The sequence below is a fragment of the Durio zibethinus genome, chromosome 25, assembly GCF_047325235.1.
Source record: "Durio zibethinus cultivar Kanyao isolate XHJ-2024 chromosome 25, ASM4732523v1, whole genome shotgun sequence".
Taxonomy (NCBI): domain Eukaryota; kingdom Viridiplantae; phylum Streptophyta; class Magnoliopsida; order Malvales; family Malvaceae; genus Durio; species Durio zibethinus.
In genome coordinates, this window is record NC_143186.1 from 3,856,499 (window position 1) to 3,928,587 (window position 72,089).

Here is a 72,089-nt window from a genome sequence, read left to right on the forward strand (position 1 = left end):
AGCAGTTGCCCAATTTAAAGACTTGGTCAGAGGTCTAAGGCAGCATCAACCATAGGTACGGGCTTGAGCTCATTAAACAGAGCCCCTTTTTCGCATGCATGCCAACTAATGGAGGCCATAGGTGCTTATGGGTCATCGAAGCAACCAGTCACTGGACAAAATGACCAAAGGCATGCACAACCTAGATTTTGCTCTAGGGACATTGCCATGGATGTACACAATGATAGGCCCATCACTTACGCTGACACCCTCTACGGGAAGGGGAGAAGAGGGCTTAGACAACCACCCCCTAAAGAGCATGAGGGATTTTAAAGATATATTAGCAGTAGACATTAAAGTAACTGAAACAAGGGCACTTTTTTCAAACAAGCATATCGCACATCAAGGGTCCATAGGTGCTGATGTTGGTTGAGGCATGTGCCCATACCAAAGCCCGGTATGTGGCAATGGTGTTCCAGACAACTATCTACACCAAAGGTTATCTTCTACTGATGCTGATCGAAGCATGTGCCTACACTAGGTCTAGATTGTGCCAACGGTGATCAAGGCATATGCTCGTACCAAGGGCTAACATGTGCCGATGGTGATCGAGGCAAGTGCCTATACCAACGGCCAACTTATGCCGATGGTGGTTGAGATAAGTGCATGTACTAAAGGCCATTGTGCCGACAATGATCAAGGCATGTGCTTTCACCATGCACCAACATGGGTCATTGATGGTTGAGGCCTTAGCCAAAGTTCGATACGGGGCCATTATGCATATGCTAGGCTTGGGCATGTGCTAGTGTCATATTTTTTTCTTGAGGCACCATTACCAGAGCATTGTAGGAGAACCTAACCGATGGCATTGAGGGTTTTGATGATTGGAAATGGGGGGCCCGAGGTTGTGTGCACATGATGCGCAATGAGTGCTGGTCATTGGCCCTTCTATTAGCCTTTTATCCCTCAAGAAACCTGAACAACTCACACCCCCTTAAAGAGCATAAAAACTTTTATAGGTTCACAGCCAATAGCCATTCAAGTGATTGAAATGAGACACTTTTTTTAAATGGCCACAAAATTTTCTAGACATTGAATTTTAAGCTGAATTTTTTTATGGATGCTAAAAATATAAAAGGACATGTGTACCAAATTTAGGGCCAAAACTTTTAAAAAATATTAAAAAATCTCAAACCATAAAAAATTTAAAAAATCATGAATAAAGCAAATGAGTCATCTTGCCATGAAACTTTAAATGAAGGCTTAAGGGACCATTATATGAATTTACATGCCATAAAAATGGCATTGGCGTGGCAAAAATATGAAAATGTGCCTGAACCTACTAACTGCCTGGCCGTGGTGCACATGGTGTATGGCTTTGGCCCTTATATTAGCCTCTTATCCCCTAAGAAACCTCAACAACTCACACCCCTTTAAAGAGCATAAGAACTTTTATAGGTTCACAGCCAATAGCCATTCAAGTGATTGAAATGAGACACTTTTTTTAAATGGCCATAAAATTTTCTACACATTGAATTTTAAGCTGAATTTTTTTATGGATGCTAAAAATATAAAAGGACATGTGTACCAAATTTGGGGCCAAAACTTTTAAAAAATATTAAAAAATCTTAAACCATAAAAAATTTAAAAATCATGAATAAAGAAAACGAGTCATCTTACCATGAAACTTTAAATGAAGGCTTAAGGGACCATTATATGAATTTACATGCCATAAAAATGGCATTTGCATGACAAAAATATGAAAATGTGCCTGAACCCACTAACTGGCTGGCCGTGGTGCACATGGTGTATGGCATTGGCCCTTATATTAGCCTCTTATCCCCCAAGAAACCTCAACAACTCACACCCCCTTAAAGAGCATAAGAACTTTTATAGGTTCACAGCCAATAGCCATTCAAGTGATTGAAATGGACACTTTTTTTAAATGGCCACAAAATTTTTTACACATCGAATTTTAAGCTGAATTTTTTTATGGATGCTAAAAATATAAAAGGATATGTGTACCAAATTTGGGGCCACAACTTTTAAAAATTATTAAAAAACTCAAACCATAAAAAATTTGAAAAATCATGAATAAAGAAAATGAGTCATCTTGCCATGAAACTTTAAATGAAGGCTTAAGGGACCATTATATGAATTTACATGCCATAAAAATGGCATTGGCGTGGCAAAAATATGAAAATGTGCCTGAACCCACCAACTGCCTAGCCGTGGTGCACATGGTGTATGGCCTTGGCCCTTATATTAGCCTCTTATCCCCCAAGAAACCTCAACAACTCACACCCCTTTAAAGAGCATAAGAAATACTATAGGTTCACAGCCAATAGCCATTTAAGTGATTGAAATAGGACATTTTTTTTAAATGGTCACAAAATTTTCTACACATCGAATTTTAAGCTGAATTTTTTTATGGATGCTAAAAATATAAAAGGACATGTGTACCAAATTTAGGGCCAAAACTTTTAAAAACTATTAAAAAATCTCAAACCATAAAAAATTTGAAAAATCATGAATAAAGAAAATGAGTCATCTTGCCATGAAACTTTAAATGAAGGATTAAGGAACCATTATATGAATTTACATTCCATAAAAATGGCATTGGCATGGCAAAAATATGAAAATGTGCCTGAACCCACCAACTGCCTAGCCGTGGTGCACATGGTGTATGGCCTTGGCCCTTATATTAGCCTCTTATCCCCCAAGAAACCTCAACAACTCACACCCCTTTAAAGAGCATAAGAACTACTATAGGTTCACAGCCAATAGCCATTTAAGTGATTGAAATAGGACATTTTTTTTAAATGGCCACAAAATTTTCTACACATCGAATTTTAAGCTGAATTTTTTTATGGATGCTAAAAATATAAAAGGACATGTGTACCAAATTTAGGGCCAAAACTTTTAAAAACTATTAAAAAATCTCAAACCATAAAAAATTTGAAAAATCATGAATAAAGAAAATGAGTCATCTTGCCATGAAACTTTAAATGAAGGATTAAGGAACCATTATATGAATTTACATGCCATAAAAATGGCATTGGCGTGGCAAAAATATGAAAATGTGCCTAAACCCACCAACTGCCTGGTCGTGGTGCACATAGAGTATGGCCTGGGTTCAAGATACCCATGCATGGTGCGTAGCCTAGCATATGCCAATGGTGTTTGAAGGAACTGCCTGCATAAAAGGCCAGCATGTGCTGATGATGGTGAAAGCATGTGTTAAGATTAAAGGCCAACATGTCCTGATGGTGCTCGAGGCATGTGCATGTGTCATGTATCGTAAGTTGGTCTAAACCTAAAGGTTCTATTTGGATAGGGTCCAACAGCCAGGGGGATAAGGCCTTAAGGCCTACTAAAGGCCCAACTAATTGAAAACTATTTTAGAACAATGGTATGAGTAGCGATTAGGACTCAAAAAGCTCAAGCACGGTGTTCATGTTTAGTAGAATTGAGATAAGCCTAGGTGCAGGTGCAGGTGCTGGTGAGTGCTTATATGAATTTACAAGCCATAAAAATGGCATTGGCATAGCAAAAATATGAACTGCCTGATCATAGTGCACATGGTGCATTGCCTAAGTCCAAATAACCATACATGGTGCATACCCTAACAGGTACTGATGGTGTTCAAGGGAACTGCCTACACAAAGGGCTGGCATATGTCAATGGTGGTTGAAGCATATGCCAACTGATGGTGGTTGAGGCATGTACATGTGTCACAGACTATAAGTTGGTATAAGCTTAAGGGTTCTGGCAAGCAAAGGTGCAACAGCAAGGGGGACAAAGCCTTGAGGCCTACTGGATGCCCAAGTCATAGGGAACTAGCCCAGAATAGTGATATAGGCAGTGATCAAGACTCAAGTGGCTCAAGCATGGTGTTCATGTTCAGCAAAATTGAGATAGGCTCAAGTGTGGGCAATGGTGAGCGCTTATATGAATTTACATGTGATAAAAATGGCATTGGCATGGTAAAAATATGATGATGTGCTTGAACCCTTCTACTGTCCAGTTGCGGTGCTTATAGGCCACGACTTAGACCCAAGATACTTGTGTGTGGTGTGTGCCTCAGCATAGTTGATGGCATTCGAAGGAACTACCCACACAATGGGCCAACATGTATCGATGGTGGTCGAAGCATGTGTTGAGACCAAGGGCCAACATGTCTCAATAGTGGTCAAGGCATGTGCATGTGTCATGGTCCACAAGTTGGTCCATACCCAATGGTTCCAATAGGACTGGGTCTGATAACCAGGAACACTAGGCCTAGAGGCTTACTGGAGGCCTAGGTTATGGTGAACTAACCCAAAACTGTGGTATAGGTTGTAATCGAGACTCAAGAGGCTTAAGCACGGTGTTCATGTTTAACAAAATTGAGCTAGGCCTAGGTGCAGGTGATGGTGAGCCCTTATATGAATTTATAAGCCATAAAAATGGCATTGGCACGATAAAAATATAAAGATGTACCTAAACCCACTTACTACCCAGTCGTGGTACACATGGTTCATGGCCCAGGCCTAAGATACTTGTGCCTGGTGTGCACTTCAGCATGTGTTGATGATGTTCAAGGGAACTACCCACATAAAAGGCTAGTATGTACTGATAGTGGTCGAAGTAAGTACCGAGACCAAGGATCAACATGTCCCAATAGTGGTCAAAGCATGTGCATGCATCATAATCTGTAAATTGGTCCACGTCTAAGGGTTCTAGCAAGACAGGGTACAAAGCTAGGGGAATTAGGCCTTAAGGCCTATAGGAGGCCTAGGTCATGGGGAACTAGCTCAGAATAGTGGTATGGGCTATGATTGAAACATAAGAGGCTCAGACATGGTGTCATGTTCGGTAGAATTGAGCCAGACCCAAGTGTGGGTGCTAGTGAGCACTTAATTTACAAGCCATAAAAATGGCATTATAATGGTATAAATATGAAAATGTGCCTGAACCCACCCACTACCCGAATGTGATGTGCATGGTGCATAGCCCAGACCTAGGATACCTGCATATGGTATGTGGCCGAGCTTGTGCCAATGGTGTTTGAGGGAACTACCCACACAAAAGGCTAGCATGTGCAAATAATGATTGAGCATGTATCGAGCCTAATGGCTAACATGTCCCGATGATGGTCGAGGCATGTGTATGTGTCAAGGGCTCTGACTTTAAACTCAGAATCCGTATGGCCTTAGGCTTGGAATCTCTTCTTTTATGCCTAAGTCAACCTAAAACACAAGCGTGCGGGCACTAGAACAATAAGAAGGGCTGATTACGTAAGTTAAAGAGAAATAAGATAACAAGGTAGAATACTAGAAATATGCTCTGTATTCATTGAAATAGAAGTGTTTAACGGTGTACAAATGAGAGTGGAACAGCCTTCTATTTATAGTTGAGGCTCTAGCTACACTTAAGGGTAATATCTCTAGAATAAAGGCTAAAATCAAGGGATTACAAATATTACAATCAATCAAGATTCTAACTCATGATTTCTAGGGTCAACCAAATCTACCAGGAGGCTCCTGCTGATCCTGCAAGCTTTCAGAATGTTCACTTGTGTATCTCCCACCTTGGGCCCCTATGAATGTGGTGCAGGCAGCCTGAAAGCTAGGCCTTGGCCTAATGGGCTGGCCTACAAGCTGGGTGGGCATTCTGGCCTTATCTCCTAGGCATTGCACGTAAATACCCGCCAGTGCGCCTGGTGTGCGGACCTCAACCTCTGGCTCACGTGCTGGTGCACCTAATGTGCCTGGTGTGCTCGTCCAAGACGTGACATTCTCCCTCACCTGATTATGCAATGCCCTCGTTACGTCTTTTGTATGGTACTGCCTAATCTGGTCCCCAAATTGCCATAAGTCCTTTACTGGTTCCTAGCTCACCTCACTATCTGAAAGTCCCTTTCAGTGCACCAAGTACTCTTGTCTTGGTTGGTAGTTCTTTCGTTTCACCTTTTAGTCAACTATGATGCTGTGGACCTCCTTCTCATATGAGGCCTTTGCTCCCAATGGTGTACGCTTTAACTTTGCCCATCCTCAGCCTTCCTGCTTAAGGTGTCTGCCACCAGGTTCACCCGTCCTGGCTTGTACTCCATCTGAAAATCAAATTTCGTAAGAAAATCTTGCCATCTCACCTGCTTGGGGGACAGCTTCTTCTACGTCTGAAAGTAGCTGGTCGCCACATTGTCCATCCTAACCATGAACCTCGACCCCAATAGGTAATGATGCCAAGTGCGCAAGCAGTGCACCACTGCAGTCATCTCTTTCTCTTGGACCGTATAGTTGCACTCAGTCTCGTTTAGCTTCCTACTCTCGAACGTAACTGGATGTCCTTCCAACTCTGGTGGGGACATTTGGTAAAGGGCTCTAGCTAGTGGCTTGGCCTCAGACACTAGCTCGATTTTATGGTCTACTTCTCTCTTAGGTGGTAGTTGGTTAGGCAGCTTTATGGGCATCACATCACTAAAGGTCTTCAGCACCTTTAGCAGCTCCAAGGGTGACTCAGTCTCCTTCTCCCTTGGCTCTTCATACTTCAGGGCTACCAAGAAGGTGTCTTCTTCTCTACTAACCACCTTGGCAAATTGGATGGCTGACACCACCCGCGACCCAACTCCAGACCCTCTCCTCAATGGTACTAGGCATTGGCACCATGCATCCAAGATGCAAATACAATTGGTAAAAGGCACAATGAGGGCATTAATCTAAACAAGGAAATCCAACTCGTCAAGGGGTATTACCTCTATGGTCTCTTTGCCTTTCCAGTCTCCAAGCTGCAACTCCACTCCCCGTGCTACTCTAATCGCTAAAACTTCATTGGAGTTCACCGTTTTAAGGGTACTAGTCCCTTTCTGCACATTTAGTTTGAGCTTCTAGGCCCCATCACCTAAAATAAAAAGATGTGAGGCACCTATGTCCACCAGTGTGCTCACCTTTTGACCCGCAACCATTAGATCCACAAACATCAAGCCTTTTGGCTTGCGGCTCCCCTTACTTTGGACAGCATTGAGCACTAATGACCTAATATTTGCTGCCCCTGAGTTTGGCTCCTCATCAAACTCCTTGTCTACAGCAGCCAGCTTGCCCTTTTGTGGGTAATTACGCGCTATGTGGCTCATTCCACATAGGTAGCATGCTAGTGGCTCTCAGTCCCCCTTTGCTTTCTACTTACTTGCTGGTGGCTTCCTCTCACCATCCTTGGTTGAACGATCTCAGTCCCCATCTTTGGACTCCTGATCATGGTCCTTCCTCTTGGACTACTTCTTCTAATCCCTATCATCCCTGCCCTTACCCTTGGGCTTGGAAGACTCAAACTTGTTCAGAGGCTTAAACTCTATCAAGGACTCAGCAGTAGTCATGGCCTTAGCTAAGTCATGAACTCCCCTCCGTTGTAGCTCATGCTTCACCCACGGCTTCAGTCCATCCATGAAAGCAAATAAGGCATCATTCCTGCCTAGATCTGAGATCTGAGATCTGTAGCATCAGTTTAGAGAATTTTTAGACATACTCCCTTATGTCCCCTTACTGGCTTAGCCTGCGTAACTTTGTCCGTGCTTTATCATCGGCATACTCCAGGTAAAATTGCTCTCTGACCTCTTTTTGAAACTTTGCCCAGGTTCTAATCTTGGCGCTCCCATGCCTAACATCATCACACCTGCGCCTCCACTATAATAAGGCTACATCAGTGAGATACATAACAGCGATGCTTACCTTTATTGTCTCGTCCTACATGCCCATGGCCTAGAAATACTACTCCATACCCCATAGATAGTTGTCTACTTCCTTGGCTGCCCTAGTTCCCTTGAACTCCTTAGGCTTAGGGACATCCATCCTGGACTTGGACACTCCAGCAAACATGCCATTCCCAATGGCAGTCTTACAAGCAACGAGCTCACTAGCAAGCTCCTCCATCCGTTGGCGTATAGCTTCCATGCCATCGTGCAAGGTCAGCACTTCAACCTCCAAGGCCTCATTCCTTTGGGTGATCACATCCATGCCTTTGTTGAGAGCAGCTTGTAGCTTACCTTGGATCTCCTCCCCATTAAGTCTAGCGATGCAATGTGAGTCTCTACTTCCTCAAGCTTCTCCCTCATGTCACCCATGGCCACCTCTACCTTGGCCAGCCTACCATCCATGATAGATCATATATCTCTTGAACTAGCTTTCCTGCCTCTTCCACGTCCCTGCTCCTGGGCCTCTGGTTGTTGGCTAGCAACGTCACTTTGGGATGCCATCTCCTCAATCACGATCTATCTTGCACAACACAAACATGTAGAACCAAACTTACTCTGATACCAACTGTCACGGGCTTTGACTTTAGACTCAGAATCCGTACGACCTTAAGCTTGGAATCTCCTTCTTTATGCCTAAGTTAGCCTAAAACACAAGCATGCGGGCACTAAAACAATGAGAAGGGCTGATTACGCAAGTTAAAGAGAAATAGGATAACAAGGTAGAATGCTGAAAATATGCTCTGTATTCACTGAAACAGAAGTGTTTGATGGTGTACAAATGAGGGTGGAGCAGCCCTCTATTTATAGTTGAGGCTTCAACTACACTTAATGGCAATATCCTTAGAATAAAGGCTAAAATCAAGGGATTACAAAGATTACAATCAATCAAGATTCTAACTTCTGATTTCTAGGGTCAACCAAATCTGCCAGGAGGCTCCTGCTGATCCTGCAAGCTTCTAGAATGTTCACTTACGTATCTCTCACCTTGGGCCCTTTTGGATGTGGTGCGGGTAGCCTGAAAGCCAGGCCTTGGCCTCATGGGCTGGCCTGCAAGTTGGGCGGGCATTCTGGCCTTGTCTCTTAGGCCTTGCGAGCAAATACCCGCCAACGCACCTGGTGTGCGGGCCTCAACCTCTAGCTCACATGTTGGTGCTCTTGATGTGCCTGGCGCGCCCGCCTAGGGCGTGACATATGTGTCATGATCACAAGCTAGTCCTTTTTTGGGGGTTCTAGCAAAATAAGGTTTGACAGCTTAGGGACCAGGCCTTGAGGCCTACTAGAGGCCTAGGTCATAGGGAACTAGCTCAAAACAATGGTAGGGGCAGTGATCAAGACTCCAAAGTCTCAGGCACAATGTTCAAGTTCGGTAGAATTGAGCTAGGCCTAAGTGTTGGTGCTGGTGAATGATGCACAGAGACACAGCCAGACCTAGGTGTGAGTACATATGATCGAGGTAGAAGCGTATGGTCAGACCCAGGTGCGGGCATACCTAAACACAGTCGTGGTTTAGATCAAATTTGTGGGCTTCTCAAAAGCTTGGTACTATAGGACAATGTTTGATAAGCTAGCTAAGCACTTGAGTTTTATAGGTTGACTTAGGTAGGCAGAGTCAATTCTCTATCCAAGACTGCATGAAGTAGCTTAAGACCGAAGCCAGTGACACATACACCGAACGTCGTTTGGTGCCAATGGTGATCAAGGGGTAGACAAGTGCCTTGGGTGGGAGGGTCACGTTGCAAATGCCAAACTAACTGCCAGCATCTACCAAAGGGGTGTCCAAGGCAACAACCTGCACCAAGTGCCTGCATCTGCCAAAGAGGTGTCCAAAGCAACAACCTACGCCAAAGGTCTGCTTGCACAGATGGTGGTCGAGACAAGTGCTGGCATTTGGTGATAACGTCTGGGGTAACATCTTACCCACACCAAGGGGCCAACATCTGTTGATGGTGTTTAAGGTAATAATTAGCCAGCGTCTAACAATGGTGTTCAAGGTAACAAACTGTCCGTACTAGGCACCAACGTGTGAGGGCAAAGGGGTTCGAGGCTAGTGTTCGTACCGAAGGCAAGCCTATCCCTATAATGAATACCAAGGGCATTCGATTATCATTTACTTGGACACTCAAAGGGGGATGTCATCACTTGGGTGAATCAGTTGTAATGAAGAACACCATTCATCCCTAACTTTAGAGGGATGCGATGTAAAAAAATAAAGTGAGAGGGCTTCAGTGGGTGTGGAGGGGTAAGGTCGAATCAAAGTGACAAAGGGCTGAATCTCAGTGGATCATGGCAGCAAGGCCACTCTATAACATATATTAACTTGTGGCATATTTAAGTTGTCTGCAAAGGATTATACCCATCACTCGATGGGAATTAAGCTTTAAGGAGGCTCATGCGGCTTGTCCCTCATTATGGCTGTACCTACAACATGTGCCCTTGAGGGCCATGTGCCCCTATTGTAGGTCAGTAATTGGATGACGGGTGCATGCATCACTTCCAAACTAAATTTTGACTTAAAGGTGTTTAATCATAATCCAGCACACGATAACTTCACTTCACTAGTTTTTCAACCAAGTGCGATGATAAATTGTGCGAATCAATGGTTCCTCTCGCACTAGGTTGAATTACTATTGCGACATTGCCATCAATAGGGTAAAACTAACCTATTGCATGACGGTTTAAACCCAGCTCATGTTTCCTATTGGTGGGTTATCTTTTAATAGATGTGCAACCCCAACCAAAGTTCCTGCCTAACAATAATTTTTGCTTGGATTGACTAACCAAGGCCGGCTTTGAGTTTAAAAAAAGTGGTTGTGCCTTGCCTCTAATTCATGGAATAAGTAAAATAACATTAAAAGTAGTGGTATTTCAATTTTGCCCGAGGGCTTCCACTTATCCTACACCTCTCAAGTCATTTCACAAAGTCGGACTAGAGTCAATCTCAATAGGGTCTCCTTTTCCCACTGATTCTGTTAAGCCCATTCCCTTAGTTGTGGTTTCACTAGATAGCAGATAGGGACAGTGGGAATCTTGTTAATCCATTCATGCATATCACTGATTGGATGACGAGGCATTTGGCTACCTTAAGAGAGTCATAGTTACTCCTATCATTTAGTCACGCTTGGTTGAATTTCTTCACTTTGACATTCAGAGCACTAGGCAAAAATGACATTGCATATGCATCTGCAAGGACCATTGTAATGCTTCATTTTAATTAAATAGTCAAATTCCCCTTGTCCATACTAGTTTTGAGACAACTATTTGTTACTCGAAAAGGCCCCCGAGGGAGCCATTCCTAGTCCATCCTTAAATCGGCATGCAGTGACCCACTATCATGGTGAGAGCAACGAAAGTAGTGTACTAGCAAATGATGGGTTCGAAACTAGGACCTTCATGCCTAGCTCTCAAAGCCAATCCTTTTCTTGAGGTTACGGATCCATTTTGTCAATTTCTCTTGCCTATATTGTTTCATTGATTAAAGGCTGCTCACCTTGGAGACCTGATGCAATTATGAGTATCACCAAAGGTGAATGACACTCGATCTTTCTAATTTTTAAGGGCCACCGGGGGTGCATAGGACACCATGTGACATGTTATGTTCTTCTAGCCACTGGACCCTATCTTTGGTTGAGTTGGTTTTATGGTGGGTAGGTTGTTAAACAAAAAAGATAACTCTTCCTAAGGCCCCCACCAACGTTTTTAGACTCCCTAACATTATCATCAGCTATCACATCCTAATTCAAGAATTTTAACCTAATTCCCTTTCGAAGTTCGTGTCAAATATGCTAACAGATGAACTTTTCCCATCTCTTAGGATCGAGTAACCCATGTGCAAGTGTCATTCACATGGAACCTTTTTTTTTTTACCTTCAAAGTTCTTATTTGAATATTTGCTACTACCACCAAGATCTGCATTGATGGCTATTTCATCTAGGCTTGTGCCTTAGGTTTTACGACAACCGTCATGCCTTTCTACTCATCGGGGCCTAGCCTTTGCCCTGATGATCAGGTATAGGTCATGCGCTTAAGTGCCATCCATTTTTAGAGCTAGTTGATTCAGCAGGTTTAGGGTTTTGACTTCCATGACTACCATCCCGCTATCTTAATTGACCAACACCCTTTGTGGGTTTTAGTTTAGCGTATAGTTGGGCACTGTAACCTGGCTTTCAGTTTATCTCGTATCACCAATTTTGCTTATCAAAAATTATCCACTTAGAGCTCTCAATTCTGTGGCGTGGCTCAATGAAGTAGCCACACTGTCCTACCTATTTAAAGTTGGAGAATAGGTAGAAGGCATTGTATGCATAATGCCTCTAATCATTGGCTTTACTCGATAGAACTTGCTAAGGACTCTAGTTATCCTGAGGGAAACTTTGAAGGGAACCAGCTACTAGGCAATTCGATTAGTCTTTCGCCCCTATACCTAAGTCAAATGAACAATTTGCATGTCATTATTGTTGCAAGCCTTCACCAAAGTTTCCTTTAGCTTCGCCCCACTTGGGCATAGTTCACCATCTTTTGGGTCTCAACAAGTATGCTCACACTCAAACCCTTCTCAAAAGATCAAGGTTAATTGATGGTGCACCTAAGAGGGATCCCATCAATTAATGTCTTATGCCTTATGGGTTTTCTAGCCTATTAACTCGCACACATGTCAGATTCCTTAGTCCATGTTTTAAGACAAGTTGGATGGGGAACCCACAAGTTGATGCCAGAGTTTGCCAAGACTGTGTGTGCTGTATTCCATGATCATGGCAATAATGTCTCCATGAGCATATCGAAAGCCCAGGATTAGGTCACTATCGTGACCCACATCGGTTTATACCTCGAGTCGATTAACAAACCGGCTCTCATTGTTCCATATCAGACCAAGGCGCATCATCAGCCCCTATCCTCTTTCTTCCCAACAATTTCAAGCTCTTTTGACTCTCTTTTCAAAATCCTCTTCATTTTTCCCTTGAGGACTTGTTTACTATCGATTTTTATCCTATATTTAGCCTTGGATAGAATTTAATGCCCTATTGGGGCTATATTCCCAATAAACCTGACTCGTAGATAGCACTTCATGGTGTGAAAAAGTATAGGCATAATGAGGCTTTTACCCTATCTAACACCCTTTTTCAAGGGATTGAGCCTTGTTTGCTACTAAGGATGCTTCTCCATATTACAATTCGAATGGTTAGGGCATCTAATTTTCAAGCTAGGCTCTTTTCAGTTCACTAATCGTTACTAGGGGAATCATGATAAGTTTATTTTCCTCCACTCGTTAATATGTTTAAACTCAACGGGTAATCTCACCTGACCTGAGGTCATGATGTGAGTATTGATAGAGTGATCCAAGGGGTCCGATGGGGTCTGGATGGACAATAAGCATATGTCACCAAAGATGAGGCATGTTGGGAGCTTTACCACCAATGGTCACAACGCTATCATTGTTGGGGACTTGCTTTTGGGCTAACCATGACTGACAAGATCACAAAAGGCCATCTTGTGCCACCCCTCACCCGAAGCCTAATGGTGGGGGTTTGGGGGTCGATGATGCATGACACCTAGGTAGGCATGCCTTCAACCTAATGGCTTAGGGTGTAACTTGCATTTAAAGACTCAATGGTTCATAGGATTTTGCAATTTACACCAAGTATCACATTTCACTACATTCTTCATCGATGCAAGAGCCGAGATATCTATTGTTGAAAGTAATTTGGGTTTTTCACAACAAAATGAGTTGCGATGCCACCCACGAATGTATCACGAATGGGATGGCGATGGCGCATATGTTCTTTTTCATTCTAGTTTCTTGGCATGATTTATGCTAAGGGTTTTTTATTCAGCTGTAGGTAATGACACCGATTGTTTCACCTACCTAAGAGGCAGAATAAAACGATCATTGTGCCTACTCAGGGTCAAAAAATGCTCAAGGCATGGAGGCACCCTTGTCTCTTCAGCATTTCATTAACGCATTTGAAGGTCATTCGTTGAGCGGGTTTCAACAATGATCCTTCCATAGGTTCACCTGCAGAAACCTTGTTATGACTTCTTCCTCTAAATGATAAGGTTTAGTGGACTTCTTGCAATGTCATGGGTAGCAAACTGTCTATGCTACCATGATCCAAAAACTTCAATAAACCATTCAATTGGTAGAAGCGACGAGCAGTGTGTACAAAGGGTAAGGATGTAGTCAATACGAGCTGATGACTCGCACTTACTAGGAATTCCTCATTGAAAACCAATAATTGCAATGATCTATCCCCATCATGATGAAATTTCAAATATTACACAGGCCTATCAGCCAAAGCTATAAACTCGTTGAATACATCAGTGTAGCACATGTGCAGCCTAAAACATCTAAAGACGTCATAGACCCATTATTACCTCAAACTTCCTTAGCTTAAGTGGCCATAGTCCCTCTAAAATGCTAGCCACAAAGGATTACCTCCGTGTAGCTAGTTAGCAGGCTTAGGTCTCTTTCATTAACTGAATTAACCAAACAAATCGCTTCATCAACCAAAAATGACCATGCACCACCACCTATAGAATCAAGAAAAAGCTCTCAGTCTATCAATCCATACTATGTTTGGACCTGGTATGTTTCTTTGTATTGAGTTAAATTAAGCCACAAACTCCACTCTTGGTGGTGCCCTTCCGTCAATTCCTTTTAGTTTTAGCCTTGTAACCATACTCCCCTCAAAACCTAAAAACTTTGATTTTGCATAAGGTGCCAGTAGAGTCCTAAAAGTAACATCCATCGATCCTTGGTCAGTATCGTTTATGGTTGAGACGAGGATGATATTTGATCATCTTCAAGCTTTCAACTTCCATTCTTGATTAATGAAAACATCCCTAGCAAATGCTGTCATAGTTGTTCCTTTTTCACAAAACCAAGAATTTTACCTTTAACTATGAAATATGAATGCCCCTGACTGTCTCTGTTAATCATTACTCTGATCCCAAAGGCCGACATAATAGGACTGAAATACTATGATGTTACCCATGCTAATGTATACAAGCATAGACTTGCTTTGAGCACTTTAATTTTTTCAAAGTAATAGTACCGAAGGAATGACCCGACCAGTTAAGGCAAGGAGTGCATCATTGACAATAAGGATGAGTAGACAGGTACTCACCGTGAGGTAAATCGGACGATCCAACTCTAGTTCTAACTATGAGCTTTTTAACTACAACAACTTAAATATACGCTATTAGAGCTAGAATTATTATGGCTACTGGCACCAGACTTGCCCTTCAATGGATTATCGTTAAGGGATTTAGATTGTACTTATTTCAATTACCAAACTCATAAAGCTCAGTATTGTTATTTATTGGCACTAACTCCCCATGTCAGGATTGGGTAATTTGCACACCTACTGCCTTTTTTGGATGTGGTAACTATTTCTCGAGCTCTCTCTCTAGAATCAAACCTTAATTCTCTGTCACCCATCACCACCATAGTAGGCCACTATCCTACCATCGAAAGTTGATAGGGTAGAAATTTGAATTATGCATTGTCAACACAAAGGTCATGTGATCTGTCGAGTTATCATAAATCCTCAGAGCAACGATAAAAGCTCGCATCAACCTTTTATCCAATAAATGCATCCTTTCTAGAAGTCAAGGTTTGTTGCACATATTGGCACTAGAATTACTATGTTTATCCGAGTAATAGATACCATCAAACAAACTATAACTGATTTAATGAGCCATTCACAGTTTCACAGTTTCACGGTCTGAATTAGTTCATACTTACACATATATGGCTTAATCTTTTAGACAAACATATGACTACTAGTAGGATCAACCAGGTAGCACTCCTTCGGGACATTGGCATCGCGTGGGCCTCACTGCACCAATCGAACGACGAAAAGAGCCAACATGGAGCACAAATGTCAAGCACATGAAATGTATGGCATTGGATGAACAAGGGTCGAGTGCCCGTACCCACAAAATGTTCTACATCTAAAAGCACGATCGAACATTGATGTAACAATGTGGCCACGAAGGTTTGAGTGGCACACTTAGTACACAGGGCATAATTAAGGTTTGACTTGTAGCCCCTAAGGACATAAGATGGATTAGGGTGACAAGACATCTGGTTTCCATCAATTTAGGTATGCAACAAAGATCTTGATTGTATTTTTAAGGTACGATGACCATATAAAGGTGAGATTGGAAAGGATAATAGGTTAATAGTTCCATGCATCAAGCATAGAGCCTACCAACACATGCAACCATAGCATCACTCATATGCCTATTATATACAAGTGGCAGCATCCACACACACCGATCCATAATGCATTCGATCGATTACTCGATGAGCTAGTGGAGGAAACAACGAATGAAGCCAAGCCATAACCGTTTGGCATAGGAAAAACACAAGTAAGGGCCACGAGATTGCCCCTACCATCCAATAGGCAACAACGATATGACACCCTTAATGCTTGGTCTAGCTGGAATCGCACACATAAACTCCACTATCACTACCCTAAGGGGATGTTGCTGATTCAGGGACTTGTTCTTGGGGTCTTGGGCAACATCGGCTACATGCATAGGCTTGGCTAGGGTAAGACATTTTATGGTTGATGAGAAGGGACTATGAGATTACCAAATACCCGACAAACTTGGCCAGTTCAAGCCCGCGATCGTAGCTTCTGCTTGCACCACTCCATGGAGCTATTACCTGATTTAAAGACTTGATCTAAGGTCTGAGGTAGCATCATGCATGCCAACTGATCAAGGCCATAGGTGCTTGCAGGTCACCGAAGTAACCAGTCACTAGATAAAATAGCTAAAAAGCATGTATGGCCTAGATTTTACTCCAAGAACATTACCGTGGATGTACGCTTAAACCCACCCACTGCTGATCATGGTACACATGGTGGGTGACTCGAGTCTAGGATACTTACGTATGATGCATGACCCAATATATGCCAATGATGTTCATGGAAACTGCCCACACAAAGGGCCAACATATGCCATTGATGATTGAAGCATGTACCAAGACCAAGGGCTAACACGTCCCGATGGTGGACGAGGCATATGTATGTGGCACAGTCTGTAAGTTGGTCCACGTTTGGGGATTCTAATAGGACAAGGTCCGACAACTAGGGGGATCAGGCTTTAAGGCTTACTGGAGGCCTAGGTCAAAGGGAACTAACCCAATACAATGGTATAAATAGTGATAAAGACTTCAGAGTCTTAGGCACAGTGTTTAGGTTTGATAGAATTGAGCTAGAGAGATAAGGCCTTGAGGCCTCCTAAAGGCCCAAGTCATGGGGAACTAGCCTAAAACAATGGTATGGGCAGTGATCAAGACTCCAAAGTTTTAGGCATAGTGTTCAAGTTTGGCAAAATTGAGTCAGGTCCAAGTGTAGGTGCTGGTGAGCAATACGTAAGTGTCACGGGCTCCGACCTTAGACTCAGAATCCGTGCAGCCTTAGGCTTGGAATCTTCTCCTTTATGCCTAAGTCAGCCTAAAACATAAGCGTGTGGGCACTAGAACAATAGAAAGGGCTGATTACGCAAGTTAAAGAGAAACAAGATAACAAGGCAGAATGCTGAAAATATGCTTTGTATTCACTGAAACAGAAGTGTTTGACGGTGTACAAATGAGGGTGAAGCAGCCCTCTATTTATAGTTGAGGCTCCAGCTACACTTAATGGCAATATCCCTAGAATAAAGGCTAAAATCAAGGGATTACAAAGATTACAATCAATCAAGATTCTAACTCTTGAATTCTAGGGTCAACCAAATCTGCCATGAGGCTCCTACTAATCCTGCAAGCTTTCAGAAGATTTAATTGCGTATCTCCCACCTTAGGCCCCTCTGAATGTGGTGCGGGCAGCCTGCTGGCCAGGCCTTGGCCTCACGGGCTGGCCTACAAGCTGGGCGGGTGTTCTGGCCTTGTCTCCTAGGCCTTGCGTGCAAATACCCACCAGCGCTCCTGGTGTGCGGGCCTCAACCTCTAGCTCACGTGTTGGTGCACCGATGTACCTGACGCGCCCGCCCAGGGCGTGACACAAGGACACAATTAGACCTAAGTGGAAACACTGATGATCGAGACACAGTTGCATGCTAAGACCCAAGTACCGATATGCCTAAATAGAGTCCTAATTCATATCAGATTTGTGGGCTTCTAAAAGGCCCGATACTATAGCATAATTTTTGAAAAACTAGAATTATGTTAAGCACTTGATTTTTGTACATTGACTTAGGTATGTAGAGTCAATTCCCTATCCAAGGCCACACAGAGTTTAGCTTAAGATTAGAGCCAATAAAACATCAAGCATCATTTGGTGCCAGTGGCGATTGAGGGGCATACAATTGCCTTGGGTGGGAAGGTCATGGTACACATGTCGCACCAAGTGCCAGCATTTACCAAAGAGGTGCTTGAGGCAACAACCCACACCAAGTATGGCTATATGCCAAAAAGGTGTCTGAGGTAACAACCCACACCAAGGGCCAACTAGCATGAACGGTGGTCAAGGCAAGTGCCTGCACTAGGTGCTAGCTTCTGGCAATGGTGTCTGAGGTAACATCAAGCCTGCACTAAAGGGCCAGCATTCACTAATAGTGTCCAAGGCAACAATGGGCTAGCATCTAGCCATGGTGTTCGAGGTAACAACTTGCCTGCACTAAAGGCTAGCATGTCAGGGTAAAAAGAGTTTGAGGTAAGTGCCGACAGTGAAGGTAAGCCCATTCTTGTAATGAATACTGAAGGCATTTGGTTGTCATTTACTTAGACACTCGAAGGAGGGATGTCATTGCCTAGACAAATCAATTGCAATATAGAACACCATTCATCCCCAACCCCAATGGGGTGTGGTGTAAAAAAAATGAAGTGAGAGGGCTTCAACAGGTGTGAAGAAGGGAGGGAGAATCAAAGTGACAAAGGGCTGAATCTTAGTGGATCATGGTAGCAAGGTCACTCTACCACTTACAATACCTTGTCACACATTTAAGTAGTCTATAAAGGATTCTACCTGCCATTCATTAGGAATTGAGCTCCAAGAAAGCCCATGCGACTTGTCAACTGCTGGGGTTGCATCTATGACTCGTACACTTAGGGACCATGGGCCTCTACTATGGGTCAACAATCGGGCAATGGGCTTGTGCGTCACTTCTAGCCCGAATTCTAACTTAGAGGCATTCAGTCATAATCCAATGCATGGTAGCTTCACGTCACTAGCTTTTCAACCAAGCGCTATGATCAATTATGAGAATCAATGATTCTTTTCGTACTAAGTTGAATTACTATTATGATGTTGCCATCAGTAGGGTAAAACTAACCTGTCTCATGATGATCTAAACCTAACTCATGTTCTCTATTAATGACTGAACAATCCAACACTTAGTGAATTTTACTTCATAATTATTGGAAAAGTTGACATCGAAGGATCAAAAAGCAACATTGTTATGAACACTTAGCTGCCATATGCCAGTTATCCCTGTCATAACTTTTTAAACACCTCTAGCATCAAATTTCAAAGGTCTAAAGGATCAATAGCTATGCTTTCATAGTTTGCATTCGTACTAGAATTCAAAAGAGCATGAATGGCACTCAATTCTCCAAATTTTTTAGGGTAGCTAAAGGTGCACTAGACACCACATGACGTACGGAGCTTTTTTAGCCACTGGACCCTACCTTCAACAGAGCTATTTTCAAGGTGAGCAAGCCATTAAATAAAAAAGATAACTCTTTTTGAAGGCTTTCATTGACATCTTTGGACTCTTTTGCATTATTATCAGCCATTGAATTTCAATTCAAGAATTTTAACCTGATTTTCTTTTGAAGCTCGCACTAGACCCACTATCAGATGGGTTTCCCCCATCTCTTAGGATCAACTAATCCATGTGCAAGTGCCATTCACATGGAACCTTTCCCTTTTTCAGCCTTCAAAGTTCTTATTTGAATATTTGCTACTACCATCAAAATCTACAATGATGGCCACTCTATCTAGGCTTATGCCTTAGATTTTATGGTGACTGCCATACCCTCATACTCATTGAGGACTAGCCCTTGCCTCAATGACTGAGTATAGGTCACACACTTAAGCACCATCTATTTTTGGGGCTAGTTGATTCAACAAATGAGTTGTTACACACTCCTTAATGAATTTTGACTTTCATGACCATCATCTTGCTATCTTAATTGACCAACACCCTTTATGGGTTCTAGGTTAGCCTACAGTTAGGCACTATAACTTGGCTATTGGTTCATCCCGTATCACCAGTTTTGCTTACCAGAAATGGTCCTTTTAGAGCCCTTTTAGGCATGGCTTAAAAAAGTAGTCGTGCCATCCTACCTATTTAAAGTTTGAGAATAGGTTGAGGGCATTGTGCCCCTGATGCCTTTAATCATTGGCTTTACTTAATACAACTTGCTAAGGGCTTTAACTATCCTAAGGGAAACTTCAAAGGGAACCAGCTACTAGATGGTTTGATTGGTCTTTCATCCCTATACCTAAGTCAGACAAATGATTTGAACATAAGCATCGCTACAGGCTTTCACCAAAATTTCCTATGGCTTTTCCCTACTCAGGCATAGTTCACCATCTTTTGGGTTCCACCAAGCATGCTTTCACTCAAACCCTTCTCAGAAGATCAAGGTCAATTGGTGGAGCACTCGTGAAGGATCTCGACAATCAGCTTCCTTGTTCTTTATGTGTTTTCTAGCCTATTGACTTGCATACATGTTAAACTTCTTAGTCCATGTTTCAAGACAAGCCAGATAGAAGCCCGTACGTCAATGCTAGGGTATACCTAGATGATGTGTGTTGCATTCCACAATCATGATGATGACGTCTTTATGGGCATATCAAAAGCTCAAACTTGGGCTACTACCATGACCTATGTTAATCTACACCTCGAGTCAATCGATGGACTGGCTCTTATCGTTCCACATCTGATCGAGGCATATCATCAGCCCCCATCCACTTTCTTCCTAACAATGTCAAGCACTCTTTGACTCTCTTTTCAAAGTCCTTTTCATTTTTCCTTTAAGGTAATTATTTTTTACCTATATCTCACCCGTATTCAGCCATTGATGGAATTTACCACCTGATTAGGGTTGTAGTCCTAAACAAACTAACTTGCAAACAACACCTCATGGAGCTTTTTAACTGCAATAACTTAAATACACACAATTGGAGCTAGAATTACTATAGCTATTGGCACCAGACTTGCCCTCTAATGGATCCTTGTTAAGGGATTTAGATTATACTCATCCTAATTACCAAACTTATAAAGCTTGGTATTGTTATTTATTGTCATAACCTTCCTATGTCAAGATTAGGTAATTTGTGCGCCTGGTGCCTTCTTTGGATGTGGTAGCCATTTTTTAGGCTCCCTCCCTTGAATCGAACCCTAATTCTCCATCACCTTTCACCACCATAGTAGGCCACTATCCTACCATCGAAAGTTGATTGGGTAGAAATTTGAATGTGTTGCTGGCACAAAGGCCATATGATCCCTCAAGTTATTATGCATCATCAGAGCAACGAGAAAAGCCCGTATTGACCTTTTATCTAATAAATGCATCCATTCTAGAAGTTAAAATTTGTTGCACATATTAGCTCTAGAATTACTATAGTTATTCGAGTAGTAGATACCATTAAACAAACTATAAATAATTTAATGAGCTATTCGTAGTTTCACAACTTAAATTAGTTCATACCTATACATGCATGGCTTAATTTTTTGAAACAAGCACATGACTACTGGTAAGATCAACCATGTAGCATTCTTTCAAGACATTGGCACTACATGGGCCTCAATGTGCCAGCTAAGTGATGGAAAGAGCCAACACGAAGTATAAGTGTTGAGCAAGTGAAATGTATGGCATCAAATGAACAAGGGCCAAGAGCCCGTACCCATAAAATGTTCTGCATCTGAGAGCACAATCAAACACCTATGCACCAATATAGCCACGAAAGTTTAAGTGGTACACTTAGGGCACGGGGCATGAATGAGGTCTAACCCGTAACCCCTAAGGACATAAGATGGATGAAAGATGGCAAGACATTTAGTTTCCATCGATTTATGTATGCAGCACAGGATTTTGATTGTGCCTCTAAGGTATGATGACCACATGAGGGAGATTAAAAAGGATGATGAGTCAATTAATTCAATGCATCAAGCACGGAGCCTACCAACATGCACAATTATAGCACCATTCATATGCCTATTACGTACAAGTGACAACATCTACACACATCAGTCCACATTACACCTGATAGATTACTCAACAAGTAAATGGAGGAAATGATGTATGAGGCCATGCCATAGTCGCTTGGCATGGGAAAAACACAAGTAAGGGCCACGAGCCTAATCCTGCCATCCAATAGGCAACATTGGCATGACAACACCAATGCTTGTTCTGGCTAAGACTGCACATGCAAACTTCACTGTCACCACCCTAAAAGGATATTACCCAATTCAAGGACTTGTTCCTAAGGTCTTAACTAGCATCGGCTGCATACACAGCTTGGCCAAGCTAAGGCATATTTATGGTTGACAAGAAAAGACCATAAGATTGTTAAATACCTAAAAGACTTGGCCAGGCCAAGCACATGATCGCTACTTTTGGTTGCACTATCCCATAGAGCTATTGCTTGATTTAGGGACTTGGTTTGGGATTAGGGTAGTATCAGTTGCAGACATGGGCTTGAGCCACATGCATGCCAATCTATCATGGCCATGGTGCCTATAGGTCATCAGAGCAATCAGTCGCTAGATAAAATGACTGGAAGGCATGCACAGCCTAGATTTTGCTCTAGGAATGTTATCATGGATGTACACAATGGTAGGCCCATCATGCACACCTACTTCCCCCATAAGGGGAAAGAGAGGCTTGAACAACCACCCTCTAAAAAGAATGAAAGATTTTATAGATATGCTAGTAATAGACATTAAAGTGTCTAAAATGGGAACACTTTTTTGAAGCAAGCATATCCTATACCGAGGGTCTACTGGTGTCGATGGTGGTTAAGGCATGTGCCCACACCAAAGCCTAACATATGTTGATGATGTTTGAGGTACTACCCCCACTAAATGCCATCTTCTGCCAATGCTGATCGAGACATGTACCTGTATCAAGTTTAGATTTTGCTAATGCTAATTAAAACATATGTCATACCACAGGCCAGCATATGTCATAATGATCAGGGCAAGTAGACCAGCTTATGCCGATAGTGGTCTAATATATGCCGATGGTAGTCGAGGCAAGTGCCCATACAAGGATCAACTTGTATCAATGGTGGTCAAGGCAAGTGGTAATACCAAAAGCTAGCTTGTGCCGATAATGGTCAAGGCATATGCCTGCACCATGTGTCAACATAAGCCGTTGATGGTTGAAGCCTTGGCCAAATTTCAATTTTAGACCATGGTGCACATGCTAGGCTTGGGCATGTGCTAGTGCCGTATTTTTTTGCCTGGGACACCATCGTTGAAGCATCATCGGAGAATGTGACCGATGGCATGGGAGGTTCCGATGATTGAAGGTGAAGGGCTGAGAGGTGTATACACATGATATGTGATGGGTGTTGCTCATTAGCCCTTATATTGGCCCCTTATCCCTTAAGGAGCCTTAACAACTCACACCCTTTTAAAGAGCATAAGAGCTTTCATAGGTTTGTAGCTAATAACCGTTCAAATGTTTGAAATATGGGTGTTTTTTCTCAAATGGCCATAAAATCTTTTACATTTTGATTTTTTAGCTGAATTTTTTGTCGATGCTAAAAAAATGCAAGGATCATGTCTACCAAATTTGTGGCCAAAACTTCTTCTAAAAGAATTTTAAAAAATCTTGAATCATAAAAAATTTTTAAAATCATAAAAAATAAAAAATGAGTCATCTTGCCATAAACTTTGTATGAAGGCTTAAGGGACCATTATATGAATTTACAACCCATAAAAAATGGCATTGGCATGCCAAAAATATAAAGATGTGCTTGAACCCACTGATCACTCGATTGTGGTGCACATGGTGCGCGACCCAGGCTCAAGATATTCGTGTATGGTGTATGGCCTAGCACATGGCAATGGTGTTCAAATGAACTGCTTGCACAAAGGGCCAGCATTTACTGGTGGTGGTTGAAGCATGTGTTGAGACCAATGGCCAACATGTCTCGATGGTGGTCGAGGCATATGCATGTGTCATAGACTATAAGCTGAATTCAAGCCTAGGGGTTCTAACGAGATAGGGTTTGATAGCTAAGAGGATCAGGACTTGAGGCCTACTAGAGGCCCAAGTCATGGGAAATTAGCCTAGAACAGTGGTATGTTTAGTGATTAGGACTCAAAAGGCTCAGGCACAGTGTTCATGTTCAACAAAATTGAGCCACTCCTAAGTGTAAGTGTTGGTAAGTGCTTATATGAATTTACAAGCCATAAAAATGGCATTAGCATGACAGAAATATGAAGATGTGTTTAAACCCACCCATTACCTGTTCATGGTATGCATGGTGCACAGCTCAGGCCTAAGATACCTGTGCGTGGTGTGTGGCCCAATATGTGCCAATGGTGTTCGAGGGAACTACCCGCACAAAAGGCTAGCATGTGACGATGATGGTTGAAGCATGTGCTGAGACCAAGGGCCAACATATCCTGATGGTGGTCGAGGTATGTGTATATGTCATAGTCTACAAACAGGTCCACGCCTAGGGCTTCTAGCAGAACAAGGTCCAATAGCCTAAAGGGACCAAGCTTTGAGGCCTACTGGAAGCCCAGGTCACAGGGAACTAGCCCAAAATAATGGTATGGGCAATGATCAAGACTCAAAACTCTCAGGTACAGTGTTCAGGTTTGATAGAATTGAGTCAAGCCTAGGTGCAGATGCTAGTGAGCTATGTACGATGACATAGTCAAACCCAGGTTCGGGCACTGATGATCGAGGCATAGGTGTATGGTTGGACCTAGGTGCAGTCATGCCTGAACACAATTATGGTTTGAATAAGATTTGTGGGTTTTTAGAAGGCTTGGTACTACAAGACAATGTTTGACAACCTAGAATTATGCTAAGCACTTGAGTTTTATAGGCTGACTTAGGCAGATAGAGTCAATTCCCTATCCAAGGTCATATGAAGTTTGGTTGAAGATCAGAGTGGGTGACACATGTACTGAGCGTCATTTGGTGTCGATGGCAATCAAAGGGCAGACAAGTTCCTTAGCTGGAAGGGTCGTGGTACACATGACAAACCAAGGGCTAGCATATACTAGAGGGGTGTTTAAGGCAACAACCTATATCAAGTGCTAACATCTACCAAAGAAGTGTCCGAGATAACAATCTATGCCAAGGGCCCGCTTACGTGGATGGTGGTTAGGGTAAGTGCTCGCACCAAGTGTTGACATCTGGTAATGGTGTCCAAGGTAACATCCCTTTGCATTAAAGGGCCAGCATCCGATAATGGTGTTTGAGGCAACGACCCCTCCATACCAAAGGCCAGTGTGTAAGGCCAAGAGAAGTTAAAGGTAAGTGCCCACGCTGAGGGTGAGCTCATCCTTGTAACAAATACCAAGGGCATTCAATTATTGTTTACTTGGACACTAGAAAGAGGAATGTCACCACCCGAGCTAATCGGTTGCAACAGAGAGCACCATTTGTCCTAACCCAAAGGGATACAATGTAAAAAAATGAAATGACAGTGCTTCGATGGGTGTAGAGGAGGGGAGGGAAGAATCAAAGTGACAAAGGGTTGAATCTCAATGGATCATGGCAACAAGGCCACTCTACAACTTATAATACTCCATCGCATATTTAAGTCATCTACAAAGGATTTTACCCTTCATTTGATGGAAATTGAGCTCTAAGAAAGCCCATGTGGCTTGTCCACCGTTAAGGTGGCTTTTTAGCACCCTCTAACTCATTGGGGCTTGGCCTTTGCCCTGATGGTCAGGTATAGGTCGTACTTTAAGTGCCATCCATTTTTGGGGCTAGTTGATTCATCAGGTGAGTTGTTACACACTCCTTAGCAAATTTTAACTTTTATGACAACTGTCTTGCTATCATAATCGACCAACACCCTTTGTGGGTTCTAGGTTAGTGAGTAGTTGTGCACCGTAACCTAGTTTCCAGTTCATCCTATATCACAAGTTTTACTTACCAAAAATGGCCCATTTTAAGCTCTCAAATTTATGGCACAGCTCAATGAAGCAACTTCACCATCTTACCTATTTAAAGTTTGAGAATAGGTCAAGTACATTGTGCCCCTGATGCCTCTAATCATTTGCTTTACCCAATAGAACTTGCTAAAGGCTCTAACATCTTGAAAGAAACTTTGGTAGAAACTAGTTACTAGATAGTTTGATTAGTCTTTCACCTCTATACCTAAGTCAAATGAACGATTTGCATATCAATATCACTATAGGCCTCCACCAAAGTTTCCTATGGCTTTGACCCACTTAAGCATAGTTCACCATCTTTCAGGATGCTCACATTCGAACCCTTCTTAGAAGATCAAGGTCAATTAGCAGTGCATCCTCGAGGGATCCTACCAATTAGCTTCTTTGCACTTTATAGGTTTTCTAGCCTATTGACTCGCACACATATTAGACACCTTGGTCTGTGTTTTAAGATGAGCTAGATGTGATACCAGCAAGTCAATACCGGGAACACATCGGTGCTGGGGCATGTCGAGATGACACGTTGTCCAGTCTACAATCGTGACAACAACATTTTTGTAGGGACATCGAAAGCCTATAGTTGAATCACCATCATGACCTATGTTGGTCCACTCTCTACGCCAAATGACAGATCAACTCTCGTCATTCCTCATCTGATTGAGGTGCATCATCGGCCCCTATCGGTTTTTTTTTTTATAATTTCAAGCACTTTTTGACTCTATTTTCAAAGTCTTTTTCATCTTTCTCTCATGCTATTTGTTCGTTATTGGTCTTTCACTTATATTTAGTCTTGGATGGAATTTATAGCCTAATTGGGGCTGCATTCCCAAACAACCCAACTCATAAACACCACGAACAGGATGGTAATGGCGTATGCATTTTTTTTCATTCAAATTCCTAGGTGCGATTCATACTAGAGGTTTGTTATTCAACTGTGGTAGACAACACCAATCATTTTACCCTCTCAAAAGGTGAAACCAAGTGATCATCGTGCCTGCCTAGGGTCAAAAGGGGCTCGAGCCATGGAGGCACCCTTGCCCCCTCGATGTTTCATTAATGCCTTTGTGGGTTGCTCATTGAGTGGGTTTCAACAATGATCATTTCATAAGTTCACCTACGGAAACCTTGTTATGACTTCTCCTTCCTTTAAATGATAAAGTTTAATAGACTTCTCACGACATCACAAGTAGCAAACCATCTACATTACTATGATTCGAACACATCACTAGACTATTCAATCAATATACGTGACAAGCAATGCATATAAAGGGCAAGGACATAGTCAACGCAAGCTGATGACTCACGCTTACTAGGAATTCCTCATTGAAGACCAATAATTGTAATGATCTATCACCATCATAATGAAATTTTAAAGATTACCTAGGTTTATCGGTCAAGGCTATAGACTCGTTGAATACATTAGTATAGCATGTGTGCAACCTAGAACATCTAAGGGCATCATAGATCTATTATTGCCTTAAACTTCCTTGGCCTGAGTGAAATTGTCCCTCTAAGAAGCTAGCCATGAAGGATCACCTCCGCGTAGCTAGTTAGTAGGCTAATGTCTCATTGGTTAATGGAATTAACCAGATAAGTCACTCCACCAACTAAGAATGGCCATGCACCACCATCCATAGAATCAAGAGAAGACTCTTAATTTGTCAATCCTTATTATGTTTGGACCTAGTAAGTTTCCCTATGTTGAGTCAAATTAAGTCCCAGGTTCCACTCCTGGTGATGCCTTTCCATTAATTCCTTTAAGTTTCAACCTTGCGACCATACTTCCCCCTGAACCTAAAGACTTTGATTTCTTGTAAGGTGTCAATGGAGTCTTAAAAATAACATCCATCGATCTCTGGTCAACATTGTTTATGGTTGAGACTAGGACAATATTTGATTGCCTCCAAGCCTCTAATTTTCATTCTTAATTAATGAAAACATCCTTGGCAAATGCTTTTGCAATTGTTCATATTTCATAAATCCAAGAATTTCACCTTTGACTATGAAATATGAATGCCTCTGGCTGTCTCTATTAATCATTACTTTGAACCCAAAGGCCAACACAATAGGACCGAAATCTTATAATGTTATCCTATACTAATGTATACAAGCATAGGCTTACTTTGAGCACTCTAATTTCTTCAAAGTAACAGTGCCAAAGGAATGATCTGGCCAATTAAGACTAGAAGTGCATTGTTGACAATAAGGATAAGTGGACAGGTGCTCATCATGAGACAAATCGAACGATCCAACCTTAGTTTCAACTATGAACTTTTTAACTGTAACAACTTAAATATACACTATTAGAGCTGCAATTACCACAGTTGCTAGCACCAAACTTACCTTCTAATGGATTCTTATTAAGGGATTTAGATTGTGCTCATTCTAATTACCAAACTTATAGAGCACGATATTGTTATTTATTATCACTACCTCCCTATATCAGGATTAGGTAATTTGCACACCTACTATTTTCCTTGGATATAGTAGCTATCTTTTAGGTTCCTTCTCTAAAATTGAACCATAATTCTCCATCATCTATCACCACCATAATAGGCCATTATCCTACCATCGAAAGTTGATAGGACAGAAATTTGAATGATGTGTCACTAGCACAAAGGTTATGCGATCCATCAAGTTATCATGAATATCAGAGCAACAGGCGAAACCTGTATCGACCTTTTATCTAATAAATGCATCATTTCCAGAAGTCAGGGTTGTTGTATGTATTAATTCTAGAATTACTATGGTTATCCAAGTAGTAGATACCATCAAATGAATTATAACTAATTTAATGAGCCATTCATAATTTCACAGTCTAAGTTAGTTCATACGTACACATGCATGGCTTAATCTTTGAGACAATCATATGACTATTGGTAGGAACAACCAGGTAGCATTGGGTTTTAATGCACTCGATCGAGTGATAATGAGAGCTAACACAAAGCACAAGTGTCGAGCACATGAAATGCATGGCATCAAATGAACAAAGGCTGAGAGCCCATACCCATAAAATGTTATGCATCTAAGAGCATGATCGAACACTAGTGCAGGTAATTATCTCGAACACTATCAGCACATGTTGGGTCTTGGTACAGGTATATGCCTTGACCACTATTAGCATCTATGGACCCTTGATGTGAAATATGCCTATTTGAAAAAAGTATCTCCATTTTAGACACTTTAATGTCTACTATTAGCATATCTATAAAATCTTTCATGTTCTTTAAGAAGTGGTTGTTTGGGCCTCTTTCTCCCCTCCACAAGTGGAGTAGGTATGTATGATGGGCCTATCATTTTGTACAACTACAACAATGTCCTTGGAGCAAAATCCAAGCCTTGCACACCTTTTAACCATTTTATCAAGTGATTGGTTGCTTTGGTGACTTGTAAGCACCAATGCCTCGATTAGTTAGTGTGCATATAGAAAAAGGGCTCGGTTGTACTGAGCTTAAGCCCATACTTGTGATTGATACTGCCTTAGACCCCAAACCAAGTCCCTAAATTGGGCAACAACTTTATGGGGTGGTGTAAGTAGAAGCTACGATCATGGGTTTAACCAAGCCAAGTCTTTCGAGTATTTGGTAGTCTTATGGTCTCTTCTCATCGACCAATACATGCAATCGATGCTACTCAAGACCCCAGGTATAAGTCCTTGAATCGAGCAACGTCCTCTTATTATGGTGATAGCAGAGTTTGCATATACGGTCCCAACTAGACCAAGCATTGGTGGTGTCATGCCATTATTACCTGTTGGATGGCATGGGTAGTCTCGTGGCTCGTGCTTATGTTTTACTTATGCCCAGTAGTTATGGCATGGTCTCATATGTCATTTCCTTCACTCGCTCATTGAATAATCGATCAGGTGCATTATAAACTATTGTGCATGGATGCTACCACTTGTACACAATGAGCATATGAATGGTGCTATAGTTGCACGTGTTAGCAGGCTTTATGCTCAATGCATTGAACTATTAACTTGTTATTCTCTTTAATCTTCTTTCATATGGTCATCGTACCTTGAGGGCATAATTGAGATCCTAGCCTGTATACCTAAATCAATGAAAATTAGATGTTTTGCTATCCTTCATCTGTCTTCTGTCATTAGGTGCTACGGGTTGGACCTTAATCGTGCCTCATGTCCCAAGTGTGCCACCTAAACATCTGTGGCCACATTGGTGCAATGATAGGCCTATCACACACACTTACTTTCTCTATAAAGGAGAAAGGGGGCTTGGACAACCACCCCTTAAAAAGCATGAAAAATTTTATAGATAAGCTAGTAGTAGACATTAAAATGTCTAAAATAGGGACACTTTTTTCAAACAAACATATCTTGCATCGAGGGTCTGCAAGTGTTGATGGTGGTTAAAGCATGTGCCCGCACTAAGGCCCAATATGTGCTGATGGTGTTTGAGACAACTGCCAGTACCAATGGCTATCTTCTATCGATGCTGATCAAGGCATGTGCTCGTACCAAGTCTAGATTATGCCAATGTTGATCGAGGTATGTGCCCATACCAAAAGCCAGCATATATCGATGGTGGTTGAGGCATGTGCACATACCAAGGGTCAATTTATGTCGATGGTGGTTGAAGCAAGTGCCTGTACTAAAGGCCAGCTTGTGCTGATGATGGTCAGGGCATATGCTTGTACCATACATAAACATATGCCATTGATGGTTGAGGCCTTAGGCAAAGTTTGATTCTAGGCCACGGTGCACATGTTGGGCTAGGGCATATACTAATGCCACATTTTTTTGCTTAGGGCACCATCATTGGAGCATCATCAAAGAACTTAACCAGTAACATTAGAGGTTTCGACAAATGAGGCTAAAAGGTCAGGGGGTGTGCATACATGATATGTAATGGGTGCTGGTACTTAGCCCTTATATTAGTCCCTTGTCCTCCAAAGAACCTCAACAACTCACACTTCCTTAAAGAGCAAAAGAGCTTTTACAAGTTCGCAGCCAATAGCCATATTTAAGTGTTTAAAATGGAGATGCCTTTTTCAAATGGCTACAAAATCTTCTACACTTCAATTTTTCAGTTGAATTTTTTTATGGATGCTAAAAAAAATATAAGGATCACATATACCAAATTTGAGGCCAAACCTCATTCTAAAAAATTTTCAAAAAATCTTGAATCGTAAAAAATTTTAAAAATTATGAAAAATAAAAAATGAGTCATCTTACCATGAAACTTCACAAGAAGGCTTAGAGGACCATTATATGAATTTACAAGCCATAAAAATAGCATTGGCATGGAAAAAATATGAAGATGTGCCTGAACTCACCTACTGCCCGATAGTGATGCACATGGTGCATGACTCGGGCTCAAGATACTCACACATGGTGCTCAACTCAACATGTGCCAATAGTGTTTGAGGGAACTACTCACATAAACAACCAGAATGTGCTGATGGTGGTTAAAGTATGTGTCGAGACCAAGGACTAATATGTCTTGATGGTGGTCAAGGCATCTACATGTGTTACAGACTGCAAGCTAGTTTAGACCTAGGGGTTTTAGTCATATAGGGTCTGATAGCCAGGAAGACTAGGCCTTGAGGCCTATTAAAGGCCCAGGTCATGGGGAACTAGCCTAAAACAATGGTATGGGTAGTGATCGAGACTCAAGAGGTTTAGGCACGATGTTCATGTTTGGCAAAATTAAGCTAGGGCCAGATGCCGGCACTAGTGAATGCTTATATGAATTTACAAGCCATAAAAATGGTATTGATATAGTAAAAATATGAAGATGTGCTTGAACCCACCCACTATCTGATCGTGGTGGGCATGGTGTGCAACTTGAGCCTAAGATACCCGTACGTGATGTGTGACTTATCATATGTCGATAGTGTTCGAGAGAATTACCCACACAAAAGGTCAGTATGTGCCAATGATGGTTGAAACATATGCTAAGACCAAGGGCTAACATGTCCTAATAGTGGTTAAGGTATGTGTATGTGTCACAGTCTACAAGTTAATCCATACCAAGGGGTTCTAGCAGGACAGAGCATAATAGTCAGGGGGATGAGGCCTTAAAGACTATTGGAGGCACAAGTCACAAGGAACTAGCTTGGAATAGTGGTATAGGTAGTGATCAGGACTCAAGAGGCTCAAGCATGGTGTTCATATTTGGTAAAATTGAGCCAGGCCTAGGCGTAGACGATGGTGAGTGCTTATATGAATTTGAATTTACAAATCATAAAAATGGCGTTGGCACGGTAGAAATATGAAGATGTGTCTGAACATACCTACTATCCAATCGTGGTGCTCATGATGCATGGCCCAAGCCTAAGATACCTGTGCGTGGTGCATAACCCAATATGTGCCAATGGTGTCTAAAGGAACTACCTGTATAAAGGGCCAGAATATACCAATGGTGGTTGAACCATGTACTGAAACCAATGGTTAACATGTCCTGATGGTGGTTAAGGCATGTGTATGTGTCACGATCTGTAAGTTGGCCTACACCTAGGGGTTCTAGTGGGATAGTGTTCGATAGCCAAGAAGACCAGGTCTTGAGGCCTAATAGAGGCCCAAGTTAAGGGAAACTAGCCTAAAATAGTGGTAGGGCAATGATTAACACTCTAGAGGCTTAAGCACAGTGTACAAGTTTAATAGAATTGAACCAAACCTAGGGGCGGGCATTGGTGAGCACTTACATGAATTTACAAGCCCTAAAAATGGCATTGGCATGGCAAAAATATAAAGATATGCCTGAACCCACCTATTATCTTATCGTAATGTGCATGGTGAGCTACCTAAGCCTAAAATACCCACGCTTAGCACGTAGCCTAACACATACTAATGGTGTTCAAAGGAACTACCTTCACAAAAGGCTAGTATATGCCAATGGTGGTCAAAGCATGTGCCGAGACCAAAGGCCAATATATCTCGATGGTGGTCGAGGCATGTGCATGTGTCAAGATCTACAAGCTATCTACACCTAAGGGTTTTAGTGGGACAGGGTCTGACAGCTAGGGAGACTAGGCCTTGAGACCTACTGGAGGCCCAGATCATGGGAAACTAGCCCGAAATAGTGGTATGGGTAGTGATTAGGACTCTAGAGGCTCAAGCATAGTGTTTATATTTGGCAAAATTAAGCCAGGCCTATGCATAGTGCTATGAGCACTTATTTGAATTTACAAGTCATAAAATGGCATTGGCATAGTAGAAATATAAAGATATACCTGAACTAACGTACTATCCAATTATAGTGTGCATGATGTAGGGCTCGGGCCTAAGATACTTTCGTGTAGTGTATGGCCCAGCTTGTGCCAATAGTGTTCGAGTGAATTACATACACAAAGGGCCAGCATATGCCAATGGCAATTGAAGCATGTGCCGAGACCAAAGGCCAACATATCCTGATAGTGGTCAAGGCATGTGTATGTGTCATGATCTACAAGCTAGTCCACGCCTAAGGTTCTAGTAGGATAGGGTCAGATAGTTAGGTGGACCAAGCTTTAAGGCTTACTAGAGGCCCAGGTCACGAGAAACTAACCATAATAATGGTACGAGTACTGATCAAGACTTCAAAAGCTCAAGCATGCTGTTCATATTTGGCAGAATTAAGCCAGACCCAAGTGCAAGTGCTAGTGAGTGCTTATATGAATTTACAAGCTATAAAAATGACGTTGGTACAATAAAAATATAAAGATGCTGAACCCACCTATTGCCCAGTCATGGTGCACATAGGTCCCAATATGGGCATTAATCGAGCAATGTGGGTCTGATAAGGTCTGGATAGACAATGAGCATGCATCATTAGAGACAAGACATGCCAAAAGCTTTACCATTTATGGTCATGGTGCTATTATTGTCGGTGACTCACTTTTGGGGCCAGCCACGATCAATAAGATCATGATAAACCATATTTTACCCTCTCTTCACAGCTTAATGGGCTAGGGGTTAGAGGGGGTGACAATACATGACACCCAAGTAGGCATGCCCTCAACCTAATGGCTTAGGGCAGAACTTGCATTCAAGGTCTTAATGGTTCACATGATTTTGTAATTCATACCAAGTCGTATTTTTCTATGTTCTTCATTGATGTAAGAGCTAAAATATCCATTGCTGAAAGCCATTTTGGTTTTTCACTACAAAAAGAGTTACGGTGCCACCCGCATATGCATCGTGAAAGGAATGGCAATGGCGTACATGCTCTTTTTCATTTCAGTTCCTTAGTGCTATTCGTGTCAAGGGTTCATTATTCGATCATGAACGTCAACGTTGATCATTTTGTCCACTCAAGAGGTGGAACGAAGCATCTGTCGTGCTCGCTTAGGGTCAGAAAGGGCTCGGGGCATGGAGGCACCCTCACCCCCTCAATGTTTCATTAACGCATTTGTCGATCATTCATTGAGTGAGTTTTGACAATGATCCTTTCATTGGTTCACCTATAAAAATCTTGTTATGACTTCTCCTTCCTCTAAATGATAAGGTTCAGTGGACTTCCTGTGATGCCATGACAACAAACCATCCATGTTGTCACGATCCAAACACTTCATTGGGCCATTCAATTGGTAAGAGGGATAGGCGGTGTGTACAAAGGGTAAGGACGTAGTCAACGTAAACTAATGACTCGTGCTTACTAGGAATTCATCGTTAAAGACCAACAATTGCAATAACCTATCCCTATCATGATGAAATTTTAAAAATTACTTGAGCCTATTGGCCAAGGCTATAGACTCATTGAATACATCAATGTAACATATGTGCAGTGTTTAATTAGACGCTCGAGGGAAGGATGCTATCACTTGACCAATTTGGTTGCAATGGAAAATACAATTCATCTCCAATCCCAGAGGGGTGCTATGTAAAAAACTAAAGTGATAAGACTTCGGTGGGTGTAGGAGAGAGGGATGAATCAAAGCAAAAAAGGGTTGAATCTTAGTGGATCATGGCAGCAAGGCCGCTCTGCCGCTTACAATACCAAGTCTCATATATAAGTCATCTATAAAGGATTTTACCCACCGTTTAGTGAGAATTGAGCTTCAAAGAGGCTTGCATAGCTTGTTTACCATGAAGGTTGCACCTACGACATTTGCCCTTGGGGGTCATGGCCTTTATTATGGGTAGAAAATTAGGCAACGGGCACATGCATCATTTTTAACCCAGATACTGACTTAAAGGCATTTAGTCATAATTTGACACATGGTAGCTTCATGCCACTGGCTTTTCAACTAAGTGTGATGACCAATTGTATGAATCAATGGTTTCTCTCGTACTAGGTTGAATCACTATTACAAAATTGCCATCAGTAAGGTAAAACTAACATATCTCACGATAGTCTAAACCCAACTCATGTTCCTTATTGGTGGGTGAACAATCCAACAATTGGTGAATTCTACTTCATAATGATAAGAGAGCGACATCGAAGGATTAAAAAGTAATGTTGCTATAAATGCTTGGCTGCCATAAGAAATTATCCTTATGATTTTTCTGACACGTCTAGCTTCAAATTTTGAAGGTCTAAAAGATCGATAGGCCATGCTTTCACGATTCATATTCATACTAAAAATCAGAATCAAATAAGCTTTTACCTTTTGTTTCATACAAATTTTTTGTTCTCATTTAGCTCGTCTTAGGACACCTATGTTATCTTTTAATAGATGTGCTGCCATAGCAAAACTCCCTACCTAACAATATCTTTCACCTATATCAATTGATCGAGATTAATCTTGGGTCTAAAAAAAAGGGTCGTGCCCCACCTCCAATTCATGGAATAAGTAAAATAACGTTAAAAGTAGTGGTATTTGAATTTCACCCAAGGGTTCTCACTTATCCTACACCTCTTAAGTCATTTCACAAAGTAGGACTAAAGTTAAGCTCAACAAGGTTTTCTTTCCCTGCTGATTCTGCCAAGTCCATTCCCTTGGCTGTGGTTTTGCCAGATAGTAGACATGGATAGTGAAAATCTCGTTAATCCATTCATGTGCATCATTGATTAGATGATGAGGCATTTAGCTACCCTAAGAGAGTCATAGTTACTCTTGCTATTTACCTGCACTTGGTTGAATTTTTTTCACTTTGACATTCAAAGCACTGGTAGGAATCATAATACATGAGCATGCATAGGGACCATTGCAATACTTTGTTTTAATTAAATAGTCGGATTCCCCTTGTCCATACCAATTTTAAGTCGACTGTTCATCATCTGGGAAAGGCCCTCGATGGAACCGTTCCTAGTCCATCCCTTGATCGGCATGTGATGACTCACTCTCACTTCAAGAAGAGCTCAAGCTATGCATCGATAGCAACAGGTTCAAGAATAAGAACCTCGTGCCTAGCCCCTAGAGCCAGTCTTTTTCTCAAGGTTACAGATCCATTTTATCGACTTCTTTTACCTACATTGTTCCATTGACCAAAAGCTATTCACTTTGAAAACCTATTGCAATTATGAGTATGACCAGGTGTGAATAGCACTCGATCTTCTAAATTTTTAAGGGCCATCGAGGGTGCACGAAACACCACATGATGTACAGTGTTCTTCTAGCTGCTAGACCTTACCTCCAGTTGAGCCATTTCCAAGGTAGGTAGGCTATTAAATAACAAAGATAACTCTTTTCAAAGCCTTCATTGATGTCTCTAGACTTTCTAACATTACCTTCAGCCATTACCTCTCGATTCAAAAATTTTATCCCTATTCTTTTTCGAAGCTTGCATTAGATGCGCTATTGGATGGGCTTCCTCTCGTTTCTTAGGATCGACTAACCTATATGTAAGCACCATTCACATGAAACTTTTCCCTTCTTCGGCCTTCAAAGTTTTTATTTGAATATTTACTACAACCACCAAGATTTGTACTAATGACCATTCCGTCCAGGCTTGTACTTCAAGTTTTACGATAACTACTATGCCTTCCTACTCATCAAGGCCTAGTCTTTACCCTAATGGTAGGGTATAGGTCACATGCTTAAGTGCTATCCATTTTCAGGACTAGTTGATTTGACAAGTGACTTGTTACACATTCCTTAAAGGATTTCAACTTCCATGACAACCGTCTTGTTGTCTTAATCAAACAACACCCTTTTCTAGGTTTTAGGTTAGTGTGTAGTTTAGCACCATAACCCGATTTCCAATTCATCCTATATCACCAATTTTGCTTACCAAAAGTGACCCACTTTGAACTATTGATTTTGTGGCAAGGCTTAACAAAGTAGTCATGCCATCCTACCTATTTAAAGTTTGAGAATAGGTTGAAGGCATTGTGCCCCCGATGCCACTAATCATTGGTTTTACTCGATATAACTCGTTAAGGGCTCTAACTATCTTGAAAGAATCTTTGAAAGGAACTAACTACTGATAGTTTGATTAGTCTTTCGCCCTTATATTAAAGTCAAATGAATGATTTGTATGTCAGTATCACTATGGGCTTCCACTAGAGTTTCCTCTGGCTTTACCTCACTTAAGCATAGTTCACCATATTTTGGGTCTCGACAAGCATGCTTACTTTCAATTCTTAGAAGATCAAGGTTCATCAACGGTACACCTTGAAGGATATCGCCAATCAGCATCCTTGTACCTTATTGGATTTTTAGCCCTGTTAACTCGTATACATGTCAAACTCCTTGATCCATGTTTTAAGATGGGTCAAATAATAAGCTGTAGGTTGATGCCGAAAGCGTGCAAGTTTTGAGGCATAACAAGATGATGCATGTTGCATTCCATGATCATAGCGACAATGTCTCCATGGGCATATTGAAAGCCCGAACGTAGGCTGATACGAAGGTTACCATTGCAACTTGCATCAACCTATGCCTTGAGCTAATCGGTAGATCAACTTTCGTTATTCCACATTCGACTAGGACACATCGTTAGCCTTCATTTATGTCCTTTCTGATAATTTCAAGCATTCTTTCACTCTCTTTTCAAAGTCTTTTTAATTTTTCCATTGTGATATTTGTTCACTATCGATTTCTCACCCGTATTTAGCCTTGGATGGAATTTACCTCTCGATTGGGGCTTTATTCCCAAACAACCTAACAAATTGATAGCATTTCATGGTACAATAGGGTCTAGGCACAATGGGACTTCATCCTCTCCAATGCCTCTTTGGGACTTGGGCTCGATCTGTCTATAAGAATGCTTTTTCAAACTACAATTTGGACGTAGAGAGACTTTGATTTTGAAGTTGGGCTTTTCTCAATTCGCTCACCATTATTAAGAGAATCTTTGTATTTCTCTACTTATTGATATGCTTAAACTAAGTGAGTAATCTCGCTTGACCTAGGGTCATAATATGAGTATCGATCAAGCAATAAGAAAGGGTCCAATAAGGTCTAAATGGACAACGAGCATGCATCACCAGCGATGAGGTATGTCGGGAGCTTTACCATTGAAGTTCATAATGCTATCATTGTCGATGACTTGCTTTTAGGCCAATCACAATCGACGAGATCACAGAAGGCCATCTTTCTACCCCTTTCACTCAAAACTCGATAAGCAAGAGGCTAAAAAAGACGACGATGCATGACACATTATCAAGCTTGCTCTAAGCCTAATGGCTTGGGGCATATCTTGTGCTCAAAGACTCAATGGTTTATGGGATTTTACAATTCACACCAAGTATCACCTTTCGCTATGTTTTTCATCAATTCAAGAGTTGAGTTATCTATTGTCGAAAGTTATTTTGGTTTTTCACAACAAAAAAAGTCACAATGCCACCTATGCACCTACTAGAAATGAGATGGTAATGGTATATGCACTTTTTTCATTTTGATTCCTTAGCACGATCACGCTAAAGGTTTATTATTCAATCATGGGTGATGATACAAATCACTTCACCCATCAGAAAGGTGAAATGAAGTGATCATCGTGCCTGTCTAGGACCAAAAAGGGCTTAGGTCATAGAGGCACCCTCGCTTCTTCATGTTTTGTTAAAGCATTTATAGGTCGTTCATTGAGTGGGTTTTGACAGTGATCCTTCCACAGGTTCACCTATGAAAACCTTGTTATGACTGCTCATTCCTCTAAATAATAAGGTTTGTGGACTTTTTACGATGTCACAGGCAGTAAACCATCTATGTGGCCATGATTTAAACACTTCATCGAACCATTCAATTAGTAAGAATGATAAATGATGTGTACAAAAAACAAAAATGTAGTCAACACAAGATGATGACTCACGCTTACTAGGAATTCCTTGTTGAAGACCAACAATTGCAATAATCTATCCCCATAATAAGAAAATTTCAAAAATTTCCTCAGCCTGTTAGCTAAGGCCATAGATTCATTAAATATATCAGTGTAGCGCTTGTGCAGCCCAAAACTTCTAAGGACATCACAAACCTGGCATTGCTTCAAACTTTCTTAGCTTAAGTGGCCATAGTCCCTCTAAAAAGCTAGCCATGAAAGATCACCTCCTTGTAGCTAGTTAGCAGGCTGAGGTCTCATTCATTAATGGAATTAACAAGACAAATCACTACCAACTAAGAATAGCCATGCACCACCACCCATGGAATAAAAAAAGAGCTATCAATTTGTTAATCTTTACTATATCTGGACCTAGTAAGTTTTTTCAAGTTGAGTCAAATTAAGTTGTAAGCTCCATTCCTAGTGGTGCCCTTCCATCAATTCCTTTAAGTTTCAACCATGCGACCATACTGCCCTCAAAATCTAAAGACTTTGATTTCTTATAAAGTGCTAGCAGAGTCTTAAAAGTAACATCCGTTGATTTTTGGTCAGCATCATTTATGGTTAAGACTAAGACAGTGATCATCTTTGAGCCCTCAACTTTTTTCTTGATTAATGAAAGCATCCTTGGCAAATGCTTTCATAGTTGTCTATTTTTCATAAATCCAAAAATTTTACCTTTGACTATAAAATACAAATGCCCCCAACAGTCCCTTTTAATCATTACTCTGATCTCAAAAGCCAATACAATGGGACTGAAATCTTATGATGTTATCCTATACTAATGTATATAAGGATAGGCCTATTTTAAGCACTCTAATTTTCTTCAAACTAACAGCATCAAAAGAATAACTTGGCTAGTTAAGGCTAAGAGTGCATCATCAACAGTAAGGATAAGTAAACTGGTGCTCATCATGAAGCGAATCGAATGACCCAAGCCTAGTTCCAACTATGAGCTTTTTAATTGTAACAACTTAAATATACACTATTGGAGTTGAAATTACCACACTGTGGGCACCAAACTTGCCTTTCAATGGATTCTCGTTAAAAGATTTAGATTATACTTATTCCAATTATTAAATTCATAAAGCCTAGTATTATTATTTATTATCACTACCTTTTTGTGTCAGGATTGGGTAACTTGCACTCCTATTACCTTTTCTAGATGTGATAGCTATTTCTCAGGCTTTCTATTTGGAATCAAACCTTTTTCTCCATCACCCGATATCACCATAATAGGCCACTATCCTACCATCAAAAGTTGATAAGGTAAAAATTTGAATAATGCATCATTGGTATAAAAGTTGTATAATTAGTCGAGTTATCATGAATTATCAGAGCAACAGGCATAACGTGTGTAGACCTTTTTGTCTTATAAATGCATCTCTTCTAAAAGTCAAGGTTTGTTGTATGTATTAGCTCTAAAATTACTATGGTTATTTGAGTAGTAGATTCCATTAAACAAACTATAACTAATTTAATGAGCCATTCATAGTTTCATAGTTTGAATTAGTTCTTACTTACACATACATGGCTTAATCTTTGAGACAAGCATATGACTAACAGCAAGATCAATCGGGTAGCACTTTTTTAGGACATTGGCACCACATGGGCCTTAACACGCCTACTAAGTGACTAAGAAAGCCAACATGGAGCATAAGCGTCATACATATCGAGCAGGTAAAATGCATAGCATTGGATAAATAAGGGCCGAGAGCCCATGCTCACAAAACCTTCTCTATTCAAGAACACGATCGAACACCAGTGCACCAATGCAACCACGGATATTTGGGTGGCACATTTAGGACACGATGCATGATTGAGGTCTGTCCTGTAGCCCTTAAAGACACAAGATAGATGAGGGATAGAAAGACATTCGATTTTCATTAATTTAGGTATGCAACACAGGATCTTGATTACACCTTTAAGGTACGATAACCACATAAGAGAGAGATTGAAGAGGATGATGGGTCAACAATTTGATGCATCGAGCATGGAGCCTGCCAACACGTACAACTATAGCACCATTCATATGCCCATTGCATATAAGTGGCAACATCCATGCACATCGATCCACAACCTACCCAATCGATTACTTGACAAGCAAACGGAGGAAATGACATACAAAACACAAGCAAGGGCCATGAGAACTTTCTCCAATTATCACATTAATGATGCCTACAATAGGTTGATTATCAATAGCTCATTCTTCATTTTTTTCCTACTCATTCCTTAGATTACCACTACCTTAATTCCTCTTTCTCGATTCCTCTGATCTCTTTCTGTCCTTTTAGTTTGATTTCTTCTTCTAAAATCTACTTTACCCTGACCCTATATTGATCAGTTAATAAACTCACCCAAATGACCTCTTTTGATTGAATTATCAATTTCATTATTCAGGTCGATGTAGTCTTCAGTGTTATAACCAATGTTTCTATAGAAAACACTCCTCTTTATTGGGTTTTTTTTGGTGTTGTGTCTCAGTGGCTTTGGCCATTTGAGCTTGGACTTCCTTTCAACATGCATCATAATCTTTTTTATGGGGTATCAACGTAGTGTAGTTTCTTTGTCTACTCAGGCTCTTATCCTTTAGGTATTTTGGTTTTCTTTCTATTAAAGGATTGTAGTTTTTTTTTTCTTGAATCAAGTATAAGGGATGAGCCTTTTTCACCTCAGTTATTTTTCATTGTAACTTTGGCATTTATGTATCTATTTGCAATAAGTAGCACATTGGCTAACATTTTTGGTAGTTTTAGAGAAATGGTGAGCTTGAAATAGTACTTTATATCACTGAGTTCACTGGTCAAAGGAACGATAATAGCGGTCTATTCCAAGTTTTTCACTTGAAAGTCTTTCGTTTTAAAATGCATGACATAATCTTTCAAATACTCATTTCGGTCTTGGTAGATTGACATCAAGCTTAATGTAGTTTTTTTTTGTTCGTTGGCTACCAATGAATTTGGACAAAAAGGAAAGTTGAGCTATTTGATTGTGGTTATGACCTCGATTCTAAACTATAGTATTAGGATCAAGCTGCCCTTTTAAACGTGGTGGCCAATCCTTTACACATCAAAGCTTTATCAGCCTCTTACATCATTTTAGTCCAATAAAGCTCTAAATGATCAAAAAAGTCAGTTGTATTATCGTATGTTTCCAATGTCAGCATCTTGAACTTTTTTAGGGGCATGGTGTAATTTATTTCGTCAGTGAAAGGCGAGCCTTTAAAAATTTCAACTTGTCATCAAATGCAAGGCCTTTCCTTTAAATTCTTTTTCCATGGCCTGCATTCGAACTTTTAGTTCTTTGTTCAATTAGGGCTTTAGGACAATTTGTTTGGACTTTTGGGTGGTGGCTTATGTCAAGGTGTGGTTGTGATAATTGGTCAAGGGTGTGACCTTTTCCTTATCTTCAACAGACGAGGATGTTGCAGTATCATCATAGCTTGGCAACTTTTCTCGGTAAGGGTTGTTTAGGGTGTTTAGATTAGATGCTTTAGATGTTTGTAATAGGTTGAGATTTTGGATCATTTCTTTGAAGGATTGTAGTTGTTGGTTTAGGGCTAAGACCTGCTTAATTATAAGGCTTGTCATGGTAAGTTAGTCTACATTAGGTTGGTTGATATGAGTTTTAATTATAACTGCGATAGCTATTCTCTTTCCTTAACAACTTTCTTTCAAGCAATATGCTATTTTTAGGTCGATTGAATGAGAAGCCTTCTATTTAGCACGTTAAATATTAATGTTAAGTTGTCTTTTAAAGGTGAAACCCTAAAATCAGTAGAGAATAGAAAGAGAACAGTTAATGACAAAACTTAAAAATGGTTCAAATATTTGTGTTTCGATACTTAAACCAGACATTAATTTATAAAAAAAAAAAAAATAAACAAGTAGAAAGAAGTATTAAAAAAATAAAATGGTGAACTAACATTTAAATAATACTATTTATACCTATAAGGTAAGAGTTTTTGGGTAATCTAAATTGTTTAAAATTAACCCTAAAGTCAAGGGTAACTTGATGAGCCAAGGTGAACTGAGCAAAGTGACGAGTCCTATTTAGAGGAATTTAGTTAATATGTTGATAAGATGTTTGAATCGATATAATTTCGTAAATTTAAATAAACTTAATATGTTGATTAAATTAAAAAAATAAAAATAATTAATTATCTTTTACGAAAGAAAAAAAACTATTTTACCTTTTGATATAAAAGTACCCCTTACAATTACAATTGGCTCGAGGAAAAGAATTTTTGCATAAATTTATGGGCGGACCTCAGCCAGGGTTATGTTGTTTTGTGGTTGATTCTTTTCGCGCCTCATAAGGCTACGAGGTCTTGTTTATTAAATAAATAAGTTGAAAGGAGGTAAGCATGTGCCCTGTCCTTGCTTTACTAGATTTAGTCTTATAAACGCAGCTTCTTCGTCTTTCTTCTTCTTTTCTAATTCTCATATCAAAGAAGAAGATGAGATGGGTAATTTTCTTTCTAATCAGAAGCGTAAGAAGCTGCCTGCTGTGAACGGATCATCAAGAGGAAGAAGATCAACCAATAACTCTTTCCCACCTGCCATGGCCGCGCCGCAAGCTTCATTTTTGGAAGTAGGAGGGAGTGGAAGCACTAGTAAAATTAATAATAATGTTTCCAAGCTACAGAGAAAGCAATCAGCAAAGCAGAAGTATGGATTTATTGCTGATAATTTCTCAACCCTAGACCAGGTTCTTTTCTCCTTTTACTTTAATTTGATTTCAAAAAATCGTTTTTTTTTTTTATTTCTTGATGGTATATTTTGAACGGTGTAATCAGCTAGGTAGTATAATCTCCCTTTTTTTTTTAGCGGATAAAAAAGATTGTGGTTTTAGCTTGCAAAAAAGCACAGAAATGATTGCAGTGAAGTTTCCAAGTTTTGGATCAGGTCTACCATTGTTAGTCAACCATATCTGTTAGTCTTGGCCTCCAAAAAATTATTTTTTCAAAAATTATCTTAATAATAATAACAATAAGAGTGGGCCTGAAACTTTGGAGTACTGTACATAATTTTGTCAAGCAAGCTAAAAGGTAGTACCATAGAAAGGGGCAAAGTGCTTCGTTCAAGAAACAGCAAAATTTTAAAAGGCTCAATGATTGAGTATTTTTTTTCTTTTATAAACAAAAGGAAAATCAAATTACTCTTTTCTTTTTAAAATGTTTATCATTTAAAAATTTTTATAAAATTTTTTAAAATTTTAATTTAAATATATTTAATATTAAAATTCAATTTTTTATAAAATTAAAATTTTATAATTTTTAATATTAAAAAATTTAAAATTTAAAACATAATTTTAAAATATAAAAATAAAAATTTTAAATATTAAAAAAATATATAATTTTAAACGTCTAAAAAAATTAAAAAAAAATAGAGAGTAATATTTTTGTGCGTAACTTTCAAGACAGTGTCATCTTATTTAATTTAATTGAATGGTGGGGACACGGTGAATTGTTTAATAAAGTAAAGTTGATTTGGGTGACTGGGTGACGTGACCATATAGAAAGAAAGAATAAAAAAATATATATTTTCCTTGAGAGAAGAGATATATTGTAAAATGCATGTACAATATTCAAAATTAATCAAAGAAATAGTTTTTTGTTTCCCTTTAAATTCAAATTAAAGATGCTCATGGCTTTACATTGAGACAAGAAATCATTACGGACTCTAACTATGTAGTTACAACTATACGTTATTATTTCTCTTAGACTTTACTTTTTGCCTTCATTTTTCAATTCTCAACAACTTCTATTAAATTTAGGGTCTAGTAATTATTATTTGAAGATGAAATAAACACCGGAAATGAATTTGTGGAATGCATATCCAATCCAAACTTTTCAAACTGCTTAATTTATGAGTTATTCTTTTTTATACATATCCAATCCCTAATTTTTTTAATAAAGTTAAAAGATTTACACATTTTATTTTTTTAAATAATTCTTTTTTGTTTTTTTGAATATACTTAAAAAATATATATCATTCTGTTAATTGTAAATTTTAAAAATTTCAATTCAAATAAAATAATTTCTGATTTTTTATCATATTAACTCTTCGATTTTTTTATATATCCTAAAATAATTTGAAATTGATTTATTTATTTTGTGGTCCTTGTCTGCAGACATGACCGGGCTAGTGCTAGTTAAAATCAAATGTGAAAGCGTTTTCATGCTTAGGACAACATGCTTTCTTCAGCTTTGCATCCACGTGACCTTCGTGTAGCTTTTTGACCTTTTAACAAAGTGAGATAAGATTTGAGAAAAAAAAAAAAAGAAGATAGTTTAGATAGGAATAAAAATCAAAGGATAAAGAGGAAATAATTTAGTAGAGAACAGATACGTTAGAACAGAGTTGTGGGGCTTTCTTTCTTTCTATCTACAGCTTTGCATCTCTTAGTTTTGGTGGTCCAGCATCCCAACTGCTGAACAATTAATGGCGTCCATTCTCCCACTCACATCTATACTTACGATATTTTTAATTGTGACAATACAGTCTTTGATTGCACTAGAGCACTACCATCCTTCATGTATGTGCAACACATTTGCACTGAAATCATACATTGAAATTTTTTTTTTTGGCCAGATCATATCTTGAAATTAATTATTATTTTTATTAGAAAATTAAAATCTAATAAAACATTTAAATTTATTAATCACAATATTCATCATGCTTTACTCTTTGGCTAGGATTCAAGTGAAGGTTTTTAGGTCAACTTGTATACAAATTTCATGTTTGAAAATAAAATAGGTAAAATTTGTAATATATAGTACAATCTCTGAAAATCTTTTGATTCTTTTCTTTCCTTATGCAAAAATTTACTTCAAAGTTCTTAATGACTTATTTTTTAATTAAATAAATTTCGATTCAAAATTTAGGGTTAGTTGAAGCCTTGAAATTTTATTCTAAAATTTTAACATTTTTAAAAATATTAAAATTTGGTACAAAATTAAGGGAGTCTTGAAAACTTAGTTTGGATATATGTTTCAATTTAGAGATTCTTCAAAATTTTGGAATTTGGTCCCAATTTAGGGATTCTTGAATCTTTAGACTTTAATTTTCAAATCATCATTCGTAGACTTGTGATGACTTAGGAGACTATGATTCTTTAAAATTTCTATTTTATCAATTTTTTTAGATCTTCTTGCCCCAAATTATCTTTAGGTATTCTTTACCCAAGTTGTTTTTTTTATTTGATTGTTGGAACTCTATAAACTTCATTCCTTAGGTGTTACCTTTTAAACTTGTGGAACTTTAAGGTAGTGTTTCATTTCAGAAAATAGAATCATTTTCAATTTTCATTTTTTGAAAAATGAAAGATATGAGTAAAAATGTGTTTGATAATTGAAAATGAAAGTAAGTTTTTAGAAAACCAAAATGAAAATAGGTTGAGATATGAAAACAAAAAAAAAAAAATATATATATATATATATATATGTTTTCAATTGTGAAAATAAATGATGTACATTACTTTTTTTCTTATGTTTTGCAAGTTATTATATTTAAATACTTTTTAATGTTATTAATTAATAATATATATTATATTTATAATTAGATAACATTAATAGTAATATCATTAAATATTTTATTTATTTGTGTATTTTTAGAAAATAATTTTTATTTTTGTTTATCAAATACATTTTTTAGAAAACAAAAAATAGAAAATAAAAACTATTTTCTAAAAAGTAAAAATAGAAAATAAAAAAAAAAAAAAATTTCAGAGCGAACAGAACTTGTTTTAATTTTTTAGATCTTCTTTTCAATTGCCTTGTTGAACTTGTTTCCCTAAATTGTCTTCAAGCTTTCTTTCCCAAATTTGTTAGTCAAATGATTTATTGGAGTTCTCTATTTGTAGTGTTAGCTAATATTAGGTGAGAGAGTTTTTAAAACATTTAAAATCTTTTAATTATATTTTTAAATTATTTTAATTTAATTAGAGATAATTAAATTTCTTGTAAATAAAATTTGAGTGGTCCAATCATATGTGTGTTTTTATTTGCCAAATGACATTTTGATTGATCAAGCCTTGATAGTGTAGTAATTTGGTTGATGACACGTGAAATTTTATGATTTTTTAATTATGTCATCAATTCCACATGAGAATACGTAATTTGTTATTTTAGAAAATTTTTAATTAATTTATTTAGCAACATTCAGAAAGTTTTAATTGGTCAAAAATTTCATAGGATATGTGGCAATTGATAATTAGGTGAAAGTTTTTCCTTCAAGAAATGTCCCTCAAGAGTTGTTTATATTATCAAATGTTGAAATTTAATTTGTTTCTGGCACCAAATTTGTTTGCAGCTTTGCATTCGCTTGGGAAGATCTTGCCGACAAAAACATCTCCTAATCTTTGTAGGAGTTTTTGCAAGCTTCAAATTTATAGAACTTGGATTTGGAAGAATATAACCAAATCTTAATTCAAAGAAAAGTTTTTTGGTGGGTTACATAGAACCCTTTTCTTTATTTAGTGGAAATGGGTTTTTGAACTTTGCTTAATCATCCTCTTTTTGGGCTGATTCGAACAAGATTTTATACGCTGGCTTAGAGAATTCATTGAAAATTATTTTCCCACAACCTCTCCGAATTCGAACTTAGGTAACAAAAAGAGGAGCACACTCTTTTAACCACTTGAGCCAACCATTCACGAGTGGGTTACATGAAATTTGACAATGTAACCAAGTTGCCTACATACTTTGTGAACGATAAATTCATATCCTAGTTTAAAAGTTCTATTTTGCGGTTTTCAATTTAGCAGTTTCATTATTTTCTTTTCTGTTTTAAGCTCTATGTTTTGCCTAAATTGTTTTTTACATGATTTTCATCCTAACAGACTTTTTTTTTTTTTGGTGTGGTATAGGTTCTTGCTTAGAAACGAGCATAGCCCCCACTACCTTATTTAGATCGTCACTTGGAGTTGACATGACTTTTACTGGCATCAAAGTAGAAAGTATTTCGATCATGACATACACTATGCCTATAATGGCTAAAATGAAAGTCTGTTTTTTCTCAAGTCATCAATAAGATAATTTACTTTTGGGATTGGTAATTGTAAGCAGTTGAATGAACTCCTATTGTACACCAATTAAGAACAGGAGTTATGCATGAAAGTAGTAGGTAGTTTGTTTGTAATTATCTTTTCAATAATTTATATTTTGTACAAGTTAGCACAAATTGTTGTAGCATAATTATCAAACATGTTTGAAGTGTATATGATTGGAGCCAAAGAATCAAAACTTGTTAGCATTGTCAAAATAAATCCACTGTCATGCTGATAATTTTTTCCTTTCATATTTGATCTTGAGATTTTTAAGTTCTGAATAAGCTCCTCATCTTTCACTGCAGGTTACAAAAGCTTTAAGAGACTCTGGTCTAGAATCATCTAATCTCATGGTTGGAATCGATTTCACAAAAAGCAATGAATGGACAGGTATGCTAAGTTCAGGAAACACCATCTCTAATTCTGCTAGAAAATTTTTCTTACTCAGATTATTTGACTTTAGAAATGTTGGCTGACATAAACCATTGACCAAACTGCTTTGTCACAATGTCTAGTAGCATACCACCTAACCAACATAAGAAAATTTCTCCCAAAACTTCTTTCAAGATGCTTTTTCCACCTATTTAATGAACGCCTCATGCAATCCTGATGTAGTGCAGAAAATCAGAAGCCAATACTATAGGTCAAATTTGAAGAAATATATTTATGGTTTTTTTTTACTTTTTCAAATTGATTTGTCTCTGGTTGGTATCTTGGAAGCCAATACGTAAATATTTTTATTGAAGGCAAAGTATCATTCAATAACCGGAGTCTACATGCAAATGGTGATACACCAAATCCTTATGAGAAAGCCATCTCGATAATTGGAAAGACTCTGGCTCCATTCGATGAAGACAATTTGATACCTTGTTTTGGCTTTGGTGATGGTATGGTGTCTGCTTCAGATGTTAAATGTCTCAATCTTTACCTTCCATTTGTTAATCTAATCAAGTTGTTGGCTGCAATGTCTTAGCTACCACGCATGATACGGAGGTGTTTAGCTTTCACAATGATCATTCATCTTGCCATGGCTTTGAAGAAGTCTTAGCCTGTTACAAAAAGATTATTCCGAACTTGAGATTAGCTGGTTGGCATATATTCCCTGGTCTTGGAAATTTTAACTTGTCAAATCAGTTTGTCACATTTGGTCATTATAACATGAATGCTTCATTTATGTCAAAAGTTAATGCTTTGAGCATGCTTGTCGTCCCATAGGACCTACTTCTTATGCACCGGTAATTGATGCTGCGATCGACATTGTGGAAAACAGTGGTGGCCAATTCCATGTGTTAGTTATCATTGCAGATGGCCAGGTTAAATCTCATGCCTTCTTTTTCTCCCTCTCCCTTATTTATTTGCAATTTTACCCTTTTTTCTTCTCTCTCTCTCTCTCGCACAATGTATCTCTAAATTTGTTTTCTTTTTGTGTAAACCGTAAAGGTCACACGAAGTGTTAATACAAGTGACAGAGAGCTGAGTCCACAAGAAGAGAAAACAATCAATTCAATTGTCAATGCAAGGTAGGACCTTATACATGTATCGATTTACTATTATTGCTTTAGGCTTCAGCTATGAATTTAGAATATATGCAGCAGTGTATGTATGTAGAAAATATCTAACTAGTGTCTTAAGTAATTTTAGCCATTAAATGTCACATTCCCATTCTGATGTTAGACCGTGTAATTTGAGATTTAGTATTCCAGAGCTACCCTGCTCACACTTGCAGGGTAGTAGCGATCATAGTCATGATAGTAATGGGATTTTTTGTTAAAAGTAGCAGGATCCTTCTTACCTTTATTACATTTTCAAGTTTGGGCCCTTGAGGAGTAAAGTGTTGATTTCTTTGTCAAGTGTCGACCATTAAAGTAGCTAGTTGGTTACATTATATTCAATTTGACCATTAAAGTAGTCCTTCAAAGAAACCATTTTCAGAAGCAACAATAGACATTCTCTTACCCCTCCAAATATCATATGAGAAAGAACACAAGCAAGATTGTATATTTGCAATATGTATTCTTGTTGAAGAATGCAGAGATTCAATTGTATAGATTCAGTTGTATTAAAGCAGAGGATTTTTTTTCCTTTCAATTTCCAGCTCATACCCACTGTCGATTGTTCTGGTTGGTGTTGGTGATGGACCTTGGGAAGATATGAAGAAATTTGACGATAAGATTCCCGCGCGTGACTTTGACAACTTCCAGGTTTTGTACTAGTAGCAAAAGCTTGAAATATTATATACTGCTAATTATTTGGATGAAATGTAACTACATTTTTCTCTCTTTTGTGCAGTTTGTAAACTTCACTGAGATTATGTCCAAAAATAAAACTCTAGATGAGAAAGAAACTGCTTTTGCTCTTGCTGCCCTGATGGAGATCCCTCTCCAGTACAAAGCAGTCATGGAACTTGGTCTGCTTGGGTGAGTTATGCTAAACGTGGTAACAGCAACTTTGAAGTGATTTGTAAATTATAATTAATCGTTATTTATGATTTTCGTTGAACAAAGACAACGAACTGGAAAAGTGAAGAAAGTAGTTCCACGTCCTCCTCCAGTTTCCTACCGTCGACCTACTCATCCGGAGCGTGTACCAAGCAATAATGTCTCATCATCACCTGCGTTAGATGATCGGACCCAGGTATGACCAAATGTTGCACTCTTCTATTAAAGCTTAATTGCGACTATATAATTGTTCCTTTTGTGATTTCCCCCATAACTTCTGCTATGTAAATGTAGGCATGCCCAATCTGCCTAACGAGTGCAAAGGACTTGGCCTTTGGTTGTGGGCATATGGTGAGTTATTCCATGTTTTGTTTGTATCCGTTGGCTTTAATTCTCAACATAATTTTTCGTGGTTCGAAATAACAATTGAAATTGTATGATTGCAGACATGCAGAGAATGTGGGTCAAGAGTGTCCAATTGTCCAATATGCCGCCAAAGGATTACTAATCGTCTCAGGCTGTTCACTTGATTTCCATTTTCAAGTAACATGTATTTATATGTACAGGTTAGGGTTGAGTCTAGTTTTTAAATTAAATATGGTATGTGCTTGTTGAGTTGGAAACTGAAATTTCTGTATGTTAACTTAGTGTTCATATAATTTAAGAATATTAAATTGTACAAAATGTTAAAAATATATATTAGTGGTTCGTAATTTCCAGAATTAATTAATTAATACCAGTCTCTTGGAATGTTTGAAGAATCCCTAAGGTTTTCTTTTTTGCCGGTTACTATTCCCAAAGCTTTTCATCATGCATAGCGGCTATCTTCCATCTATCTATAGACCGAGCAAAATCGTGGAGCATCCATGTCAATCTTTGAAAAGAAAATATTAATAATAAAATAAATTTGAGAAAATAAAAATTTATTCTTGGAAAGGTGGACATAATATTTTGAAAATAGAGAATTAAAATGGACAGTTTTCAAGGAAAAATAAGGGAGTGTTTGCCTATGGAAAATAGAAGTATTTTTTATTTTCATTCTTTTAGAAAATGATAAACAAGATTGAAAACATGTTTAATAATTAAAAATAAAAATAAATTTTTAAAATGTAAAAATAATAATGGGTTCAAATATGAAAACAAAAAATAAATGCTTTTAAGTATGAAAACGCGTACTAATTATTTTTTTTCTTATGCTTTGCAAATTAAAAAGTTGATTCACATTTAAACAAGCTGAAGTTATTAGTTACTACATATATATTATAATTTTTATGAAAAATTATATTATATTTATTTATAAAAGATACTAGACTTAACAAATCCATAACTATCACTATTTACCTTCATCAAAATAAAGGAGGGTAAGAGTATTTTATAGTTTTAAGACTTAATAATTTGGAAAAATTATGAAATACTTCTTTAAATAAAGGCTCAACAGCTTTAAAAAAATATAATAAATATCTCTAAATAAAAACTCAATGACTTTTGAAAATTTAACAAGTTCTTTTAAATAAAAGGCTCAACGACTTTTGAAAATTTAATAGGCTCATTTAAATAGAGATTCAATAACTTCGAAAAATTTAAAAAAGCTTTCCTTAACTAAGGTTTACCAACTTTCCTTGAAATTATTACCTTCATTTGAAGGTTAAAATCTTATCTTCAACTTTTTTCCTCAATCAAGGATTAACATTTCACTCATTCTTTCGGAACATTTTTCTATCAAGGATTAAATCCTTATCTCTAAAAATTATCCTCAATCGAGAATCAAAATCCTATCTTAAAAATATATCTTCAAGTGACAAAACTTATTACTCATCCAATAAATGCCATGAAAACAATGCTAAAAAACCTAAGCATGAATGCAATGTCATAAATGTAATGCCATGAATTTAACTCTAATTGTGGCGAAAAGGTTCCCAAGATTCTTTCAATGTCTTCTTTCTTCAGCTTCCAATTTTTCTTTCCATGTTTTAAGCAATCATAACTGCTCAAATATCTCTAATTAATCTCATCATTTAATCTCATCATTCAATTTTATATTTTTCTAGAAGTCAAATTTTGAGTATCAAAGAACCATTAAAATTCTTGAGTATATGACACAATCAATGTCTTGGAAGTAGTAGCCTAAGAACCATTAAAATCAAAACTTTTCTGCAATGTTAATTGTAACGTTAAAATCTACGGCTAGAATCCAAGGGCTGGTTGATGTAGAACCTCTTAATGACCATAGGTGTGACCATAAACATTTTCTCTCAATGTAGTTATTGCTTCCATATATAGCAAAAAAATAGGAACTTCTAGGATTCAAAAAGAATATTACACATGATGATATGGTTTACGAACTCTAACATGTCAATCTTTAAATGTGATCTCAAAAGAACCTATATCCTCCCATTATTTGCTTCTATGTAGTTATAAAACATCCTGAATTGGATCCCAAATTGATAGGTATATGCTTCTGTGTAATTATGAAGCTTCCTGAATTGGTTCCTAAATTGATGAGTTAGTGTGAGTTTATCCATGTGGTTACGCATTCTTCGAATAGGAATCCATTTTTTGAAGATCTTGACATTCATGCTTTAGTGACTCTTTAAGATCCTTTTGACAACCTATTTTGTGTTGAAAAGATATCTATATGATTCAATTGATTACATAAAGCTCGTTGTAGCATCGAAATTGAAAAAAGAATATATAAAAAAGACAATTTTTTTCTTTATATTATATTATATTTTTTATTTTATTTTTTCTATTCTAGTAATATTATATTAATATTATATTAGTATTAAATTACTATTAGTCAGTGATCTTGGCTTAGTGACTCCTTTCTTTCATGATTAACTATTGGCGCCAATCTTGGTCCTATATTTTGTCTTTATGGATAGAGGAGAAATGCGGTTTAACAGAAAGAGAATTGTACAATGAGAAAAGTTAGCAGGTCAACCTCTTTCAATATATAACATGGATTCTAGCAATACAATGGAGTTAGGCTTTCATGTTGATCCGAATGAATCATCTTTTCCATGGAGATACATCCTTGTCCACTAGGCAAGAGTATAGCAAGTTACAAACACTCTAATTAGTAAAGTGATTGTCTAAAATAGGTCATATTCTATACTACTTAGCTTTAGTTTCTATTGAACAGACAAAAACAACATTTAGCTTTCTTATTCTATCTTTAATATCTATTCTTTTAAGAGGACAATTAAATCCTCTTGTATTCCATACTAGGAATTTCATTATGATGAAGTAAATGGTTAACCCACTACAGGGGTTTTGGTTTTTAGCAGCGTTTTTTTACCATTTAGCAGTGTTTATTAACGCCACTATAAGCTTGCAGCGTTTGCGAAAAAACGTCACGCAAAGTGCCGCCTATACACGCATCGTGGTAAATAGCGGTGTTTTAAAAAAAATGCCTCCATATTAACGGCATTTATATCAGAAGCATCACCATTTTAGTGGCATTTATATCTTTGAGACGCTGCTACTTTAAAGGCGTTTGAATTTGAAAATTTTTCAATATTAGTGACGTTTATATCAGAAGCGTCACTATTTTAGCGACGTTTATATCTTTGAGATGCTGCTACTTTAGAGGTGTTTGAATTTGAAAATTTTTCAATATTAGCGGCATTTGTATCTTTTAGTCGCCGCTATTTCAGTTGCGTTTTTATGAGAAAAACGTCGTTGCATTGACGGCATTTGTAACAGAAAACGCTGCTACTTTAGAGGCATTTGAATCTGAAAATGCCTCAATATTTGAGGCGTTTGTATCTTTTGGGCGCTACTAATTCAGTTGCATTATTATGAGAAAAACGTCGTTGCTTTAGTGACGTTTCTATAAAAAATGCCACCTAACTAGCGGCGTTTGCTGGAAATAACGCCGCTACTTATAGTGACGTTTTATGCTACAAAAGTCACTAAATTATTCATTTAGTGGCATTGCCCAACGCAAACACTGCCATTATGTAAAAATGTATTTTTTTTAGTTTCTTATAATAAATTTTATTTTTAGCAAAGAGCTTAAATTCAGAAACTGATACTAATATTAACTTCATTCATGTTTAAATATACATCTAATTAATACAAAGTTTAATAATTAGTATAATAATATTCAAATATGATAAATATATTAACCAAATAAAAAATTAAAATGTATGAAATTGATGACTGCATACATTTTGTTGGCTGCCAATTGATGAAGAAAATTTTTCACCTTGATCACTAGCGTGCTCAACAAACTACTGAATAATACCATACAATTTTTAACACTTCATTGTATGCTTATTTTTTATTTAAAAATTTTAATATTTACTAAATATAATACTTGAGTTGATGGAGCACCAAGATCATTTTTTGAAAATTGTTGTTGCACAAAATTCATAAGATGATCAAATCAATCATGCAACTACTAAAATTTTGCACGCTTTATCTCCATTCTAGCATGTTCTTCTTCAATTTTGGCACGCTCCTGTTCTCTTTCTCCTTCCATTTGCTGAAAACGTTGTTGCATAGTTTGCAACTCCTCTATAATATTGAAATGTCTCACGAAGATTGACTTACTGAGAGTGTAAATTACGGAGAGTTATGTCCATAGTAGGTAGATGGTGTTGGACCCAATCTAAGGCCTCGAACCCGTCCATGCCTTTCTTTTCCAGCAACTTCTATGAATATCCAATTTTCCATTTCTTGCATGTTGAGAGAACCTTCATATGCTATTTCAATTTCAGCAGCCATTTTCTCTTTCGCTTTCTCTTGTGAATTTGTCATATACAACTATCAAGTTTAATGATTAATTGATTATATGTTAAAAAGAGTTCATTTTTACTTTATGTTAAAATAGATAATACAAATTATCACAATTTCTTATGTTTCGACATTCATGTAAGATCCATCTTTTTTTTTTGTTATGCGAAAAAATTTTACACGTCCAATTGTACTGCCCATCTCATTTTGCTATACAAAAATATATGTTATTTGATAAGATACATATCAACCGTAACTTATTTACGTATATCAATCCTGTCAATCAAGTACTAAAATTTTGAATAACTTTAATCTCTTTTATTTATATTTTGGCTCTGTAACAATACAATAGTCTTAAATACATGTAAAGAATAAAAGCATTTTGGGCTTTCATACATATCGATCATGAAACCCAAATTCAATTATTTTCTCTCAGTTTAATATAAGGATTGAAGCCATTCAATATGTTGAAAGGAATCCAAAATTTATTTGTATATTTACCTTTTATATGCAAAAATATTCCTAAACAGACATAATTGACAACTTTTTCTCCCATATCAATCATAGAAACCAAGTTCAATCAATCGGACAAACTTAATATCAAGTATTGAAGCTATCGAAAGTGTTAATATACAACAATAATAACAACCAGATAATAAAGGCGTAAATATATGTAAACAGTAACTTTTCATACATATCATCTGTGTAACTAAGTTTAAAACTTTCAATAAGTTTAATATCATGTATTGAAACAATCAAATCTATTAAAACATAACAATAAACGTTAATTTCCATATTTACCTTTTAACGGCACAAAAAGTTCATTCATTGGAATAACTTAATTATCATAAACTTACAATTTCTTTTTGCTTTCTTGCAAAACTTTTTGATCCACTTGTATGGCTATATTTCTATTGCTTTCTGCTACCAATCCCAATTTGTTCTCTTTCCTATCATAAAAAATAATTGCGTATATGATAGAAATACAAATATTACCAACTGTAACCATCAAACACTTTCATCATTTAATTCTATTAAATAAAGTTATAAACTAGTACCTCTCATTTTCTTGAGAACCAAAATCTAACCAGTTGTTCATATTGTCACCTAATCACATTACAGGGTAGATTTTGCATCATCGCCTCTACAATAGTATTTTGATCGAAATACTTATTCTTCAAACTATGCTTATAATCTTTCCATTTCTTTCCCAATGACTTAAGCACAAATGAAGTTGGTATTTCAAGTACAAATCTTGATTTTAATAATACAATAAAAAAAGTTTCAATAAGTAAATAAAATGTAAAATAAAAATTTTGAATATTTCTAATTAATTATACTAATACCTCAATAAAGTTTAACGCATTAGCCTTAACTTCTTCTGAAATATTATGCCATGTTTCATAATGAATAGGCAATTTCATTCCATTACGGGCTAGCATACCTAAAAATCCAGCCAATAGTTGAGCCTCCTCACCAATTGGTTGCTTATAAGAGTTTACAGCCACTACAATACGCTCGTTAGGGAGGTAGTGCAAGCAATTCCTTCAAAGTTGTCCGGCTTCTGGTCCTCTGTTGACTATTGTTATCAACTGCAACAAATATAAAATATATTTGTAAAATCGCAATACTTTTATCATTATACTCGAATTCTAAAATTGGAGTATATCATACCTGTATTCAAATTTAAAGCATAATCAATTGATGAGATACTATCTAAACCTGGACTTCTCGTATTGCCAGATCTAATGTCAGTTAAAGGGTTAGAAGTGACGAAATTAGATCCGATAGTACGTTTATTTGCCTCTAAAAGATTCAGTCCATAGCCAATATCTATAGGTGCCACAGACGGTTCTGAACTAATATCTCTGATATGTTTTCCTTTCAACCTACTTCTCCGCATTGTAGCTTACCTACATCATAAAAGTGAATATAGAGAAAATGTTAGTTTAGAAGATCTATAAAGACATAAACAATTTAAGAAATCAAAACCTACGATATATAAAAAACATTTTGATTTAATTAAATCAAAATATAATGTATGATTTAGAAGAAAATAATTATACAATAGCGAATGTGACATTATTTACATACTATTGTTTACTACATTATGTCTTAAACACTCGAATTATAGGTGCACGAAATCATGGTTCGTAAATGTCTTCAGTAACATCTTCATGGACCCACTGAGCGTAGGTACTGGAGATATTCTCATCCATGTTTTGTTTAGCAAAAGGATAACATTTAGTTTCATGTTTAACATCATCTTTGGTATCTAACCCCATATCAAATAAGTCTCTAGGTGTGTTTCGCAGAACAACAAACCAACCCAATTCTTTCGGATCTTCAGAGTAAAATACTTATTTGACTTGAGATGAAAATACATAAGGTTCATCGATGAGTTGTTGTTTAGTGTGAATTAATCGAGAAAATTCACAATTGTAAATCCGTACCAATCTTTCTTAAGACCCCTCGCACTATTCACATCTGCCCAATCACACTGAAATAAGACAACTTTCCACTTGCCATAGTAATCCAACTCAATGATGTCATTAATCATGCCATAATAGTCAACATTTCCTTTTATAGGGTTTGTGTCCCTAGCACTAGCATAGCTAATAGTTGATGAAGTCACAACAACTCATGAATTTTATGTACTTTTAAATCTCTCACGGGATTTTATGTGAAATCAAATCCATTGATGATGAAACCTTTGTATCATTTCACAACCCGGTTCGGACTGTGTGAAAGACACTTCACCTTTTCACTAACAAGCCTTCCACTCCAAACCTATAAAAATGGAATATATATATGTGTTATTAATGTTATAATCATCGTAAGCATTCTATGTAGATAAAAAATAATGGAAAGTATGGCATTATTTACAGTTGCTCCTAACCATTCATGAAAGTTTTCAGCAACAACTTATCAACCTCTCGAGGGTTTGATCGTCGATAATGTACAAGATCTCTCAAATTATTTCTATACTCACTATAAAGCATCATGATAAAGTATTAACACTAAAAAAAATACAATAAATTATGCCTAATGTAATGAATAATTTCCTTGCTAAACAACTTACGTGCGAAACAATTCAATTGAATCATGATGAATAAGAACATATCGATGTGCTTGTGCCTAAGATTTATCATCTAACTCCATCAATTTAGCTTTGCCTATGGGTTGTCCAAACTTTGAAAAAGATAATTGTAGGCCGAGTCTGTATGCTGCATACCAACATTTCTCAAATGTCTATTAAATCTCATTTCAACATCTGCCAAATAACGAGAACAAAATATCATACACTCTTCTGCTAAATATCCTTCAGCAATAGAACCTTCCAGATAGCATTTGTTGCAACAATAAGACTTTAACCTCCCTAAAAACCTATAGTATAAAACATTAGTCATATGTTATTTTAAGTAGATTGGCTTGATAATCAATAAAAACGTAATCAATCTATTAACAAATAATACATTTTAATAGGATACATCCATCGATAATAAATCGACCCTCTGATTTTTGCTTTATATGAAAGGTGGATAACCAAATGCATCATAATAGTGAAGAAGTTTGGAGGGAAGATCTTCTTTAAATGGCATAAAGTAATCATGGCTCGATCTTTAACTTTGTCAAGCTCTTCCACATTCATACATTTTTGACATAGAGATTTAAATATGTTACTCAATTCAATTACCACAGAAGCCACTTGCTTTGACATTGATGAGCGTAAAGCAATTGAAAGTAAGTCTTGCATCAAAATGTGATAATCATGTGGCTTCAATGAAGAAAGTTTTCGCTCCTTCATATTCATACATCTTGATATATTTGATGCATAGCCATCCGAAACTTTGACATTTTTCAAAACCTTGCAAAACACATCTTTTTCGACTTTAGAAATCCTAAAATAAGCAACAGGCAATTGATATTTGCCATTAGGAAGCAACACCGGATGAAGGTCGGGCGAATCCCCATATCAACTAGGTTAAGCCGACTCTTTAAGTCATCCTTGGATCTTCTATTCACATTGAGAATTATCCTGATAAAATTTTTGCAAACATTCTTCTCTATGTGCATCAAATCAAGGTTATGGCATAATAAATTATATTCCTAATAAGACAACTCAAAAAATATACTTATTTTTTTCTACAACTCATACTCATCGGGGTCATCTACTTCATCATCCTCTTCATCACTTTAAACATTAAGATCACCAACTTCTATATGAAGATCACCAACTTCTATATGACTATCACTAACTTGCGTAATACAAGGTCAGACACCTTCAAAGATGTCTTTCACTCTTTTCCTTGATGGAGTCATTTTTTCATATGTGAAATTGATATCTTTTAACTTTAACAAGATATTAGACCCACTAATGGGTAAAGGCGATCTCCTCAACTCTTTAGTTTCATCAAAAAGATGTTTTTCGAATCTAAATCGATGATTATCATCTAACCATCGACGATGTCCTATATAACAAAACTTCCTACCATTGTGTAACCACGTCGAACATGTCTGTATAGCACAACATGAACAAGCATAATGACCTTTTGTACTGTAACCAGATAAATTTACATATATAGGAAAATCGTTGATAGTCCATAATAAAGCAGCACGCATATTGAAGTTCTCTACTTTTGATGCATCATAGGTCTCAACTCCTTCCCATAATTACTTTAACTCTTTAATAAGTGGTTGTAAGTAGATATTTATATCATTACCCAAACTTTTTTTCTTGGGAATTATCATAGACAATATAAATAATTGTTGCTTCATAGCAATCCATGATGGCAAATTGTAAGGAATCAATACAACTAGCCAAGTACTATAAGAAGTACTCATCATTTAGAACAGGTTGAATCCATCAGATGCTAGTCCAAGCATAACATTTTGAAGATCAGATACAAAGTCTGAAAACCTAAAATGAAATGACTTCCATGCCAAAAAATCTGCAGGATGCCTCAATGATCCATCATCTATCCACTTCTCATTATGCCACCTTATTGAATCTGTAGTTTTGGAAGACATGTAGAGTTGTTGAAGTCTTGGTATTAATGAAAAGTAGTGTAAAACCTTAACAGGCTTCTTTTTTACACATACCTCATCACCATCATCATTCAACCTTTCATCGATGTTTTTGTTGACCTAATGAGAAATACCACACAAATGATAAGATTCTTGATTTTTTCTATTCCCCCAATACAATATGCAATCATTAGGACAACTATAAATTTTCTTATATCCAAGACCTAAATTCTTGATCATGTTCTTTGATTCCTTACAAAATTAAGGGATTTTTGCAAAAGGAAACATTTCTTTCATAAACTGTAATAATAAAGTTAGAGAGTTTTCCATCCATCCACATAAGCATTTCAAGTGAAAAAGATGAACACATAAAGACAATCTTGAATGCTTTGATCCCTCAAAAAGTTCTTCATTCATCTCCTCAAGCAACCTATAAAACTTAGATGTTTCTCCTTTAGGTTATTGGTCACGTACACCTATCCCAGGTTCACCAAATTCGTACATTTCAACATTAGATTGATTAAATCCTTCATTTTGGGGAGAAAGATTACGAAAACCTTGGTTATGAATGTTAAAAGTATCTCGCAACATGCCTTCAATGTCATTTGTTGTAAAGGGATCATGTTGGTGATAGGGAACTTTTGATGTTGAAAGAACTGTAGTGGAAGACCTTGACGGTACAAGCTTTCCATGAAAATACCAATTAACATATCTCGATAGAAATTCAATACAAATTAAATGCTCATAAACAACTTTACGCATTTGCCACTCGATATTAGCACATTTCACACATGGGCATAATATCATATTATCTTCACTTGTATTCTCAAATGCATAATTAAGAAAATTTTCCACTCCATCTTTGTACTCTTGACTTAATTTTGACTTTTGCATCCAACTCTTATCCACTTATTAGTTGCTACATTATCAGACCAAATGTATATAAAAAATTAATATGAAAACGAACATATAGAATTGCATAGTTTACTATGATTTAAACAAAAGATAATAACAAGACCAGTACTTACACAAAACGAGAACTTCTTGTTGTGAAATAATTTATCAGCTACTAGATATTATGATTGTTAAAACTCTACTGCTAACGTAGATAGTACCTAAGAGTATTTGTACTTGGGGTTGACATAAGGTGAAATAAGGTGGGTTTTATAGAAATTTTTTTCACTAAAAAAAAAATTACAAATTGCAAAAGTTGAAGGAATAGTTGAAGGAATAGTCAAATGAAGTAAAAGCTAAAGTCAATAAGTTTGAATAGTCGAAATAGGGTTCTAAAAGAAAATGCTCAAATACTAAAAGCTGAAAGAAAGGGAAAGTAAATTGTACTTGGTCTGAAAAGATAAATAGTATAATAATAAAGATGAAGCTTGAAGTTGGTGATTGGATGCACTAAGTTTGGGAAAATTTTTATTGGACAAGATTATGGAAGGCATTTACTAACAAAAAATGCCAACAATAATTCCCTTCTACATATTTTTTGAATATATTATAAGCGCCTTGACCATATCGCCACACAAATTCTAACATTGTTATTGAAGGCATATATCTAACAAAGACGCCTTTAATAATTCTTATCACAGTTTTGTAGTTAATTACTGAAGGTGGTTATAGACAACAACGCCTTCAATAATTTCTCTCAAAAAAATTTTACAGATTATTAAAAGTATCTTTTATATAACACGCCTTCAATATACCACGATAGTAATGGAAGGCATTTATTAGAAAAAGTGCCTTCAATACACCTTTAAATATAGTAATCCATTATTGAAGGCGTTTGTCAATAACATATGCCTTTAAAATTTTTCCACTTCATATTTTAGGAATTATTAAAGGCGTCTTTTACTATAAAATATCTTCTATATACCGTCACACAAATTCTAATACTGTTATTGAAGGCGTACATCCAAGAAAGATGCCTTTAATAATTTCTATCACAGTTTGTAGATAATAACTTAAGGCAGTTGTAGAAAACAATGCCTTTAATAATTTTTCTAAAAAATTTTTTACGCATTATTAAAGGCGTCTTTTATTATAAACTGCCTTCAATATACCACGATGGTAATGAAAGGCGTTTATTAGAAAAAGGGCCTTCAATATACCTTTAAACTTAGTGATCCATTACTGAAGATGTTTGTTAATAACAGACGCCTTCAAAATTTTCCCACTTAATATTTTGAGAATTATTAAAGGCGTCTTCTATTGTAAAATGCCTTCTATATACTGTCACACAAATTCTAACACTGTTATTGAACGCGTACATCCAAGAAAGACACCTTTAATAATTCCTATCATAATTTGTAGATAATAACTGAAGGCGGTTGCAGAAAACAATGCCTTCAATAATTTTCCTTAAAAAAATTTTACGAATTATTAAAGGCCTCTTTTATTATAAATCGCCTTCAATATACCATGATGGTAATGGAAGGTGTTTATTAGAAAAGGCTCTTTCAATATGCCTTTAAACTTAGTAATCCATTACTGAAGGCGTTTGTTAATAACAGCTGCCTTAAAAATTTTCTCACTTCATATTTTAAGAATTGTTCAACGCGTCTTCTACTGTAAAATACCTTCTATATACCGCCACATAAATTCTAACACTGTTATTGAAGGCATACATCTAAGAAAGACGCCTTTAATAATTCTTATCACAGTTTGTAGATAATAACTGAAAACGGTTGTAGAAAACAATGCCTTCAATAATTTTCCTCAAAAACTTTTCACAGATTATTAAAAGCATCTTTTATTGTAAACCGCCTTCAATATACCATGATGGTAATGAAAGGCGTTTATTAGAAAAGACACCTTTAATATACCTTTAAATTTAGTAATCTATTACTGAAGGCGTTTGTTAATAGCAGACGCCTTCAAAATTTTTCCACTTAATATTTTAGGAATTATTAAAGGCATCTTCTACTGTAAAATGCCTTTTATATACCACCACACAAATTCTAACATTGTTATTGAAGGTGTACATCTAAGAAAGATGCCTTTAATAATTCCTATCACAGTTTGTAGATAATAACTGAAGGCAGTTGCAGAAAACAATGCCTTCAATAATTTCCCTCAAAAACTTTTCGTGGATTATTAAAGGCCTCTATTATTATCAACCGCCTTCAATATACCATGATGGTAATGGATGGAGTTTATTAGAAAAAGTGCATTCAATATACCTTTAAACTTAATAATCCATTAGTGAAGGCATTTGTTAATAACAGATGCCTTTAAAATTTTTTCACTTCATATTTTAGGAATTATTAAAAGCATCTTGTATTGTAAAATGCCTTCTATATACCACCACACAAATTCTAACACTGTTATTGAAGGTGTACATCCAAGAAAGATGCCTTTAATAATTCTTATCACAGTTTGTAGATAATAACTGAAAGCAGTTGCATAAAACAACGCCTTCAAAAATTTTTCTCAAAAAATTTTTACGGATTATTAAAGACCTCTTTTATTATAAACCGCCTTCAATATATCACGATGGTAATGGAAAGTGTTTATTAGAAAAGGCTCCTTCAATATACTTTTAAACTTAATAATCCATTACTGAAGGCATTTGTTAATAACAGACGCCTTTAAAATTTTTTCACTTCATATTTTGAGAATTATTAAAGGCGTCTTCTACTGTAAAATGCCTTCTATATACCACCACATAAATTTTAACACTGTTATTAAAGGTTTACATCCAAGAAAGATGCCTTTAATAATTTCTATCCCAATTTGTAGATAATAACTGAAGGCGGTTGCAGAAAACAATGCCTTTAATAATTTCCCTCAAAAAAATTTTGCGAATTATTAAAGGCCTCTTTTATTATAAACCACTTTCAATATACCACGATGGTAATGGAAGGTGTTTATTAGAAAAGGCTCATTCAATATACCTTTAAACTTAGTAATCCATTACTGAAGGCGTTTGTTAATAACAGATGCCTTCAAAATTTTCTCACTTCATATTTTAAGAATTGTTCAAGGCGTCTTCTACTGTAAAATACCTTCTATATATCACCACACAAATTCTAACACTGTTATTAAAGGCGTACATCCAAGAAAGATGCCTTTAATAATTCCTATTACAATTTGTAGATAATAACTGAAGGCAGTTGTAGAAAACAACGCCTTTAATAATTTTCCTTAAAAAATTTTTACGAATTATTAAAGGCATCTTTTATCATAAACCGCCTTTAATATACCACGTTGGTAATGGAAGGCGTTAATTAGAAAAGACACCTTCAATATACCTTTAAAGTTAGTAATCCATTACTGAAGGCGTTTGTTAATAACAGATGCCTTCAAAATTTTCTCACTTAATATTTTAAGAATTATTAAAGACGTCTTTTATAGTAAAATGCCTTCTATATATAGTGACAAAAAATTTAAAACTGTGAAGGCGTACATCCAAGAAAGATGCCTTTAATAATTCCTATCACAGTTTGTAGATAATAACTGAAGGTGGTTGAAGAAAACAACGCTTTCAATAATTTCTTTCAAAAAATTTTCGTGGATTATTACAGGCCTCTTTTATTATAAACCGCCTTCAATATACCACGATGGTAATGGAAAGTGTTTATTAGAAAAGGCATCTTCAATATACCTTTAAACTTAGTAATCTATTAGTGAAGGTGTTTGTTAATAATAGACGCCTTCAAAATTTTCTCACTTAATATTTTAAGAATTATTAAAGACGTCTTCTACTGTAAAATATCTTCTATATACCGCCACACAAATTCTAACACTATTATTGAAGGTGTACATCCAAGAAAGACACCTTTAATAATTCCTATCACAGTTTATAGATAATAACTGATGGCGGTTGTAGAAAACACTGCCTTCAATAATTTCTCTCAAAAAATTTTTACGGATTATTAAAAGCCTCTTTTATTATAAATTGCCTTCAATATACCATGATGGTAATATAGGTCGTTTATTAGAAAATGTGCCTTCAATATATCTTTAAACTTAGTAATCCATTAATGAAGGCATTTGTTAATGATAGACGCCTTTAAAATTTTCTCACATAATATTTTGGGAATTATTGAAGACGTCTTTTACTGTAAAATACCTTTTATATACCATCACACAAATTCTAACACTGTTATTGAAGGTGTACATCTAAGAAAGACACCTTTAATAATTCTTATCACAGTTTGTAGATAATAACTGAAGGCGGTTGCAGAAAACAACGCCTTCAATAATTTCCCTCAAAAAATTTTTACGGATTATTAAAGGCCTCTTTTATTATAAAACCGCCTTCAATATACCATGATGGTAATGGAAGGCATTTATTAGAAAAAGGCTCCTTCAATATACCTTTAAACTTAGTAATCCATTACTGAAGGCATTTGTTAATACCAGACGCCTTCAAAATTTTCTCACTTCATAATTTGAGAATTATTAAATGCGTCCTCTACTGTAAATTACCTTCTATATACCACTACACAAATTCTAACACTGTTATTGAAGATGTACATCTAAGAAAGATGCCTTTAATAATTCTTATCACAGTTTGTAGATAATAACTGAAGGCGGTTGTAAAAAACGCCTTCAATAATTTCTCTCAAAAAATTTTCACGGATTATTAAAGGCGTCTTTTATTATAAATCGCCTTCAATATACCACGATGGTAATGGAAGGCATTTATTAGAAAATGTGCCTTCAATATACCTTTAAACTTAGTAATCCATTACTGAAGGCATTTGTTAATAGCAGACGCCTTCAAAATTTTCTCACTTAATATTTTGAGAATTATTAAAGGCGTCTTCTATTATAAAATGGCTTCTATATACTGCCACACAAATTCTAACATTGTTATTAAAGGAGTACATCGAAGAAAGATGCCTTTAATAATTCCTATCGTAGTTTGTAGATAATAATTGAAGGCGATTGTAGAAAATAACGCCTTCAATAATTTCCCTCAAAAAATTTTTACGGATTATTAAAGGTGTCTTTTATTATAAACCGCCTTCAATAAATTGTTATAAGCTTTGGAAATCCATAATTATTGAAGGTGATTTTTTACTAAAAACATCTTTTATAATTTTTAAGAATTATAAAAGGCATTTTTTTTCTTAAAAAAATGCCTTTATTAAGTTGGTTGGACAATTTTAAAGGCTTATAATTAAAGGCCTCTTTTTTGTAAAAAATATCTTTAATAATCTCGAATAAAATTTTTAGGTGATTATTAAAAGCATTGTTCCATGGAAATGCCTTTAATAATTAATTTTATATTCATTTCCCTGCCTTGAATATAGGAATTTATACAGGCCTAGTACACAGAACGACTAAAAGTTACGTTATTCAACCAAACGAACCAAACCCTTAAACACATTTCTAGCAGACCATTACTTTCTTTCTCCCATTCCTTGCCATCGACCTTCCACAAATCACTGCTGTGAACCTTTGTTTTAACCGATAAGCTTTTTTTTTTTTTAGTTTACTATATTATTTATGCCTTCAATAGTCAATTTTTTTGTTTTTTCAGTTCCTTAATATTGACATATGCATTTATATATTTTCATTAACATCACCTCAGCATAGTCGTTCAAGATTCTATTCATGTTGCAAGTATGCTGTTTCTATGTAGTACGGATTAAATATTATGGTTTGCTGAACCTTGTTGACTGATATTGTATTGTCGAATGGTATTGTATGATATTGAGGTCTAAATAATATTTCATGCTGAATGGTTTGCTGAACCTTGTTGTCTGATATTGTTTTGCTGAATAGGTTTAAATGGGGACTGAATGGTGTTTCTTAGTGGTTTGCTGAAGGGTGTGTATGAGCACATTGCTGAATGGTGTGCTAAATGCTGTTTTTGTACATAGTATGATATTGGTTGTATTAAATTAAGTACAGTGATCAATTTAGAGCGTCATATTGTGTAATTTGTATAATTATGATCAATATTACAGATAATATGGACTCTAAACAATATCATTCTCCTTCTAATGAACATGTAGAAGAAAGAAGTGTAGGCCAAAAAAGAAAGGGAAGGGGCCCAAATAAACAAATCAAAGTGACTGACATAAAAATTCATGTTAACTTGAATCAAAGTGGGCAGCCTGTGTCGGAAGGAGCTGCCAAGATGGCTATTCATATTGGAGCCATCATCCGTTGGAGGATTTCAATTACGTACACCGATTGGCGATGAGTTTTTGATGATCTAAAGGATGAGATATGGCAGTCTGTTGTGGTATGTTTATTCAACTATTTCATAAAATTTGTTATATGATCATTTAATTAAAATTCAATGTGTTGATACTATTTGTGTTAACTTATTTAGGAATGGTTCGACGTCCCAATCTGCTGGGAAAGCTTTCAGAGACTTTAAAAAAAGATTGACAACCCAATATATTTTATCGCTGGTTGGTGAAGGTGATGTTTTAGCTGTTCCACCTGCGGCATATGTAGATGTCATAAGTGTTGAAGATTGGACAAATTTTGTTCAACATTGACTTTCAGAAGATTTCTCAGTATGCAAACCCATTACCAAATTAGTCCAAGTTTATAAGTCTTTATGCAATATAGGCTTTAATCTTCATATTTGATTGGCGTAATTTTTTGATTTTGTAGAAAATCAAAGAATAACATCAGGACAATTCAGGCCAAACAACAATATCACTATCGGACAACAAGAAAATGATATGCAACTGTGAAGTATGAGCTTGTATGTATTCGCACAGTTGTTATATACTCATTAATGAATATTTATGAACATTCATTTCATACATTATGATTTTTTTTCTTGCAATAATTTAATAGGAATCGATGAGCTCAAACACAAACGTTTCCAGATGGGATATCTAGAAACAAGGACATCTACAGAATGATGGATCCTTCGTAGATGAAGCAACGAGGAAATGGAAAAAAAGATTGTATATATAACTGTTTTTTTGATATAATGTATGATTGGCATTATGGTTGTATGCATGAGTGTATACTAGTTTGTGTATATTTGTTCTAACAGCCCCGTTTATTATTATCTTTTAGGATGATTATGCTGCCAAAGTAAAATTTGGTGAACTGGCAATCCAGTATGGCAAAGATCATTTGTCTTTAGCATTAAATGCTAAAGAAAGGCCTGGTCGGGTTCGTGGGGTTGGTAAATTTGTCTTGCCATCAACGTATTTTGGTAAACAACCAAAAACCCCATGAATGAGAAATGCACAATATGAAGCAATAATTGAGCAACAACAGCAATAAATTAATGACTAAGAGCAATGCCTTAATGACCAACAGCAAAGACTCGCTGCTTTGAAGTCCATGTTGGCAGCAATGCAGCAGGTTATGCCAGTACCCCAGCCTGATAGCATCATCCCTGTACGAAAAGCTTTTGTTGCAAGTAAGGAAGCCATCCCATCATCCGTTACCACCCAAGAAGTATGATATTGTTTATAATTTGAATATTAATTTGTTTATTATATTGATTGATTTGGTTTTAATACTTATATTTCATTAAATATTGTAGGAGGATGTACAGACTCAAAGTCTGACCCTTGCCTAGGCTTCCATAGATGAGTTAACAAAATATTCACTGAAGAATTGTACCGGTGAAAACTTCATATCCATTGAGTTTAAGGAAGACTTATTTGATAAACAATCATTTTCTTTCATTGGTGTGGATGAGGTGAAAGAATTTTGTGAAATGGATGAATTATCAGCTGCTAAAATCGTTACTTATATGAGGTTAGCTTATAAATACAAATATGCACATTCAATATGTAGTAAGTTAGTATTAGGGTGTAATACTAACTAGCAATGTTGATTGTTATCATGTAGCTTCCTGTATAGAGAGCTGAAAGGAAGACATTTGATGAACATATTTAGATTCATTGACCCCAACTTCATTAGTGAACAGAGTGGCACAGTCATGTATCATGCTAATCATGTGATCTTATGCATGAAAAGACCGGTTGATTATTATTTGCTCCCGTATAATGCACAGTAAGCTATATTCCAACCTTACTTACTCCAACCTTCTCCATTATATGATCTGATGCATATTCTGAGTATATCATTGTTATTATTTTGCAATCATCATTGGGTGCTTATTGTGATTGCCAAATCCTTAATGCCATACTTTCTTAATTCAGTTAATCCAACGACGATGCCTAACCCCGATATTCAAACTTTTATAAAGAGGTATTACAGTACTTTATTATGTTATATATCTTCTGTTTCTTCATAAGAAATTTTATTTATGTTTCCACTAATTTTTTTCTTTTCAATTTAGGGTAATATCTGTATTTAATAAGAAGATAAAAAAATCGAAATGGGTGCCATTACCGGTAAATGTCAAATTATTCTTTTAATGCTGAGTTTGTGTAGATAAATATTTTCTAAATTGACTCAATTTAATTTGCAGGTACGTCATCAACCCGATATACTGAATGTGGATATTATGTCTTTCTTTTTATGCAGGAGATAGTATTATATGATTTTATGACCACACCATTCAAGGTTAGTATAATTTTCATAAACTCGTTATATATTCAAAAAATAAAATGATACATTATGTTCTCATTTCTTAACATTTACTTATGATATTTTTTTTCTAGTGGGAGGGTAAAGAAAGCTTCACAGAAAGGAGATCGATGAAGTCCGTAAAGAATGGTGTGATTATGTATTGTCATTTATCAATGTTGATAAACCTTCAGGTTAGACATTGTTGGTTGAATGTAAATATATATGGAACAAATTGTTATAATATTTTTAATATGCCATGTTGAATGGAAACTTTAAGTTTGTACATTGGGGGTATTGGTTTAATTTATTGTTATACTTAATATGAATACACTATGTGTACTTATTAAATTACTGAGTACGATTATTTCAGAAAAGTATATTAATATGGCAACGTTATCAGTTTTAATTCAGATGTGTGGTCAATTTTTTGAAATACAATAATGTTCATTATGCAAATTCCAAAATGTAATTCATAGTATCAGATATATAAACCAAATGTTTTTTGGGCATAAATATACAACTGACAACAAACGTTTTTCTGGGTATAAACATACAATTAACTTCACATATAAAGTATCAATTATGTTTTTTTGATGCAATTAATGAAGGTGTTTTTAGCAAGAGAATGCCTTCAATCACCCCTAATAGAAAACATTAAAGGCATTTTTTACCAAAATCGCCTTTAATAATCCCCTTAAGAAATTATTGTCTAGAATATTAAAGGCATTTTAGGCATAAAATGCCTTCAATAATACCAACTAAAAATTAATCGAATGGATTATGAATGGCGTTTTCCTATGGGTAACGCCTTCAATAATCCTAACAAAATGTTTATAAAGGCCTTTTTGGATCTAGCCGCCTTCAATAATCCGACAATTAAAATTTATCGTTGAGAATATTAAAGGTGTTTGGAGCCAAAAACGCCTTCAACCATCCCATCCAAGTTTTGTCTATGGAATATTGAAAGCATTTCTTACAAAACCGCCTTTAAAATTTTTTTAAAAAAAATTTACTAATTGGATTATAGAAGACGAGTTCAACCAAAAATGCCTTCAAGAATTGAGTCCATATTTTTGCTATCGATTATTAAGGGCGTCTCTCCATGAAAATCGTCTTCAATATTCTATGAAATTTTTTAAAACCAATTAATGAAGGTGTTTTTGCCAAAAAAATGCCTAGACTAATCAATATCGAATAATCTGTGCCTAAACCCAAAAAAAGGCTAAAGGACGGATCAAACCAACAACCTTATGGTAAACATCCGTACGATCCAAACAATTTGATAACCTTAATATTGAAAGAATTTTTGCAGAAAATAAAAAAAATTTAATAAGCCTGGGGAAATTTTTAGTCTAAATATTAAAGGCGTTTCTTGTAGACAACGCCTTCATTAATCTCATACAATTTTTTATGACGTGATTATTGAAGGCGTTGTCTGCCAAAAAAATGCCTTAACTATTCATCGAAACTTTTAATAAAAAATATTGAAGGTGTTTTAGTCGAGAAATACCTCTAATATCAAGTCTTGGGTGGCGTTTATAAGTAACAACATCGCCATTTGAATATTTAGTGGCGTTTGGATAATAAAAGCCTAAAGTTTTATAAAAACATGAAAGCTAGCAGCGTTTGTAAGTGAAAGGCCACTATAAAACTACCCTAATATGTCATTTTGCTATAATGACCTCTAGAGGCAGAAAATCTACCTTAACCTTCTTTTCCCTTTATTAATAAACCATTTCTTTTTTCTTTTTAGTGCCTTTATCAAATCTACTACACCAGTAACTACAGCTCTAATCTTTTTTGGTGAGTGGTAGATCATCTCCTTTATTGTCTCACTAAGTTCTATATCATTTTCCACAACATCTAATTTTTTAACAGAATCCAAACTAGCAAATCTATTAGGAGAACTAGCATTGGATAAGGTAGAGAGAAGGGTTTGATTAGTTGCCTTGTGCTTTTCCTCTGTGTTCCTATTAGTACTTATAAATACATTTGAATCATCCTCAGCCTCTTTTGTAAAGACATCAACTTTATCTTCATTCTTCTTAGGCAGCTAAACCTTAATTGTGGCCATAATAGGTTTTTTTTTTATAAGATTTATCAGAATGTCCAAAAATGATATAGTGAAAACATCTTTAAGGCATCCATGGGATTTCCATTGTAACAGAAGTAATTGATCCATCCCTTAGTTCAACATTCACATACCTTGGGATTTATAGTCCAACCTTTAGCTCCACATAAATTTTGGCATATGCCAGCCTCAGTTGCTTAGCAATTATGGAGTCCATATACAATGGTGTTAGCAAAGCACTAGCAATATAGCCTAATCCCTTTTTTGAGTATAGCTAAAGTGGGACATTATGCAAATGGATCCATACCAACGGTTTTTTTC

General features: G+C 36.8%; 1 protein-coding gene, 1 non-coding gene and 9 pseudogenes across 3 annotated transcripts; 1 reads left to right on the forward strand and 10 right to left on the reverse strand.

Annotated features, from left to right (window-relative positions):
* Window positions 1–9,953: 9,953 nt before the first annotated feature.
* LOC149511520 (25S ribosomal RNA) lies at window positions 9,954–13,017 on the reverse strand (annotated as a pseudogene).
* A 231-nt stretch (window positions 13,018–13,248) lies between these two features.
* Window positions 13,249–13,404, reverse strand: LOC149511521 (5.8S ribosomal RNA). The gene has a single exon (XR_016333904.1). It is a non-coding gene; the product is annotated as a 5.8S ribosomal RNA (ribosomal RNA).
* A 291-nt stretch (window positions 13,405–13,695) lies between these two features.
* Window positions 13,696–15,507, reverse strand: LOC149511522 (18S ribosomal RNA; annotated as a pseudogene).
* A 3,066-nt stretch (window positions 15,508–18,573) lies between these two features.
* LOC149511523 (25S ribosomal RNA) lies at window positions 18,574–20,911 on the reverse strand (annotated as a pseudogene).
* Window positions 20,912–25,371: 4,460 nt separating this feature from the next.
* LOC149511524 (25S ribosomal RNA) lies at window positions 25,372–26,827 on the reverse strand (annotated as a pseudogene).
* Window positions 26,828–26,910: 83 nt separating this feature from the next.
* On the reverse strand, window positions 26,911–28,715 carry LOC149511525 (18S ribosomal RNA; annotated as a pseudogene).
* A 5,039-nt stretch (window positions 28,716–33,754) lies between these two features.
* Window positions 33,755–33,908, reverse strand: LOC149511526 (5.8S ribosomal RNA; annotated as a pseudogene).
* Window positions 33,909–34,687: 779 nt separating this feature from the next.
* Window positions 34,688–38,063, reverse strand: LOC149511527 (25S ribosomal RNA; annotated as a pseudogene).
* A 235-nt stretch (window positions 38,064–38,298) lies between these two features.
* Window positions 38,299–38,454, reverse strand: LOC149511528 (5.8S ribosomal RNA; annotated as a pseudogene).
* A 288-nt stretch (window positions 38,455–38,742) lies between these two features.
* LOC149511529 (18S ribosomal RNA) lies at window positions 38,743–40,542 on the reverse strand (annotated as a pseudogene).
* Window positions 40,543–43,172: 2,630 nt separating this feature from the next.
* On the forward strand, window positions 43,173–51,183 carry LOC111276088 (E3 ubiquitin-protein ligase RGLG4-like). 2 transcript variants are annotated; one of them, XM_022861879.2, is made up of 12 exons: window positions 43,173–43,320; window positions 43,449–43,670; window positions 48,317–48,401; window positions 48,758–48,898; window positions 48,985–49,098; window positions 49,227–49,324; window positions 49,452–49,531; window positions 50,107–50,212; window positions 50,301–50,428; window positions 50,516–50,645; window positions 50,744–50,800; window positions 50,896–51,183. In XM_022861879.2, the coding sequence occupies exons 2-12, from the start codon at window positions 43,524–43,526 to the stop codon at window positions 50,977–50,979; spliced, it is 1,170 nt and encodes a 389-aa protein (XP_022717614.1). In that variant the 5' UTR covers window positions 43,173–43,320; window positions 43,449–43,523; the 3' UTR covers window positions 50,980–51,183. The 2 variants fall into 2 exon arrangements, with proteins under 2 accessions (XP_022717614.1, XP_022717613.1); XM_022861878.2 differs by lacking the exon at window positions 43,173–43,320 and having other exon boundaries at window positions 43,327–43,670.
* The last annotated feature ends 20,906 nt before the right edge of the window (window positions 51,184–72,089 follow it).

Bases quoted from the DNA above. Each gene is read 5' to 3' on its own strand.
- LOC111276088 (XM_022861878.2), top strand. From the start codon at position 43,425: ATGGGTAATTTTCTTTCTAATCAGAAGCGTAAGAAGCTGCCTGCTGTG. The intron at 49,099-49,226 runs GTTGGCATATAT...GTCGTCCCATAG, and splicing joins TCCGAACTTGAGATTAGCTG to GACCTACTTCTTATGCACCG. The intron at 50,429-50,515 runs GTGAGTTATGCT...CGTTGAACAAAG, and splicing joins ATGGAACTTGGTCTGCTTGG to ACAACGAACTGGAAAAGTGA.